The sequence below is a fragment of the Papaver somniferum genome, chromosome 2 (assembly GCF_003573695.1).
Source record: "Papaver somniferum cultivar HN1 chromosome 2, ASM357369v1, whole genome shotgun sequence".
Taxonomy (NCBI): domain Eukaryota; kingdom Viridiplantae; phylum Streptophyta; class Magnoliopsida; order Ranunculales; family Papaveraceae; genus Papaver; species Papaver somniferum.
Window position 1 is genome coordinate 6,318,946 of NC_039359.1, and position 72,089 is coordinate 6,391,034.

The 72,089-nt window shown below is 36.3% G+C and overlaps 3 protein-coding genes across 4 annotated transcripts; all 3 read right to left on the reverse strand.

Moving 5' to 3' along the window:
* Positions 1-4,141: 4,141 nt before the first annotated feature.
* On the reverse strand, positions 4,142-4,749 carry LOC113350617 (F-box protein SKIP23). Its single transcript, XM_026594754.1, has one exon. It carries the CDS (start codon positions 4,747-4,749, stop codon positions 4,165-4,167), a length of 585 nt encoding a protein of 194 aa, XP_026450539.1. The 3' UTR covers positions 4,142-4,164.
* Positions 4,750-6,405: 1,656 nt separating this feature from the next.
* Positions 6,406-7,526, reverse strand: LOC113352939 (cold-regulated 413 inner membrane protein 1, chloroplastic-like). Its single transcript, XM_026596684.1, has one exon. The coding sequence runs from the start codon at positions 7,310-7,312 to the stop codon at positions 6,593-6,595; it is 720 nt and encodes a 239-aa protein (XP_026452469.1). The 5' UTR covers positions 7,313-7,526; the 3' UTR covers positions 6,406-6,592.
* A 30,628-nt stretch (positions 7,527-38,154) lies between these two features.
* LOC113346766 (transportin-1-like) lies at positions 38,155-44,986 on the reverse strand. Of its 2 annotated transcripts, XM_026590275.1 has the most exons (10): positions 44,294-44,986; positions 42,646-42,932; positions 42,426-42,516; positions 42,220-42,297; positions 42,062-42,142; positions 41,419-41,469; positions 40,722-40,793; positions 40,482-40,592; positions 39,366-39,481; positions 38,155-38,332 (listed from the first exon to the last, which is right to left on the reverse strand). In XM_026590275.1, the coding sequence occupies exons 4-9, from the start codon at positions 42,232-42,234 to the stop codon at positions 39,374-39,376; spliced, it is 438 nt and encodes a 145-aa protein (XP_026446060.1). In that variant the 5' UTR covers positions 42,235-42,297; positions 42,426-42,516; positions 42,646-42,932; positions 44,294-44,986; the 3' UTR covers positions 38,155-38,332; positions 39,366-39,373. The 2 variants fall into 2 exon arrangements, with proteins under 2 accessions (XP_026446060.1, XP_026446059.1); XM_026590274.1 differs by lacking the exon at positions 38,155-38,332 and having other exon boundaries at positions 38,429-39,481.
* Between the last annotated feature and the right edge of the window lie 27,103 nt (positions 44,987-72,089).

Consider the following 72,089-nt stretch of genomic DNA (forward strand, 5'->3'; position numbering starts at 1 on the left):
GATGTGTGAAGCGACCGTCGGATTCTGAGGTGCAACGAAGTTAACGGCACCAGATGGAGTTAGGTACTGTAGTGTAAGGCGGAATCATCGGGAGTTGATGCACAGGCATAGGAGCGACCGTCGGATTCAACTACCATCTAATCTGAAGGCTTGGAATTTCAGCGCTGTGGTGCTCGGCAGAAACATCAGATTTAGATGCTCTATGAAGGAGCGACCGTCGGATGCTCCCGAGAACTGATCTGATGGCTGAGAACGGAGGCGCTTTTGTGTGTAGAAAATGAGGTTGTGCGCACCATTCTTCGCGGCTTCCTTGCGTAATTTCTCCCGGCTTTTCACTACTTTTCTGCTCTTTTCGCTCCACGACTCATCCGAACTTTATTTACTACCTAAAAATGCAAAATTAATTAATAAAAATATTTATTCTTGAAAACAATGAAAATACAGAATATGGGATAATATGTAGAATTAATGCACAAAAGATGAGTTAAAATGCCAACAAAAAGGGATAAATATATACAATATTTGGCACTCATCATATACTTTTTATTAAGATTGAGTCTGACTGTCTAGTTGATTCTCTTAAGAGTATATTGGAGTTGGTCCATACAGATTGCTAAGCGAAATATTGGGTGAGGTTGTTAGACCCCCACTTTTTCATCTTCAACAAGCGACTTGAATTCTTCATACTTTAAGTTCTTATATGGTTCTGCGTGTGTTTGTTCAGCACCTTTGTTGTTGAAGATCCGTAGCGGTAACAACTTATGAGAATACTCTGAAAGAGATTTAATATAATGAACTTAAATCTATCAAACCCAGGGTTTATGATCAATAATTCTTGAATGGCATTATATAAAAAGAGAAGTACCTTAGAATAGACAAGAATTATTGAATTAACCTAGTTACAAGTTGCGTAACTATCAAGAAGATTATTACCAACTCGTGCTTTGTGATCCCCAAGACAAAGTCTTATTGTCTTACTCTTTTTCACAAGAATAAAAGTAGTGGAAAACAACCTTATGAAGCTTACACCAATTTTCCAAGAGATGATTTGTACAACTTACATAAACCCTTTATTTATAGTGAACAGTTACTTGAAACCTAAGCAAGTTCGTGAGCTGTTTTCCTTTTTCAAGACTCTCCTTATTTTGAGAGTCTTTCCTAAGTTAAAACGCTTGCATAAATAAATAACTATTTTAGCATAAATTGTATTTTTTGTAAAATAAATTACAATTTAACTTAGGAAGGAGTTTAAAACATCACACACACTTGAATATGGCAATTAGTTGTGTGTGGAAGAATAGTCATCTTGCCTAGATAAGGAAACATCAAAAACTTGACCAAAATAGGCATCTAGTCATGTTTTCACGCTCAAGTCCATGAACCGTTACAAACAGTTTGTGGGGTGTTCCCTATTCACGAACTGCAACAGTAACATCAATATTTATATGTGCTACTTTAATAAATCACTCATAACTTCTTCGTTATAACTCGGAATCGAGTGATTCTTGTCTAGTTGAATTCGTATGCTCATGCTATACAACATAGGAACCTTTTAGGGACAAAGGTTATTATCACTAAAGTCATCGCTCAAATATCCTCGAGTCCACTCATAAATGCATGTTTATTGTCATAGGAATTGTTCCATAAAGTGAGCACTTGTTTCGATAAATTAGAAAGGTAGAATTCAAAAAGAGTCCAAATGAAATGAGCCACCCCATATCTTTGTTGATGAAGTCCTCATTGATGTCTTCGTTTGATCTTCAATCTTTGAGGGTTATTCAGTGATGTCTGATACTCAACTACACACATCTAATCCTAGTCCGAGACTTGACTTTCATAGAAAAGAAATCAAGATATACTTTTGATCATCTAATATTGACAACAAGCTTGAGATATCAAAACTTGTGGGTTCAACCAAGAACTGCTCTAACAATCTTTCCTTTGTCAAATTTAGTGATAAAACTGTTCAATACATATGGATTTAAAATAAAATGATCTTTCAGCTCAAAATCCACTATGCTTGATTTACTTGGTTCTTCAACAAGCGACTTGAGTTCTTCGTACTTCAAGTTCTTATATGGTTATGCATGTGTTTGTTCAGCACCTTTGTTGTTGAAGATCCGTAGCGGTAACAACTTTTGAGAATACTCTGAAAGAGCTTTAATAAAATGAGAAATCACACTCCATACAGAAACATAGTATTGTTACCTTCTCCAATTCAATTGCACCACATGAAGCAATACTATGGTGATATGTTCTCCCCCTTAGTCATACTTACATATTTTGAAAAATAGGCAAAACCCGTAGATCATAGTCCACTCTCCTTTACATAATGCTCCGAAAGCCATATGTAGTAGTAAGATACTACTTAATAATTCTCCTCTTTTTTTTCGAAAAAATTGGCAAAGGCGAAAAACGGGAATCATAATGAATTAAACAAAAGAGTATTAAGACTAGAAATATATACCATCTTTTAGTTTAGACGATTTCACCAAGAAAACTCGTTGTTTCATCAAGGAGATATATAGGTACAAGCATCTCCTATAGGTCCACATCCTCTCTCCCCACAAAGATATGACAATTAAGCACAAGTTCAAAAGAACTCTCCCCCATTTGGTGTAGTTCCCAAAGAGAACAACACGGTAGCCTTTACAAGTAAATGATTTTTATGGACATTAACAAATTTACAAGAAAATTTATATCCATCATCATCAAAAGTTTACCCTTCTTAGTCTATTAAAAACTAAGAGTTACGCGCTAGCTTATCTTTGGAGGAAAAATCCTCATGAGATGGTGTTCTAATCACAATAATATGATAACAAAGAACAAAAAACAATTTATCAAGGAAGCCAAGCAATACACAAGAATAATCATGAGGATCAAGTATAGCTTATAATCAAAGTTGAGCTTGTGAATTGTTTTTCATGTTTAAGAATTAGTTTGACACTATGCAAGATCAACTTCTCAATATAGATTGATCATGTACGCATGAGAGAAGTTTTCCTTGACTTACAAAGAAGAATGTGCACCCCGCGTATTTATTGATATAACCCCTATGCAACAAATGGTTATCTCAAGAACATTGGTTAAATTGTCCGCGAACTATCAAGCAATCATGGAGTTGAATAACTCTCAAAGAATAAACCAGCTCGTGAACAATCCAAAATTTTTATGATTAAATTTTCATCTCGAAGTTTCGGGAACTTTTCATATCTATATGTTCGTGAACATTCAAAACTAGTTTGTGTACTTGAGGATTTAAAAGTATCAGGAAGTTCTCAAAATCAACCAATTTGCGAACTGGCCAAATCAGTTCGTGTATGTGAGTTAAGAAGAAATTAAGTTAATCAAGTATATTATCAATAAGCTCAAAGTTCATGTACTGATCATATCAGTTTTCAAACATAAATATAATTTGACGCATCTTATGAACTTTTCACGCAGTTAAAATAAGTTGAACAATAGATTGTTCTCAACCTATCATGCGATAAGTTCTTGTAGAACTTTCGTTTCTTGAAATATAATTCGAGATTTCTCAAGTACTATTTCGAACTCACAATTTCTTCTTTGTAATTTTCATCATAATACTGAAGTTATACGATATTGTCTCGGTAGATAGAATGGTCGAAAGTATGAGTAAATAGGATAGTCATAAAACTTTGAAAACAAGAAGAAAAATTAGTAAGTAAGTTAGATGACCGCGTTGTGTGTGGGCCGAACGAAGATTCATAAATTCCATATGCGGGTACAATAGCAAGGGTACCGTTTCATACGAGGAAAAAAAAAGTTAAACCGATTTTGATCGTCAGATCACTAAAACGGTACCCATGTTATTCCCGATACCGGCTTTTAGCAATCAAGATCAGAGAGACGTGTTAATTTCAGCATGGTGGCTAGTTCGCTAATTGGAAAACACTATGTAATTGCTAATTGGAAAACACTATGTAATTGCTCCGTGAGTCCATAATAACGATATGATATGAACGCCAAAAATAAATAAATAAATAAATAATGTAATCAATGAGACTGAGTTTGTGTTTTGATTCAAACTAAATTGCAAATAACACAAGGTAGATTACTGGCATGACATAGCAGTGATTATGTACAAAACGAAATGCCTTATTTTTGAACTTTTGAACAGTATATTTATATATGAACCCAATCTTACCATGGGTTAGGTGTAAGCCATACAGGAGGAGGCAAAAACGACCAGTCATAGCCAGTAGTACAATATGGTAATGCTTCAATACTACGATCTCCCATATTGAACACGCCCGAATCATGGTTCCCATGTATTCCATCGTCGTTAGCTTCAGAGCAGTCATTTGTGAAATATATAGAATTCCCTTGGCATCCTGAAAACTCAGAAGCTAATAAACACAATGACGAATTTGTACCCAAGAACAACATTTGATCACCTAAACTTTTTACCTCAACCCATTTAGGAATTGAGCTAACATCTAATTGGAAAGCATTGAATCCAACTGTTTTATAGGACGCAAATTCGACCAAAGGATCGTGTACAAGGTCAAGATACCTTGTAACTAGCAATAATTCAGCAGATGAAGCAACCAAATATAGCACATCAGCATTAGAAACAGAGAAGGGCAATACCGGTGACATTAGTGTCACTAGCGGAGCAATACCATTAACATCACAAATTGCAAGAGATCCTTTCTTGTTTACGGCGTAGAATAGGCTTTTGTAATAGATAACATGTTCACAGTAAGATCGAGCATCATCTATCATTATGCTCACCATCATCATAAACTTTAACTTTAACAATTTTTCAAGAGGGAATTAATACCCGCAAGCGGGAATATCCCTGTTTCTAGCGCCAAATTGTGAGCACACGAACCACGTGCGTGTGCGAACGCTCACAATCAATCTTTAACATCTAAGGAGATTATGATGATGGTACCCTGGTATTGATTCATTGGCTCAAAACCTTCGGGTTTATCATGGCCTCCTCCAACCACTCCAGGCATGGCGTTTGTGCATGGGATATAAGTATTAAGGAAAACAAAACACATAAGCAAACACGTGTGGAGCTAAATGAATGTAAAGTGCTGAAATGTAAATAAAACCAAGGTTTACGTGGTTCAGCACTAAGGCCTACATCCACGGGATTTGTTGTTCTACTATGTTCTTCACGGTTACACGAACAGTTGAATGATTTTTGGGGTTTACATGTTTCTCTCCTCTCAGGGATTAACCTACCTTTGCTATTTCTCTCTCTCTCTCTTTCCTTCCCTTCCTGATGTTTTTCCCCCCCTTCCTCTTGGTGGAGATTGGGTATTTATAAGGTTAGAACGTGGGTCCCATCTCTGAAGACCGTTGGAACCTTATCTTCTTGTGTCCTTGCGTCCATCGCGCGGAGGTCTGCGTTTCCCCCTTGATCCCGCAGGGGCATCCTCGCTCGTTCCACAGGTTGGTCGACACGTACACTGCTCGGAGTGTTTAATGTGGGTAGTTGAGGGGTCTGCTCGTGTCAGACAAGTGTCTTCTGCCCCTGTCAGTCCGTGTCAGCTAACTTTCTCTCCACCGTTGATCTTGGCTTCTCTTTTGGGGATGAGATAAAGTAACTCCTCGGGGTTTATTTGGTGTTTCGTGACCCATCATGTTTCGATGTTTTTGGCCTGCATGCTTTCCACGTGCCTCTTTATATACACGTGTCTGATAGTGAGATATATGTGTACACAATTGTCCATGATTCAATTCCCTTCTTGCATAAGGCCAATTCCCATGTTTCATTAAGAATTGCAACCGCTATGTAATTGTCGGTGACCGAAGATAAAATGACTTTGTTGATGAATAAAATTCGCATTTCATTCAAGTTCCGTGTGTATTGACTTCCGTCCGATGAAACTTGGAGAAGATACTCTTTGCCTAGTTTGTGAATGTTGAAATCCAATACACTTGGGGAAGTCGTCAGTGGTGGAAGCTGAAACTGAGTTCTGGAAGAGAAGGATAATTGGGCTATGTTCTACTAAAACAAGCCATCCTTGTGAAGACCCACAACATCGCCTTCGTTGCGCCTCTGGTAATTTCAAACGATGAACTTTGTTTTCTGTTATATAGAAGAAACCACGACGGAGCATTAACCATGGAAGTTGACAAGGTAACTGATGAGGTTTAGGTAATAGAACTGATCGCCACTTTTTACAGACTGCTCGGATTCTGATGTAATCAGCATAGATTGCAACATACATAATCATGGCAATCCTTCAGCTTAACTCAATGTTCAAACCAAATAGCATCTGGACAATCTAGTTTCTTACTCCAAAACATTCCGAAAACAGAAACTTCCATAAGAATACCATTTATAGAAATCCAGTACTCCATGGCATCTCTAACTAGATTTTACTACATTTAAAGAAAGACAATCATAATTCACAACTTGAATAATCTTAAAATGGAATTCAGAATTGATGATCTCAGAGATTTACATATGATTACCGTTACAAAATAAACATTGTTTTTTCTTTTTCTAGTTAGTGTAACACAACTTTATTCTACTTCAGTTACAAACAAAACTACGTTACACAGTCTCGGTTTTATTCCTAAAATCTTTCACCACAGACAGATTCATTCATACTCTTGATCCAACCAAAAGCAACAATGGAGCAAGAGTAATACAGATAATACCAACAGTAGCAAGAATAGAATTTTGCTCAAATCCTTTCTTTACATCTCCTACCCCTCTGAAATGCTGAAAAGCCAAGAACCCTGCAATGCACAGAGAAATAAGAGAACCAGCTTCGGTTCCTCTTAGATCAGCTACTTGATAAGGAGAAACAATCACAAACAACATTGCATAAAGCGGTAATTCCAATTGTGATGGAATATAATAAAACAGTTTAACGGCAAGAGCCAAGAAAATTGTCCAAACACCATATTCACCCTTGATCCAATTAAAGATCTCCCTAGGTGCTTGTAAGATAAACAAAGGAACAAGAACTGATTTTGGAATTGCAGTTCCTTTTACAACCATTAAAACAGCTGAAGCAATCACACAAGCCCATTGAAGGTTTGGAGGAGCCAACAATGAAGCAGTTGACTGGTAACAAACTGCTCCAAGTGATTTTCCATTTCTCTTTCTCGTCATCTGATTGTTAAATTTAAGGGGATTCTGGTTGTGATTTAGTGAAAATGAAGAAGAAGAAGAAGAAGAAGAAAAGGGTAACCCTAGTTTTAGATTTTGTTTTGGTTGGTGTTGTGATCTAATCAACTGAGAATTAGAGAGATTATTCTTGTTGTAAGAGTGGAGATGAAACTGTGGGTTTGAGTTGCAGAGTGCAAGAGACAACATTTTTCTACTTGTTGAACAACCTTGGTGACAGTGAGTAAGCTGATCAAGGTAACGGAGTGAGTGACTAGTGAGAGATGTTTGGAGTTCTCTTTATATTTTGAGAAGTCAGAAGAGATATTTTTGTATGATTTGTTCATCGAGAAGAGATATTATGATTTTGTACAGATCATTAGTGAAGATGACTCTACCTATTCTGTCGCCAAAATTAACGGTTCTAGATGTAAAGGTATCGTAAACTTGGTCGACTTCAAAGATCGAAGTACCTTTAACATTGCTTGTCTGTTTGTTTGAGTCGACATAACCCTGCTTTTTCATTTTTTTTTATTCTTTTTTGCTCCAACCAATACACATGGTCACCGTTCCATTCACGGGTAAAGGTAAAGTCTATGTCACTCCACTCTATTGTCTCTTCCGTTTAAACCTTGCCCTGGAAAGTTAAAGGACCCTCTCTGACATTTAGACGACCTTGTGCGGAAGTTCTGGGAACGCCTTCGATGCAAAAAGAAAAATTCCCACACATATAGTTTTTGAAAGAAACGGTGGAGTCTTTATTATTTTTCAACACAAAACACAAGTACAGATAGACCCTGTATTTAATCAGACAACAGTCTGTTAAAACAGTTGTGACAGTTACAAAACATGTGTGATTCACACACTTATAATCTGAAAGATTGAAAGATTACAGGACTGACTCACTATATCTGACTGACTCACTATATCTGAATTCTCAGAATTCTTACAACCCTCCTCAAGCTGATACTGGTGCAAACATAAAAGCTTGTGTGATAGAGTGAGAAATACAAAATAGACTAAACCCTTAGTAAAGAGATCAGCCAACTGATCTGCAGAAGCAACATATCTAACCTTCAAAAAACCAGAACTTACCAATTCTCTAATGAAATGGTAATCAATTTCAATGTGTTTTGTTCTAGCATGAAACACATGATTGGTAGCTAAACTATTTGCAGAGATATTGTCACATTGAATCTTAAAAGGAGTGTTAAGAGACACGCCTAGTTCTCCCAGTAAAAAAGATATCCAAACTAGCGCAGCTGCAGCAATAGCCAAAGCTTTATATTTAGCTTCTGCTGAAGACTTGGAGATAGTAGGTTGCTTCTTGGACTGCCAAGAGACAAGAGAAGAACTCAAGAATACACACATGTCAGAAGTTGATCTTCTGGTATCTGGATAACCAGCCTAATCTGAATCACTATATGCACTGATGGAAGTAATATCTCCTGCAGAAAGAAGCACACCAGAGCCAAGAGTACCCTTCAAATATCTCAGAATTCTCTTAGCCAACAAAAGATGTTCATCAGTTGGAGACTGCATAAATTGTGCCACATAATTGACACTGAAGCTGATATCTGGTCTGGTCATTGTAAGATATTGCAGACCACCAACAAGACTTCTATACATTGTAACATTAGATAAAGGTATGCCAGTAGAAGTAGAAAGTCTTGGACCTTGTGCAACTAGTGTCTTTGAAGGTTTGCAGTCAATGAGATCATATTTCTGTAGTAACTCAAGAGTATACTTCTGCTGTGTTAATAAAAGCTGCTGAGAGTTGTTTAAGAATTTTGTTTCTATCCCCAGAAAGTAATAGAGAGTACCAAGATCCTTTACTGAATAAATCTTCATAAGATAAGCAAGAATCTGATCTGAGAGAGAAGTATATGAGCAATCCAAAATAATATCATCCACATACAGCAAAAGAACAACCATAGTATCTCCATGTTGATAGATAAACATTGAGTAATCAAAAGTGGATCTAGAGAATCCAAAATCAATTAAGGATCCACAAAATCTCTCAAACCAGGCCCTAGGATCCTGTTTTAGCCCATACAAGCTTCTCTTGAGTTTTACAAACATAATCAGGATGGTCAGCATCTTCAAAACCCTTTGGCTGCACCATATAAACATCCTCCTCAAGAAAACCATGGAGAAATGCATTACTTATATCCAATTGCTTAAGAGACCACTTTCTTGTTAATGCAATTGTCAAAACAACTCTCACTGTTGTAGCTTTAACCACAGGGCTAAAAGTCTCAAAGTAATCAATCCCATCCAATTGATTAAATCCTTTTTCTACAAGCCTTGCTTTACATCTATCAAGAGTTCCATCAGCTTTCAACTTTATCTTCTAGACCCACTTATTTCCCAATACATTATAACTTGGATCATTAGGAACCAAATCCCAAGTATCATTTTCCTTCAAGGTTGTATTTTCATTTTTCATAGCATTCTGCCAATCAGGAATTTGAATAGCAGTCTTGAATGACTTTGGCTCAGTCAGAGAAGTAATCTCAGCAGCAAAAGCAGAGTAGACTGGATATTTTGTTACACAATGAGATATAAAATCAGGAGCCAACTGTTTAGGCTTGGAGATACCAGTTTTAGGTCTTGTAATTACTGAAGGTAAAGAAGAATCAGAAGTATCAGAAGCACTTGTAGAAGAATCTTCAATGAGATGATCAGAACCAGTTGTAACAGTTGTATAAGAATGTTCATCAAAAGGGAAACAATGTTCATCAAAATTCACATGAACTGAAATATAGATCTTCTTAGTTTGTAAGTCATAACATTTATAACCCTTATGAATTGGACTATATCCTAAGAAGACACATTTAGTACTCTTAGCACTAAGTTTATCTGTTCTATATGCTTCCAAGTTTGGATAACAACAGCATCCAAAGACTTTGGAAAATGAATAATCAGACAAGGTATTAAAAAGCACTTCACAAGGAGATTGAAAATGAAGTACCTTTGTAGGAAGTATGTTGATGATATAAGATGTTGTTAAGAAAGAATCATACCAAAAAGATTTGGGTAGAGAAGCTTGAAAAGATAATGTATTACCCATCTCTATTATATGCCCATGCGTCCTTTCAGCTAGACCATTTTTTTTGATGTAGATAAGGACAGGAAATCCTGTACACTATTCATATTTATCAAGATATTCTTTGAATTGTCCCTTCACTAATTCCAGTGCACCATCACATTGAAAGAACGTAATTGAAGCAGACAATATATTTTCAGTAGTAGCCTTGAAATGTTGGAAGCAAGCTAAACTTTCAGTTCTACACTTAAGTGGATATATCCAGTGATATCTAGAGTAATCATAAATGAAAAGAATATAGTAATTAAATCCCAAAGATGAAGTAATTGGTGTTGGTCCCCAAATATCACAATGGATCAAATGGAGAGGTGTTGTTGTTGTTCTTTTTGATAAAGTAAATGGAAGTTTATGGTTTTTACCCATATGACAAGCTTCACAAATAAAGTTAGCTGAGGAATCAAGTTAAATGGACGAAGTAGAAACAATCTTATTAAGAACCATATCCGATGTATACCCCAGTCTCCTATGCCAAAGAGAATTATTGGTCTGTGAAGTAATTGTTGTTAGAGTAAACGAAGTAATGCCTTCCATAGGATATAAATTATTCCTGATTTTGCCTTCAGCTAGAACTTTCCTTGTCTTCACACACTTAATCTCATAACCCATTCAAAAAACTCAACATAAACTTTGTTATCCTTTGTGAACTTTGCTATAGATAACAAATTTTGTTTTATAGTAGGTACATATAAAACATCATCCAGATGAAACTGACTGGTATTAGTATCAAGAACTATATTACCAGTTTTCTCAATGGGTAACAAGGTACCATCTCCTACCATCACTTGATCTGAACCTGAGTAATTTTTGGTTAACAGATGAGCATCCTTTGTTAAATGATTAGTAGCACCTGAATCAGGTAACCACACTGATGGTACATTTGGATCTGAATTAGTAATTTCTGCAGAATTAATATGAATTGCAGAAAAAGCTTGTTGTAGAGAGGTTGATGTGGTGAGCCCGGGAAAGCGTATAAAATTGAATCGAAATGAAACGTGCCTACAGTAATACCGCAAGTGCACGGTCGTCAGTTGTAGCTCGTGCAAGTACGGGTCGATCCACAGAGACTGGGAGTGTTTGGAGTTTCTAGCCATTTTGGGCTCCTAAATTGTTGTTGGTCAACTATGAAGCCTTTTGGGCTTTGGGTACCTTTGGATTATAGGCTTGTTTGACAATGAAGTGAACTGAGCTTGGGCTCAGTTGGTCTTGAAGTGCACTAGGCTTGGCCTTTGAAGTGACTGTCTTTTGACAGCACAATCAATCACAAGCACAGTTGAGCACTAAATTCCTCCATTTCTCAATCAGCTCAATCTACATGAATTATAACCTAACATTCCACCACTAACAGTGACTTAAGGCATCATCTCAGCCTAGCTATACACATACACATGTGAGCTCACATAACAGCAACAAAAACAAAACATTTACTAAACAGAGAACTACAAACTAACATGTGAACTAGAATGAAATGTGAATTAAAACATAAAACAAACTGAATTGAAACAAGATAAACTAAAACTGAATTTGGAATCAAAATTGAAAATTAAAATTAAATCTACAAATACAAAACAGGGAAGAAAAATCTACCCAAGAGGAACTGGCTAGTCCAGAGATATCCAATACAACACCCCAAAGCCTCTATTTATACCCAATTCCCCCAATTTAGGGTTTTACACAATTCCCTCAAAAATTCCCAAAACAGTTGAAATTAGGGTTTGGTATTCTCACCTAATTCGCTGAAATCAATCCCAATTAACGTCGACCCATGCCTTGTAATCTCTTCCTGCTCTATTCCCATGCGCCAACTGCTACTCTAGACTCACCTATTTGACTGATTTCTCACCTAGGGTTTCAGAGAAAAGAATGGTGAGAAATCAGTGAAATAGAGGGCTAGAGAGAGGGGTATTAGGTGGTTTAGGTAATATAGGTGGTTGTGATGATGGTATGGTGGTTGCATGGTGGTTGTAGCAGGTGAAGAAGGTGGTGGAGTTGCAGAGAGGGATGAGGTCGATGGAAAGAAGGGGAGGGGCTGTTTGTTTGGGTAGTATAGGGTTTGGTGTTAGAGTGTTGATCGGGGATATCAAGTTGGATGATCTTCGAAGCTAGGCCGTGGGATGTGGAGTTGATAGAACAATCTGACGGCGAGATGGAGTGGAGCTTGTAGCTACCGTCGGATGCATAGATACAACGAAACCGACGGCGCAAGATGGAGTTAGGTACTGTGGTGTTAAGCGGAAGTATTGAGATTTGATGCATAGTCAAAGAAGAGACCGTAGGATTCAAATGCAATCTAATCTGAAGGCTTAGAATTTAGGCACTATGATGTTTGACAAGAACTTCAGATTTTGATGAACTATAGTGAAGCGACCATCGGATTCAGATGTAATCTAATCTGACGGCTGAAGATGGAGGCGGGTATGGATATAGAAAATGGGTTTGGGTAAGGGTTTTGGGTCTTGGGTATGCCAAGCCCATATCTTCTTTAAGAACAATTCTTCCTTCTTGAGCCCATTCCTAACTTTTTGGTCTTGTGCGCACCATTCTTTGCGGCTTCCTTGCGTAATTTCTTCCGGCTTTTCACCACTCTTCAGCTCTTTTCCGCTCCGCAAGTCATCCAGACTTTATTTATTACCTAAAAATATAAAATTAAGTAAGAAAAATATTTATTCTTGAAAACAATGAAAATACAGAATATGGGATAAAATGTAGAATTAATGCACAAAGGATGAGTTAAATGCCAACAAAAAGGGATAAATATATACAATATTTGGCACTCATCAAATACCCCCAAACCTGAATTTTACTTGTCCTCAAGTAAAACAAAACTAAGGAAATCCTAACTATACCACTGTCGCTGGTTTCTCGAATGCATTTAGCGTATGCACTAAGCCTTTTAAACCACTAAGTGTCCATAGTGGACGAGTGAAGTCTCGTGAAGGTTTGCTTAGAACGTACCTACAAAGTTCTAGGTCAAAATATAAGCTCAGATTCCATCAAATGTGACATGTGCAAGTCAGTTTAAGCTCACAGCAAAATGGAGATGTCAATCTAGCTACCAAAGGCACAATCCTAGCACTGATAACAAAAAAAGACATGTGATAAGAGTGTAAAGTGTATCTACACATGTGTCTAGAATGACCTGAAGTTATGACTACTAATCACCAAGAGATAGTTTTTAGGCTAAGAACCGAATTCTAAGCCAAGCTAGCTGTCCGGCTTTACGAGAATTGTGAATGTTCACCCAATGAGTTGGTGATATTTCAGTTTACCCGCGTTATACATTGATGGCTGCACCCTCCTTGCTTATTACAAGACTATTTACAACAAAAAGATGACTATTTACATGACTCTTATTTACATTGATTACTCTCTTTTATTTTTGGAACAAGAGAGAATATTGTCTTTAACATGACAAAACATGGAATAAATACTTGATTGAATTTTTTTTTTTTTTTGATATAATTTTTTTTTTTTTGTAAGAAATAACTTTGATCTTTACAACATAGTGACACTTTTGATACATGAACAAAAAGAAAAACATAATTACATGACTCTTAGCAAGAGGTGGCCCTTATCGAATGCATCCGGTCAAATTCTATGGTTGCTTTTCTTAACGTATTCTCCAACTTCTATCCCAGCCAACCAAAGAACAAGCTAGTCAAGTCTCATTCAGTATTCTAAAGTGATTGGAAATCTAACTTCCTATCAAACACCTTGAAGATCGAGGCTATACATGTATTGGTAGATCGTGCGTGTGCAAATTTCTTATCACTATGTGAATTGTGCTAGAATCAGGGTGCCTAAATATCTAGACTAAGACTCCTAATAATTACATATTTGCACAAGAGTCAACATTTCAAGGTAAATGAGCTCCATTTTTTATGATTTTTTAATTAATTAATTAATTTTTTTCAATTTTTTAATTTTTTTTCAAAAAGAAGGAGTTCTTGTTTTCAATTATGGCATATTATCGTGGTATCTACTCTATACCCCCAAACCTAAACTAAACATTGTCCTCAATGTTTCAAAAGATGTAAAGAATTATAATACAACATATGGAGAGGATTATGCTGAGTAGAGAAAAAGGAAAGAGAATACCCGATTTCGGCGAAAGCAGAATTAAAACTCCGTTATCCAAGGCAAAACTCCAACATATTCGGAGTCACAATGGATGAGCACAAAATATATACAAAAGGAAATTTAACTAACACATTATCTACAAGAAAATTTGGTTTTTAATAGGATTGGACTTTTTGGGAAAAATTTGGTTTTGTCGGGAGACATTTGGTTTTGATGGGAAAAAGAAAATTTTTGGTTTTTAGGGAAACATTTGGAAAACTTTGGTTTTTATGGGAGAAAAACATTTGGTTTTTAATGGGATAAGGAGACCAAGCCCACTGTTGGGTTTTGCGAAGCCCAGCTGCGTTTTTGAAAAACAGGCCCACTGCTGGTGAGTAAAGCTCACTGTTGGTTTTGTGTTTGCTTTGGCTCAGCTGGTTTGAAAACGTTTGGTGAAACTGAGTCCAAAATCTCGGCCTAGAATTTGGGTACTCGGCCCACTAACGAGTTAACCTAGCGTGATCGGTTACAAGCTCAGCTGGGTTTAAAAACCCAGAATACAAAATACCAGTCCAAATTAAACAAGCTCACAAAAATTAAATACAAGCCCACAAATTAAACAAACAAGCCCACAAAAATTAATTACAAACCCAACAGAAAATAAAAAGCCCAAAAATTGGCTTTAATATTACAAGCCCACAATTAAGAATTGGAAGCCCACAATTCAGGTTCTCTTAAATGGGTTACCTTTTAAGCACAGCCCAGCTGCTCTGATATTGTTGCAAAAACCCAGTTGGGCTTTGGTTCTTTTCCTTGGTGGCGTCCCAGCAGAGGAAAAACTGGTTCAGAACAACAGGTCCAACAGCAAATGAAGTGAAGCAGATGCAGATGCAAATGCTATGCAGTGAAATGCAAAAATAGCTAATAAAACTACTAGAGAAACAAACCCGAGTCCCCGGCAACGGCGCCAAAAACTTGGTGAGCCCGGGAAAGCGTATAAAATTGAAGCGAAATCAAACGGGCCTACAGTAATACCGCAAGTGCACGGTCGTCAGTTGTAGCTCGTGCAAGTACGGGTCGATCCACAGAGACTGGGAGTGTTTGGAGTTTCTAGCTATTTTGGGCTCCTAAATTGTTGTTGGTTAACTATGAAGCCTTTTGGGCTTTGGGTACCTTTGGATTATAGGCTTGTTTGACAATGAAGTGAACTGAGCTTGGGCTCAGTTGGTCTTGAAGTGCACTAGGCTTGGCCTTTGAAGTGCACTGGGCTTTGAGTGTCAATGGGCTTCTAGATTAAACCCAAGACTGAACTGGGCTTTGTAATGAATCTGGGCCTCAATATCTTTGAAATGAACTGAAAGACTGAGTTGGGCCTTAGGTTTCTAAAACAGATACAGTGGGCTTTTGTAATGACTGACTTGTAGCCCAGAATTGAACTGGACCTGGAGCAGCAGTGGTGGCTTCAGCAGCAGCGGAGTGCACAGCAGCAGCAGACAAGGCTGGGCTGGAGAAGAAGCAGCAGCAGCAGCAGCAGCAGGGAGGAAGGTGCAGGCAGGGGCTTGCATGGCAACTGAGCAGAACTGGCAGCAAGGCCAGGGAAATAAGAAGATGGTAGGGAGGTGGAGCAAACTAAATGTAGCATGGCACTAGGCCAAGGTAAAACATGGATATTTACAATGGCATAAGCAAATCAAACAACAATGATGGTGAAGGTGACAATGGCATAAGAATGACAAAGATAACCAAGGCCTAAGCCAAGGGCAATGGAAGGGGCAAAATTACAGATACAAAACAGAGAAACAACACAACTAGTTATGAATCCACCTTGTGACCTAGCCAGATAGTGTAATTCTATGTTAAATCCCTGTCCCTAATGGAGCTAGGTGAAGGTTCAAGCCTGCCTATGTTCCAGGGCATACATAAATGGAATGGAAGGAGAAGAAGCTTGCTCAACTGTTTACTCCTAGCATTGACTGTCTTTTGACAACACAATCAATCACAAGCACAGTTGAGCACTAAATTCCTCCATTTCTCAATCAGCTCAATCTACATGAATTATAACCTAACATTCCACCACTAACAGTGACTTAAGGCATCATCTCAGCCTAGCTATACTACACATGTGAGCTCACTAACAGCAACAAAAACAAAACATTTACTAAACAGAGAACTACAAACTAACATGTGAACTAGAATGAAATGTGAATTAAAACATAAAACAAACTGAATTGAAACAAGATAAACTAAAACTGAATTTGGAATCAAAATTAAAAATTAAAATTAAATCTACAAATACAAAACAGGGAAGAAAAATCTACCCAAGAGGAACTGGCTAGTCCAGCCCTCATGGGGATACACTGGCTAGTCCAGAGATATCCAATACAACACCCCAAAGCCTCTATTTATACCCAATTCCCCCAATTTAGGGTTTTACACAATTCCCTCAAAAATTCCCAAAACAGTTGAAATTAGGGTTTGGTATTCTCACCTAATTCGCTGAAATCAATCCCAATTAACGTCGACCCATGCCTTGTAATCTCTTCCTGCTCTATTCCCATGCGCCAACTGCTACTCTAGACTCACCTATTTGACTGATTTCTCACCTAGGGTTTCAGAGAAAAGAATGGTGAGAAATCAGTGAAATAGAGGGCTAGAGAGAGGGGTATTAGGTGGTTTAGGTAATATAGGTGGTTGTGATGATGGTATGGTGGTTGCATGGTGGTTGTAGCAGGTGAAGAAGGTGGTGGAGTTGCAGAGAGGGATGAGGTCGATGGAAAGAAGGGGAGGGGCTGTTTGTTGGGTAGTATAGGGTTTGGTGTTAGAGTGTTGATCGGGATATCAAGTTGGATGATCTTCGAAGCTAGGCCGTGGGATGTGGAGTTGATAGAACAATCTGACGGCGAGATGGAGTGGAGCTTGTAGCTACCGTCGGATGCATAGATACAACGAAACCGACGGCGCAAGATGGAGTTAGGTACTGTGGTGTTAAGCGGAAGTATTGAGATTTGATGCATAGTCAAAGAAGCGACCGTAGGATTCAAATGCAATCTAATCTGAAGGCTTAGAATTTAGGCACTATGATGTTTGACAAGAACTTCAGATTTTGATGAACTATAGTGAAGCGACCATCGGATTCAGATGTAATCTAATCTGACGGCTGAATATGGAGGAGGGTATGGATATAGAAAATGGGTTTGGGTAAGGGTTTTGGGTCTTGGGTATGCCAAGCCCATATCTTCTTTAAGTACAATTCTTCCTTCTTGAGCCCATTCCTAACTTTTTGGTCTTGTGCGCACCATTCTTTGCGGCTTCCTTGCGTAATTTCTTCCGGCTTTTCACCACTCTTCAGCTCTTTTCCGCTCCACAAGTCATCCAGACTTTATTTATTACCTAAAAATATAAAATTAAGTAAGAAAAATATTTATTCTTGAAAACAATGAAAATACAGAATATGGGATAAAATGTAGAATTAATGCACAAAGGATGAGTTAAATGCCAACAAAAAGGGATAAATATATACAATATTTGGCACTCATCATGATGCTGCAGAACCATTTGATGATGAGGGTGCAGAAGCAACAACTTTATTAGGAATATGCCTAAAATGACACCTATTTGCTGTATGACCTTTTTTTTTTTTACAAATTTGGCACTCAATTTGACTAAAATCATTCACAGCATGACCATTCTTAGTATCTGGTTTAGATTTTGATGTAGAGGCATTGTTATTTTAGGCATAATAAGTTGAATTGTGAGATTCAATAACAGATGCAGTTTCAGCTTCTTCTGCTTTAAGCCATTGTTCATGATGCAAGAGTCTTGACATAACATCACTAAGAGAGAAAGCTACATCTCTATTCTGAGAAGATATAACAAATTGTCTATACTCTTTCACTAAACCCATTAAAGCATACATTACAACATCAGCTTCATCAACTCTTTCCCCTCTAGCTGCTAAAGAATCTGTAATGATCTTTAATTCATCAAAATAGGCAGAAATCGATTTATTACCTCTCTTGATAGAATGAAGCTGACTACGCAACAAAGATTTTCTGGCAGAGAACTTCTGAATAAACTGCCTTTCAAGATAAACCCAAATTTGTCTTGCAGTCGAAAAAACAATAATTTCTAGAAATCGTTTCATCCAAAGTTGCATTCAAGCATGGCATAACAAACCGATTCATCTTGCGCCAATGAAGAAACAAAGGATTTTGTGAAGTTTCACCATCAACATCCACAGTTTCAACCGGTTGAACACTAGAACCATCAACCATATCGACTCAAATTGATTTTTCCATATCAAATAGTTTGCACCATCTTCTATGAGTGTGATAGAAACAAAATTGGTGATATTTTGAAAAGGTAACACAAAATGATTACCAGCCATTAGAAAGAAAAACAAGAACTCAGAAATTTGTGAAAGAGATGATAAAGAATCTGAGAACTCGCAAGATATGAACAATGAAACCTAATTCTTGAACTAAGAATGTAGATCTAGAAATATTAAAAAGAATTGTTGCAGAGATTGTAAAGATGATAAGATGTTGTAGAGATTTTAAGAAGTTGTAGTTGCAGCGGAAATTGTTTCTCTGTGGTTTTCAGTAGGATCGAAAAGATGAAAGAATCAGAAATCTTCTTTAGAAGACTGATACCATGAAAGAATCAGTGAAGGAGTTTTTATTATTTTTCAACACAAAACACGAGTACAGACAGACCCTGTATTTAATCAGACAACAGTCTGTTAAAAAAGTTGTGACAGTTAGAAAACATGTGTGTTTCACACACTTATAATCTGAAAGACTAAAAGATTACAGGACTGACTCAAGACTGACTCACTATATCTGACTGACTCATTATATCTGAATTCTCAGAATTCTTACAATTTTCTTAATGAAATTTACTTTATAACACTGAATGAACGGGTTTATAAACCACAATGTAGCATAAAACATTTGAAACTAAATTCTTTTTGAAACAATTGGTGATATCAAATTAGTTATGAATTTAGAGAGTTTGTAAACGAATGTAGATGGATACTCTTACAAACTATTTGAGGGGTATTTTCTATCTCAACGGTGATCTCCTGGGAAATCCTCTTATAAGCTAATTAAATAGTTGATGTCATGCCATACCGATGTAGTGTGCTTTGTTAGTGGTGAACTAATAATTGCACGAGGCCTAGTTTTCAAAATGGTACCTTTGCCATAAGATTAACTTGCTTTTTGGTAATGATCAACTAGAGGTGATGAAATTCCTTTTGGAGAAACCAGTACAGATATACACCTCTACGTCCAATCGAACTATAAGCTAGGATTTTTTTCCACTTCCGTCTCCGCAAAAATATTGGGGGAAAGAATATACGCTCATGGTAATTTAAGAAAATTTTTCACCTTGTGGGGGAGCACAACTTGACGGACTTCAGAATTGGTCCTAAATACTCATACTTTGTGTCATTTTATTCACGGTTGAATTTGTTGAAATTTGGTTATTACAGTTAGTTTAGGCCTTGCCCGCTATAATTGTTTTGACCTTGCCATATAAATCTTTACATTTAGTCCAATCAAGGTCCATTCTACTTTTTTAGCTTTAGGTCGTTCAACTTTCAATCCTACAATTAGAGTTGGCGTTGATCGTTCTGTATAATTTTGAAAGATATCTTTTTTTTAAGCATGAGTTTATTAAAAGGGATTAAGTTACAATTTATTGTGGATATATGGTACCCACAGAATCATAAAATAATTAGACTAGTTTAAGCTGGGATTGTCTGGTCCCAAATTTTGGTTGAGAGATTCCCCATTTGATTTTCATCAGCTACATGATTGGCCATGCCATCTGCTGCCCGGTTTCCTTCTTTGTAATTGTGTTGGATAGCAGCTTGTGGGATCTATCGCATTGTATTCTTTATTTCTTCAATCATCTCAGGGATGTACCAAGGCGGAGTAGTTGGCGAGGTGATGAATCAGATGAGGTTTTCTGAATCTGTCTCGAAAAGAACTTTTGGCCATTTCCTTTCCGTGGCGGCTCTGGATGCCAAACATAATGCCCATGTTTCAGCTGTTAAGATGTCGTAATTCCTATTGGTTGCGCCAAATCCACCACAGTTCGATTCTCTGAGTCTCTGCATATGAATCCAGCACCTGCGAAACCTGGGTGGCCTCTGGAAGCTTCAGCAGTGTTGATTTTTATCCAGTTTAGGTTTGGGTGGACCATCCCACCAAGATTGTCGATATTCTTCTCGTAGTTTTAAAGTGGTTAGATACCGGAGCGTCGCCTGGTACTACAGGAGGTAGTTATTTTAAAGCTTAAGAGTACCCTTGTTGTTGTTTTTGAGCCCATGCTACAATTTTCTCTGATGTTGTTTGTTTTTGACGGTATACTAGCTCATTTCTAGATAACCATAAGGTCCAGAGTTCAAAGCAACATGATGAGATTAAAATAAACAAAGCATAAACATCCAACTACCCCAAAATTAAACTCTTTCCCACAACTGGCATCCCAAAAAAGCATAAACATCCAACTACCCCAAGAATCAGTTGATGTTTGAGATATTTCTCATTGCAGAGATTTCCATAGATGAAGTCAGGTTGATCATGCAAACTCGATATTCTTTTCATCATAAGAGCCTTGTTATGTTCATTGCTTTCCCTGATGACTAGTAATCCTTCAGAGTCCTTCGAAGATTGGTTTTATTACTTTATCCAAGCCAATAGGGTGGAACTTTTTAACTGACAATTCATGTCCCCAGAAAAAAATCCTGGTAATACGGTTTATTTGTTTGTAAACATTGGTGGGTAGTGTTTGAGTTTGCATAAGATAGTTTGAGGTGTGTGTCAGTGAGGTTTTAATGAGAACCATTCTTCCCGATTGAATTAAGAATTTTGTCATCCATCCTTTTGCATTTCGCGCGAGTCTTTGGTAGGAAGATTTGATGTAGCAGGCATGTCGAATAATTGTTGCAGATGGGATCCAATCTTGGATGATACAGATTTGGATGCGGTAATTACCTGTTCCGCCAAAGTACCGTAAGAACGAAGATGGTTCTTGAGATGAATGTTACTTTGAACGGAGGCTTTATAGGTGATATTACTAATTCTGCAATACAACATGTGCATCCATCACATGCTAGAACCCGAAAATGCTAAAAATCTACCGGATCTATACACCAAAAAAGTACCCCGCCTATCCGCCCTCCCCATTGGTCCCAAGAAAGCTCTCCCAGACCCACCATTTCTCATCTACGTCTGTGATCTATGACACATAGTGGTGTATTTTTGTGGTGTAAGGAACCGGTAGATGAGTAGCAAAGTCGGATAAAACCCTGGTACCTCATTCACAACATTGGATTCCACCGCCACCAGACAAACTCAAAATAAATGTTGATGCTTCTTATCTTAAATCCTTTTATCTTGTTGACATATCCATGATAACAAGAAAATCTACATGGAACTTTGTGGCAGGAAAATGAGTTCTTAAAAGAGTAGTTCATACTCATCAAGCTGAAACTTGGGCTTTACTGGAGGCAATGCAATTGGCTAAAGCGCAAAGCTGGAATGATGTCATGTCATATTTGAATCTGATAACAAAAGTTTATTTAGTTATGAATGTAAATAAAGGTTTGCCTATACCACCTTGGCAATCTTCTGCTTTGATAAGTAACATAAGCAAGTTCTGTAACACTGGTGAATACAACCCCCAGATCAACTCATTGTAATCTGGCAAAAGATGTTTCCTCTATTCATGTTTAATATAAGTTGCTTTTGATAAAAATAAAATAAAAAATGTATTCATGTCATACAAGCTGATCAAAACAAACAAACAAACAAACACCATACATGTTGCTCTTCCGCGCGCCTCTAAGGTTCAAGCAGATGTTGTGTGTGCATCTTTGGCTCACGTTCAAAGAACAGGGGATCAATTTTTATATACAATTTAACCCTTACACTGGTAATCAGGTATTCCAGTATCCACAACAGAATTTATAATTAAAAAGCTCTCAAATCAAATATGTACACAATACTTCCATTTATAAACCAAATATTATAATTTGCGCTTAAGAAGATTCAAACAAGTTTAAACCCAATAGTTCCATTTGAAGTCCTAACGTTTTTTGCACTACTACTACCTATTGAACAACACCATATATTAAAATAAATAGAAACTCCCACACTCATCCAATGCAACACAGCAAGATATACCAGCTATAACCTTAACTTTCTTAATTATCTTGATGGTGAGCGATACCATCTATAACTTGGTTAGCTTTCTTCGGATAGGTCTTCCACGACAGATTTCCATACTCCTCGTCGGTCATATCTGAAAACTGGTTCAATGCGCAAGTGGATAAATGGCCGCCTTTGTTCTACTGGTTAATGCGCCGAGCGGCTTTTTTAAAAATTTCAAACCTCTCTTTGAAGGATTTTTCATCTTCCACATCAAAATGGTGATCGAAATACGAGAGCCACTTCAAATACAGAGTATGGAGCTAAGACTCGGAACTGGCAATATAATCAGTTACCTTCAGATAGGGCTGGTAATGGATAGCCGAGATCCGAGATCCGTTTCCGAAAATCCGACATGTCAGATATATCGGAATCGAATATTCTATCAAATTTTACCTCTTAACGATATCGGAATCGGAATAGGCTGCTTCCATTAGGTTAATATACGACATCCGATATCCCAGGGGTGTACTTGTAATTTCCTACCCCTAGGTATTATCTGTCACCAAAGTATGTTTAGTACTCATTTTTTCTCATTCTCTAGCAAAAACTCAACATAGAAACTCAGAAAGAGAACGTTTATTCGTGATTTGATCGAGAGAGAGGGACTGATTGATCGATTTGATCATGATTTGAACGAGAATATTGATGATTAGAGACTCTCACTCAAGAAGTAAGTCCTTAATCATGAATCTAATCGATTGTTTGGAAGTTAGGTTTTTTTTTCCCCAAATCGATTGCATTTTTGCATGTTTGAGTGTTTGAATATTTATGTATTTAAGTGTTAGAAGCAATCATGTTCTTCTTTTAGCTTTTTCATTACAAACTCAATTCAGATAAAATTAGGGTTTTCGATTTTGATTTTGATTATTGGGTTTTAGTTTTGGAATTGTTAGGGGGTTTATATGAAATCTCATGCTTTACTAATTGGAGTGGTGGTGAGTGTTGGGTAGATTTTATCATGTTTATGATATTCAACTACTGTGACTGTCACAGTATGTAATTGCTTTGGGTGAAAACCTCATTGTTATGCAATCTTTGAATTCCTAAGTGGTGGAGGTGAAGCTCTGTTAGTTGTTTCCCCAAATAGAAGAAGAAGAATTTTTTCCTTAGATTCATTTTAGGGTGATTTCCAATCTGATAAGATTTTGGTTATCTTTTAGATGATTGATTGTTGAAAACTAATTAGGTTAGTTTGATTATTAAGAATTAATGTTGAAAACTAATTAGGTAAAAATAAATAAATTATGCAATTTAATTTTGGCAAATTTGGCTGGTAAGAATATACAGATGCCATCTGACATACAAAGCTCTATCTTTTTGCCGTATGGCTCCCACCTGACAATATAGAAGATGGTGGACGGTGGACCTATACTTTTAAGGACTTACATAGTAGTTTCAAACTTGACCATTATCCATGTATAGATGCTATAGTGTGCCATTAACCTAAGCAATATAGATTAATTGATTTCCTGACTAATTTTTTTGGCGCACAATTTGTGGTGTACTCCTCCAATACTATATTGACTTCCTCCTGTGAAGTCATCTATACAATTCAACCTTAAATGCAAGTTGCAGGTATAAAATATGTATTATCTTCACTTAATCTATGTTAGATTTCTAATTAGTTATTCCTTGTTTATTTATTTTTCCTTAAGTCCTTACACTCTACTAGTCCATTTGTGTTGTGTGAGAAGTAAGAACAGGGTGTGGGTGTTAGGAAATGTATCCTCGATACAAATATGAAATATTTTTGTTAAGTAGGGAGGGTGTAGGTTTTTGTGATGGATCCTTGTGCTCTGCAGCTCTGGAAATCAACTGTATATAATACACATAAGTAGAGAACAAGATCCTCAAAATGTGACAGTACCTATAGTTTCTTTGCTTTAGCTTTGGCCTCTGTGTGATTTAAAGAATAAGCACTGTGGTCTGCATCACTATTTCTATTAGTTTTTCTTTCTAAGTGATTGTTTGTGAATGCAGATATGGAAGTCCTCGACTGAAGTTGATGCAATGATGCAACGTGCAACCAGGCAGCCAAGGAAGATCATCACTAGCAGCCTAGCCGGTTGACATTGTTGTTAAGTTCTGTGTCGCAAGAAGATGGTTTTTTCTTTTTTGTTGTTGTGTACTTTAGTTTGCAGACTATTGGGTGTTTGTGGTTTGTTTTTTCATGTGTGGTGTGACTGAGACACTGAAAGTGTTTGTGTGGGTTTGTCTTTCAATTACACTGAACATTTTGAACAAAAACTCTGTTACATTTCAACATTTACCATATGTTCCCAGAAACCGGATTTTATAGGATAAAAATCCGATATCCGATAGTTTAACCTTAACCTTATCGGATTGCAATTTTTGGGTTCCGCCGGATGTTATCGGATATCCGCTAACCCTTAACCTTAACCTTATCAGTATGGCCAATATCCGACAGATATTTATCCGTTTCCAGCCCTACCTTTAGATCTGTTTTATGATCATCATTAAAGATTATCGTAGGAGTCGGACGAGGAAAAGGAGAAAAACAAAGCTTCATGCAAATTCATATGCAGCTTTTACCTTCACGTAGCTTTACAATTTCTAGTTTACTAAAAGTAGCCTCAGCCTCAGAGTTGGCAACACCAGTTACTTTCACAGCTGTTTAATGATCATGAGAGATTATTATAGGAGTACAACATGAGAAAAAAGTTGCAAAGGAGAAAAACAAAGCTTAACATATCTTCATATGCAGCCTTTAGTTACCTGGACGAAGTTCCTCTGCTAGTTTAGGTTTTTCGCTGCACAGAAACATAACATTTAGTAATCAGCAGGAGTAGTTGACAACAAGAAACCAATTCATCAAACAAAGAAACCAGAAGGAACGGCACAAACTGGATTAGTTTTAAGACACTCCCCGATGGCTCACTAGTCACTGGTAGGCCTGCACGGAACCGAACCGATAACCGTACTAACCGAATCGTAACCGCACCGAACCGATAATCCAACGGTCGGTGTCGGTTTTAATTTGGGTAACCGTTGGATATTCGGTTCGGCTATAGGTTCCACTACTAACCGCACCCTAACCGAACCGATAACCGATTATTATAGGTCGTTGATTTATTTCTATTAGGATTAATCCTAGTCGTCTAAAATCGGGTAACCCTAGAGTATAAAAACTGGAAACCCTAAATTATTTCTGCAGCCATTTCATTTCTTCTTCTCTTCCTCTCTGACTCCGTCTCTCTCCAGTCGCCTCCATTACCAGAATCTTCTCTTCCTGCATATAGTCGCCTGATTTGCCTCCTCCATCTCCATCAAGATTCAAGACTTAAGAGCACCACCACCTCTATCACTATGATCTAGTAAGTTGTTTTCTCTTCGATTGATTTTTTTTAATCAATTTCTAGGTTTTTTTTCTTCTTATTTTAGGTTTTCTTTTGATACTCGAGATGGTTTGAAATATGTTTAATCAATCGATTTGTTAAGTCAATTGATTACTGTTTATCAATCAATTTAGGGTTATAATTTTTTATTTATTTTTTTGGTTTTATGTTCTCATAACTTGAAGAGTATTGAATTACCAGCAGTTGGAGTTCTTCACTAAAAGAGTATTGTCAGATCAAACAGGTAAAAGCCTTCACTTGACTTGTTCTGTTTGATTTGAGTTCAATCTTCAGTGTTGATTATGAAAAAGTTTTTTTTGATGTAAAACCTTGGAGTGATTTATGATATGTGAGTCTGTGACTATGAATCTATGAGCAAAAGGGTTTTAATGGGTGTTTAAATCTATTAGGTATTGTTGTTATATGAATTACTCTTTGAGAAATTGTTGTTGGAACTCTTTGTGTAATAATGTGAAGTGAGATTTTGGTAAATGAGGTGTTAGAGTTACAAATTATAATGTTGATTAGTTTAGTGGCTAGGGTTTGATGATGAGATCCATGATTTTAATGCTGATTGTATTGTTGCTTCTTGAAGTAAATGTTGGAAATGATGTTTATTGCAGGTGGTAATGCTTGGATCAAGTTCAATTTCATTATCGAGCTGCAAGATGGCAGGTGCATCTCCAGCCTCTCAATCCCCTGCAGCTAAGTCTAGTCAAGTGACAACTTCTGCAACACCAACAACTCAAGTTGATGCTACACAAGAAACTCAGCAGATTACACATGACCCTGCAGCTGAAACTGAAGGAAAAAGTGAGGTCGAAAGTATGGAATGATTTTACAAGGCTCAATGAAAAACAAGCCCAATGTAAGCACTGCAAGAAGAAGTTGCAAGGAGATAGTCGAGGAAATGACACCTCCAGCATGAAGACACATTTAGGCACATGTCCTGAGAATCCAAACAAGAAGCTGAAGGGTCAACAAAGTTTATTGTTTCCACCACCAAGACCAGGACAGTCATCCCAACTGGCTGCAGTTAGCTATGACAAGGATATGTGTAGAAGGAGAAGGATTTAGAAGATACAGTGAACAGTTGGAGCCTAGATTCAAGGTGCCAAGCAGGATGACCATATACAAATATCTCTTAACAATCTACAAAGATGAGAAAGATAAGTTCAAGAAATATTTCAAGGAAAGTAAACAAAGAATCTCTCTCACAAATGATACATGGACCTCTCCAAACAACTTAAACTACATGTGTGAGACTGTGCACTTCATTGATATTCAATGGAAGCTCCAAAAGAGAATCATCATATTCTGCCAGATCAAGGGTCATACTGGAGTGGATATTGGGAAAACACTTGAGAAATGTTTGCTGGATTGGGGGCTAGAAGATCTTTTTGGTGTGACTTTAGACAATGTCAGTGCAAATAATGTGGCGATCGAGTATCTTCAAACCAGTGTCATTAATTAGACTGGAGCAACAGTTAGAGCTGAATACATGCAGGTTAGATTGCTTATCTTCTTGCTGTTAGTTTAATTGTTTCATTTAGCCATTTGAGTACTGCTCATTTCAACCATGAAATGTATTAATTATGTAAATTTGTAGAGTATTTTTGAATCTTTTGATGCTATTTTGCTTAGTCATGTTGTATGGAATGGAGAATATGTTTGCATTTGTACTTAAGTTGTAGTGTTATTTTATCCTAAATGTAGCTTTAGAAAGCATGAGTACTTAGATAATCAATATGCAACATGTTTATATTACTGTTACAAATTATTAGTAGCATTGCTTGTACACTTTGTATTTCCTTGTTTCATGCTTTCTGTATATGCAACATGTTTATATTTTCTTGTTTCATTCTTTTATCAGGTAAGGTATGTTGTGCATGTTCTTGCGCTTGTTGTTAGATATGATATGTTGTTGTATCACAAGTCAATTAGCAGGATCAGATCAGTTGTCAAGTATGTCACTGGATCTCCCTCTAGGTTGACCAAATTCAAAGAATGTGCTGCTCTTGAGAAGATTGATTGTAAGAAGATGGTTTTCTTGGATGTGAAGACCCGATGGAATGCTACATATCTAATTCTTGAAGCTGCTATTCCATATGGGAAGGTCTTTAAGAGGTTAGAAAGAGAAGACAAGAGCTTTCGAGATAAGTATATTTTTAAAGAATCTGAATGTGAAGCTTTACCTAATCCTAATGATGACACTGTTGTAATTGATGATGAAGCTTATTTTCTTAGTTCTAGTGAATCTGAAAGTCAATGTGATGTAACTAAAAAGAGGAATACGAAGAAAAGGAACAAGCCCCGTCATCATGCTCCATATGTTGCATACTGGTCATATGTTAGGAGTCTTGTAAAATGTTTAAAAATTTTCTTTGATGCTACTGTTAAATTCTCTGCTTCAACACGGGTTACTACACATGAGTTTTTATGGCAGTTAGCTTTGATTCATGAACAGTTGGTTCGTCTTAGAGATATAGGAAACCGAGATGCTCATATTTCTAAGATGGCAGAAGTAATGTTTAAAAAGTACAACTCATATTGGGGGGATTATGAAGACATGAACTCTGTTCTTTTTTTTTTGCTAAGTTGCTTGATCCTCGAGAGAAAGAGTCTGGTTTGAAGTTTGATCTTGAATGTTTGTATGAGCAAGAAGATTTTAGGGTTGGGACTGCTTTGAAAGCTGTGAAACAATACATGGGTAGACTTTATGAAGAGTACAACGCCATGTATTCAAATGCTAAAGAAGATGAAGGTGACATCATCTTTTGAACTTTAGTTATCTTCTTTTGTTCTACTGTTACATACTTAGATATTATAAATGTTGTTATCATCATCATTACTAATATTGATTGTGCATTTGTGCTGATGTCTTATGTACTGGGTCAACAACTGCTGCAGGTGTGGATGACATGGTAGTTTGTGTGCAAGAAGAGAACATTGAGGATATGCTTGAGTCGAGGAAGAAAAGGCGAAGAATGAATGTTCATTCTACTCATCCAAAGTCTAAACTGGAAAGGTATTTGCTTGATGGCTGTGAAACATCAACAAGGGATTTTGATATTCTGGCATGGTGGCAGGCTAATAGTACCAAGTATAAGTGATGTGTTTTCAAAGTTGTTGTAATAATATGATTCGTTCAAGACTTGTGAAAGCATATTTTTAGAATTTTTTTAATAAATAAAAATAGCGAACTAATTTAAAAAGATGTTGTGAAAATTATGGAGAGAATGGGGCTAGGATTCCACCATTGGTTGATATTAGTGATTTAATAAAATAATAATTATGCAACTCAACATTCAAATTGATTCTAATAGTATTGCCTAGACATGTAGATTTCCAAAAGAATAGATGTTAATCCAAGCATAGAATATCAAAACCCTAAAGCAAGCATATTATATCAAGAGAAAATACACCTAACTAATCAAAATCATATAAACAATTTTTAGTTCAATGCAAAAATCATAATAGAGTTGTTGTAATTAATTAATATAAATATATCACTTTTACCGAAACAATGGCTTCCTCCATAGCCCCAAGGATTGGGTTTAGCTCATCATGATGTTGGAAACACGCTCAAAAGTTGATTTCATTGCTCAAAGTAGGTGTACAAATGATGAAATGGAGAAAATGATGAAAATTGGGTGTTTGCAACGTTTATAATTGTTGCAAAACACTGTTACAAAGAACGATAGAAAAGAACTGTTGTTGTTGTAACTCTGCGACCCTCGGGTGGCTGTCGTTGTCACTGTTCATAAACGACTGCCTCTGGTGGTCTTTTGTTCTTCGTGTTCTTGGTGCTGCAGAAATAAAGTTCTGTAAACTCTTGATTCTGGCCTCCTGAGCTCTCCTCTCGACCCCAAACTCTCAGTCCCCCTTCTCTATAATCCCAACAATCTATTTATACTCCTCAACCTCATTTAATCACGACATAATTCTCAATATTCTTCTCATGCACGCATCTGGATACGTGCATAGAATCTTTGTTTAACTCCTTCATGTTTCTGAAGCAACCAACCGCGTGCGGTACACGTCCAAACTCGCTGTAATCCCGTGACTGTCTCCCTTGTGAACACGGCTTGCCCTGTTTAGCTTCAATCTGACGATGCAGCCAATTCTAATTGAAACAATCAACCATACCACGCCTGTTACGCTCCGTAAAGTCATCCCGTGCAAATTCATCCATTGAGTCTCACTGCAGCTCCTCCAAATCCGAAGAAGAATATGTTGCAGGTGAAAAAAATATTTCCCGCCAAAAAAATTAATTCAAACGAGGGAGAAGGGTGTTGTGGACAAAAATGGGCTACATATAGCCGTGGGTGACACTTAGCAAAAATGGGGGTCCGTATAGCAATTGTCCTCCGGGGTGCTCCGAGCAACTTTTCGAGCCGAATTTTTCAACAATATTTATTTCCCAAAAAATACCTACAAACACACAAAACACCATAATAAGTACGAAATCGAGTAATAATAATACGGAACATTGAGGACAAATTAGACACATAAATGCGTCTATCAAATATAAAAATGACTACACTTAGCACGTGCAGCAAGTCGTTAAACCGCTAGGTGTCCCTAGCGGCGTAGTGTTGTCTCCGGAGGGTTTACCAGAGGTGTACCCACAAAACCATTACTCCAGACTCTAGCTATCTACGCAGGACCTTGGAAGGCACTAAAGAATCTCCTTGGTTGACATACAAACAGTGACTATAGGAGGAAGTACCTGATGCGAATTTCCAATTGTTGTACACGAGTTTGCACTCAGCATACTATAATTCATATATAAGTGACAGAGCTCTACTCAGATAGTTTCTAGACATCATAATCTGAGTCAACCAATCACATGGAAAGATTAAGAAGATGGATAAAGAGATGGTTAAAAGTGAACGGTGTTTCCCATATCTGTCTGAAGGCCTCTGCCAAGGTGAACCTATCCTAATGGACTGAGATACCAGTCTGACTAATATCAACACAACTGGCATATACAAGGGGACCAGTGGTCGATAAACCTAACTCTAGGTCAACACAACTGGCATATACAAGGGCACCAGTGGTCGACTTTATTGAATTTATTTCGGTTGGCCTAATGGTCTGGTCTCTCTTAAAAAGGTAACAACTGGAATCGTGTGCCCCACCAAATCACTTAAAAAATAAAAACAGAAGGATTAGGATTCAACGAGATATGGCGATACTACCATGTTTTTTTTAATTCTAACACCTGAGCTCTGTGCTTTTATGAATAGACTCTTTAGATGTTTCCATCTAATCAGATTGGTTCCTCAACTCTTACAACCAAGATGTTCCCATCCACTTAGATTGGTTAGTGCCAACCTTAATAAGCATAAATTTCTAGGCTCTGGAGTTTATTTGTTGCAGCTAAGAGCTAACAAAAAGTTTCTTCCCCACCCCCAAACTTAAATCTAACATTGTCCTCAATGTTCTAAATATGAAATGAACAATAAGAAACTGTTACCACTTGATGAATGGAAAAAGAAATAAGGAAGGATATTACTGTAAGCATGAGTACCTCCCAGGAAATGCTAAATTTAAAGTCTTTAGCTAGACATCAAATACCTCAAAAAGGATTGTCACCTTACAAAGTCATATATCAATAGTCGAAACAATTGTGGGTCCATAAGACCAAATAGAGCTGACACCAGTATGAGACAACTGCACTGATTCAGAAAAATGAAAAGAAGGAGCACGTCCTCATCTAAGGTTTCTGTCAAGACAACTGGGTTTATCTGCGGCGCGTAATTGAACTTCATATGTGTGTCTCGATAAATAGATTCATCAAAAACGGGTCTCTAATACCTGGGTTACCTCCTGGACAGTATCAGGAGGATCGGGTTGCGGAGTCTGAAAAGACTCAAGTAATATCTCAGATGTACAAGGCTCGAGTCCCAAGTTAGGGACTCTAATTAGGGATACGATACAATCACAAGAACCATCACTACCCCCGAACTTAGGGTTCACAGACAAACCTCTAACTATTTCTTGAATTTCCGGATCTTCAGAGTCCTTAAAATACTCAAGAGATTCTTCTAGTTCTCTACCCCCAAACTTAGGGTCATCATTATTCTCAAAAAACCTAAAACTATTGCCTGAATTTCTGGGTCCATAGAATCTTTAAAATACTCAAGAGCTTCTTCTAAAGATTGATCACATATCTGATCTAAGAGAATGGTTTCCTCAAAATCATCTAAAGAATCTACCAGTAAAGTGTCAAGCCAATTATCCTGAACCAAATCCTGAACTAAAGTGCTAATCATATTCACTTCTTCTAAATCATCGTTCTCAGAAGGTTGTCTAGTAACATTAAAGACATTTAGTTCAGTGGTCATATTACCAAAGGATATGTTCATAAGCCCAGTCCTACAGTTGATGACAGCGTTAGCTGTGGCTAAAAATGGGCGACCTAAAATCACTGGGATTTGACGACTTGGGTCCTGAACAGGCTGGGTGTCTAGAACAACGAAATCCACAGGATAAATAAACTTATCAACCTCAATCAGAACATCCTCTATGACACCACGAGGGACTTTGACAGACCTATCAGCTAATTGTAGTGTCATTTTAGTCGGTTTCAACTTACCAAGACCTAGCTGGGTGTATACATGATACGGGAGTAAGTTAACCTAGCTTCTAAGTCAAGTAAAGCTTTATCGACCATGTGCTTACGAATTGCACAAGATATGGTGGGGCATCCAGGATCCTTATACTTAGGGGGTATTTGGTTCAGAATAATGGAACTTACCTGACCAGCTAAAAAAGCTTTCTTATGGACATTAATCTTACGCTTTCGTGTACAAAGATCTTTAAGGAACTTGGCATAAGCAGGCATCTGCCTAATTGCTTCTAATAGCGGAATGTTGATGTTCACCTGCTTAAATGTTTCCATTATCTCGTTGAAAGTGACTCCTTCCTTGTTGGGGCTAACAAATGTGGATATGGGGCTCTAGGCACAAAGGTAAACCTATCAGGAATTTCTTGGGAATCCTTAGAGACTGTTTCAGTTTCCTCGTCTACGGGCTCCTCTTGGGAAGTAGAAGGTGGAACTACAGTATGTACACTAGGCATGGCTACCTTATTGTCGACCGTTTTACCACTCCTAAGGGTTGTTATCGAGTTCACATGGTTTGATGATTTCTCACCAGCTAAAGATATTTGATGGACTCCCCTAGGGTTGGGTAGTGGTTGACTAGGAAACTTTCCTTTTTCTCACAATGTCTCATTTATCTGACTAACCTGGGTTTTCAACTCGGAAATAGCCTGAAAGTTAGCTTGTATCATCTTTTTATTTTCATCTAATCCTTGTGCAACCGATTGCTGAAATTCTAAAGTGTTCCGAGTTAACAAGGCAATAGACTCTTCTAAACTCATGATTTTCTTATCTGAAGGGATCTGAAATTGTGCCGGAGCTGAAGGATTCTTAGTATATCCAAAACCTGGGGGAACCTGAGCATTACTAGACTGACCTTGATTCTGGCCCTTGGACCAAGAAAGGTTTGGATGGTTTCTCCAGCCAGGGTTATAGATTTCTGAATATGGCTCAAACTTCTGTCGGTTATAAAACTTAGGGTTGTTATAAAGAGCATTGGCTTGCTCTTCAACAACATGGCCTTCCCAAAAAGGCTCATTTCTTCCACTACTACCACTAGAATGACCTAATTCTAAGGATTCTAACCTTTTGGCTATAACTGCTATTTTGGCATCTGATTCATAAGATCCTTCTACCCTATTAACATTTCCTCTACTTAGAAGAATTGTTTTCTGGGGTTCCCTACTATTTTTCCATTGTTGGGTCTTATCGGCGATTTCATTTAAAAATGTCATCGCTTCATCAACAGTTTTATTTTCAAACCCACTTGTGCATAAGGAATCAACCATGGTTGTTGTTGAATAATCTAAACCCTCGTAGAGGATCTGAACTAACCTAACCTTCTCCAAACCATGATGGGGACATTGAGATATCAAGTCATTGAACCTTTCTAAGTACCTATATAAAGATTCTCCCTCTTGTTGGTCAAAAGTACATATTTGTGTCCTAATAGACGATGTTTTATGCCTTGGGAAAAACTTATGTATAAAGGCAGAAGTAAGTTGGTCATAGGTTTCAATTGACTCAGAGTCCAAACTATACAACCAAGATTTGGCTTTATCTTTTAAGGAAAAGGGGAATAACCTAAGTTTCAACGCATCATCACTTAGGTTTTTAATTTTCAGACTCAAATTCCCTAACATGAAAATAGGGGTTCTCATTCTCCTTCCCTAAAAACATTGGGAGCATCTGTAAAGTCCCAGGTTTCAGTTCATAATTTGCCTCGGTATCAGCTAACTTGATACGAGACGGACCAGAGGTCCTAGTTGGGTTTAGCAAATCTTTCAAAGTTGCCATTTCTGGCACTACCAAAGGACTAGGAGTACTAGGGATACTTTCCTCACAAAGAGACATATTCTCAAAACTGAAGTTTCCAAAAACGGGGCTCTCAAAAGAAGAGTCTTCGAGCTCCCCGCCTTCACAAGAAGAACTACTAGGTTTGTCACTAATCAAACGACCTAGAGTGTTTCTTTTCCAAGCCCGTTTAAAAACTTCGGGCATACACTAGAAAAACAAAATCAAAAAGAAAAGTCCTAAAAAGGAAGGGATGTTCTATGTAAACACAAATAAGGCTGACTCCACCACAACAAACCTACTGATTTCTAGCAAAAAAAAAGCAAGAAGGCTCCACTTAGATTGTTTCTAGACCAGCTTCTAATCCTTCGAACGGGAATTCGTTACAATTTTAAGCAAACTCCTCTGGAATCAATCCGAGTTAAAGTAAGTTGAATAGAGGCGAGGGAAGCTCGGTGGAGCTTTGATACCCAAGGCCTCACCGGTATTACAAGGCGGCGCAGTCACGCATTCAACTTACAGAAACCGTCAAGAACTTCGAAGTATGCTTAAAAGAGTAACCAATATTTTTCGAATGACTTTCCTGTTAAGCTCGTTACCCTATCGGTCTCGTTCTAGTCAAAATTTCAGGCTTAGGTTCGCGTTTGGTGTCGTTTTCCTAAGGCGGGCAAGAAGAAAACGGTGATGAAATCTGAACCCTTATCTTGTATGGCCAGTCCTTGCCCTTTACTAGGAAATTAAAGCAGCCGTTTTCAAGTCCTCAACATATATGCATATGAAGGAAGACAGTAACTCGCTGACAGGGGATTCGCGAGTGTTTCGACAAACTTACCTCCTGTACCAGACGGGGGATGAACCTTTGTAGTCGACTCGGGCCACGACTCCTATGTCATGTACGAACCCGAGGGGCCGAGGTGATATTGTAATCACCGTCCTTCTCTGCAAACAGTTTATATTTAAACTACCCTTCCGTAGGGTTGAAAAAAATAATGTCCCAAAATTTAAAGTCCAAAGTCCAAAAAAAATATAAAGTGCAAAAGAAAAAGAAAGTCTAAAAAAAAATAAAAATCTACAAAAATAAAAATGTCTCTCTTTTTTATAAAATAAAAAAAATCTTCTTCTTTCGCTCCTTTCGCTTTGCCTTTCACTTGAAGTCTTTAAGTATTCACCAAAATTTTCTTTCGCTCCAAATTCCGAATTCTGTAAGAAAAAGACAAAAACCCAAAAACGTAAAGAAGAACAAATAAAATAAAAACCTAAAAAAAAAAAAAAATCTAAAAGCTCTAGCCTAAAGACAAGTCCGCGTCGGCGGCGCCAAAAATTTGATGTGTTTTCAAATTTGTTGTAATAATATGATTAGTTCAAGACTTGTGAAAGTGGATTTTTAGATTTTTTTTCATAAATAAAAATAGCGAACTAATTTAAAAAGATGTTGTGAAAATTATGGAGAGAATGGGGCTAGGATTCCACCATTGGTTGATATTAGTGATTTAATAAAACAATAATTATGCAACTCAACATTCAAATTGATTCTAATAGTATTGCCTAGACATGTAGATTTCCAAAAGAATAGATGTTAATCCAAGCATAGAATATCAAAACCCTAAAGCAAGCATATTCTATCAAGAGAAAATACACCTAACTAATCAAAATCATATAAACAATTTTTGGTTCAATGCAAAAATCATAATAGAGTTTTTGTAATTAATTAATAGAAATATATCACTTTTACCGAAATAATGGCTTCCTCCATAGCCCCAAGGATTGGGTTTAGCTCATCAGGATGTTGGAAACACGCTCAAAAGTTGATTTCATTGCTCAAAGTAGGTGTATAAATGATGAAATGGAGAAAATGATGAAAATTGGGTGTTTGCAGCGTTTATAATTGTTGCAAAACACTGTTACAAAGAACGATAGAAAAGAATTGTTGTTGTTGTAACTCTGCGACCCTCGGGTGGCTGTCGTTGTCACTGTTCATAAACGATTGCCTCTGGTGGTCTTTTGTTCTTCGTGTTCTTGGTGCAGCAGCAGAAACGGAGTTCTGTAAACTCTTGATTCTGGCCTCCTGAGCTCTCTTCTCGACCCCAAACTCTACGTCCGCCTTCTCTATGATCCCAGCAATCTATTTATACTCCTCAACCTCATTTAATCACGCCATAATTCTCAATATTCTTCATTGAACTCGGGAAGTAAAGAAAATATTCTGGGAATATTTTCTTCCCTTTTTCTTCTCCTGCACGCGTCTGGATACGTGTATAGAATCTTTGTTTAACTCCTTCACGTTTCTGAAGCAACCAACGCGTGCGGTACACGTCCAAACTCTCTGTAATCCCGTGATTGTCTCCCTTGTGAACACGGCTTGCCCTGTTTAGCTTCAATCTGACGATGCAACCAATTCTAATCGAAACAATCAACCATACCACGCCTGTTACGCTCCGTCAAGTCATCCCGTGCAAATTCAGCCATTGAGTCTCGCTGCAGCTCCTCCAAATCCGAAGAAGAATACGTTGCAGGTGAAAAAAATATTTCCCGCCAAAAAAATTAATTGAGGGAGAAGGGTGTTGTGGACAAAAATGGGTGTTGTTGACAAAAATGGGCTACATATAGTCGTGGGTGACACTTAGCAAAAATGGGGGTCCGTATAGCAATTGTCCTCCGGGGTGCTCCGAGCGACTTTTCGAGCCGCATTTTCCAACAATATTTATTTCCCAAAAAATACCTACAAACACACAAAACACCATAATAAGTACGAAATCGAGTAATAATAATACGGAACATTGAGGAAAAAATTAGACACATAAATGCGTCTATCAATAAGGTACTATCACTTATGGCGAAGGATATTTTAGCAATACCAGTGTCCTCAGTTGCTTCAGAGTCTGCATTAAGTATCGGGAAGCGCATTCTTACTCCATGGAGAAGCTCGCTATCTACCAGGACAGTTGAAGCACTTCTCTGTACGCAAAGCTGGTTGCAGAAACCTATCTCTCTTGATTTCATATGTGACTATGTACCAGATGACAATGCTAGCATTGAAGAAGGTAATGGAATCTCTTCTCTTCTTATTTGACTTAAAATTTCTATAGTTGAATGAATCCAGTTAGAACTGTTTGTCACTTGAATGAATCCAGTTAGAGTTTCACTTGAATGAATGCAGTCACCTTTTACATATCATGATTGACTTCTTATTTGACTTAAAATTTCTATAGTTGTCATTTCTTTTGCATATCATGATTTATGGTTAGTGGAGTTGCAAACTTGCAGTCAGTTGCACTCAGTTTCATTATCTATGATTATGTAATTGCTTAGGGCTTGCATATGAAGATTAAAGAGAAAGTGGTTGATACTTGATTCTTCAAGTTGTGTGGTGCTGGTCCTTTTTATGTTACTTTTGTAATCCCTGTCCTTTTTATGTTACTTTTTGTATTCCCTCATTCCCTGTCCTTTTTGAACTTGGAGTTTCAAGTTGTGTGGTGTACTAGTTGTAGACACTTGAAGTACATTACCCATGATGTGAAGAATTTTGATCTGACTTTTGAGTTTTTCTCTTTGCAGACATTTTGGGCAAGGATGAGGATTAAGGGGATTGTTGGCTTGAGAATTGGATGGATGGACTGGACTCCGGAGTCTTTTACTTGTCTTCGACTCTTCGTGCTACTTTCTTATGTTAAACTTTAAGACTATTGTGTGTGTGTGTTTGATCTTTAGAGTTTAGACTCCTTGCTTTTGGACTTCATTATGTGTGTGACTGTGTGTTTGATCTTTTGAGTTCAGACTCTTATGGAATGAATCTGTTTAATCTATTAAGTATGGTAAGTTGTTATTTCTTAAGCATAGAATGGAAGTATACTGTACAGGTGCAGGTACAAAATCTGTCAGAAATTCTGACAGATTAATTTATGGTTAAAACCGAACCGAAAAATAGCCGAACATACCGAATACTATTGAGTTCGGTTACGGTTTTAAATGTCCTAACAGCACTATAAACGGTTAGTTGAACGGTTTTACAACAAACCTCACCGCACCGAACCGTGTGCAGGCCTAGTCACTAGCAGGCCGCGATGGCACATCTCGCTGTTTCTTCTTCATGCACATAAACAAAACAAAACAACAACAAAAAAAATAATTAATGAATCTAAAAGCAAAAACACTTTGGTGCTTTCACTACAATTGCAACCAAGTACCAACAATCTGCATATTAATTTGTTTCGTAGTATAACCAAAACATCTCCAGTCTTTGTCATATATTTATGAATCTAGAAATAAAAAATTGATGATTATGTAAAATCTCCTTCATGCCATGCCTTGACTTGTATGAGATAGGCAAATCTATTCCACGAATTTCACTAACCAAAATCATATAACAGTACCCTAAAGAAGCCTAAATCAAACCAAAGAAACCCAACAGGTAAATAAAAACTCCACTTTACTTCTCGCTGAAACTTAGCGGATCTAAACAGCATCATATAATTATCAAATCACTGATTTAGAAATCCCTAAATCAAACAATCTCATGATTTTTTCTACATCTAAAAAAATCCAAACAGAAATACCTACACATACATCGCCAAAAGAGTTGATAAATCACAGAATCAAAATCATGCTAAAACCACAGATTCAAAATTAGTTTGAGCAAAACAAGAAAAATGATAAAGACAAATCAGAGACAAAAAGAATCTGGCAGATATAAGAGGAAACGAAGTCGCCATTAAGAAACAGAAAAAGATTTCACAGGAATCACTAAGAGATTTTGATGAACTTGTTGGGTTTTGTTTTGGACCCTCTTTCTCAAGAAAAATTAAATTTAAGTGCCAATGAGAAGCTATATGGGTGGGTCGGTCAGAATCTTCCACGGAAGTGATTAGAAGGCAGTATCTTAACTGTAAGCAGTGGATCGATAAATCTAAGGTGTTTGAGCTATGGCAATCTAAGTTTTGGAGATTTATAAATTTCACCTTATATATCAGTTACTTTCAAGTTAGCAAAAGCAACTAACTTACGTTTTTTAACAACTGAATAAGTGATTGTCATCTCAGGAAAAAAAGACATAACTTGAACAAGGCAAACATACGAATAAGAAAAATTCCGATCAAGAAATTCTAAATAAAGAAAATACCAAACTCTCTACAGCATTGCCAACTTGCCAAGACCTTCTGCAAGCCCTGAGAGAAGGTCCAAGGAGCAGACAACAAATTCCTTCTCGTACAGCACTACAGCTGAGGCAGGATCAACCTGCAAGAAAAAACAATCATCAGAGTGAAGTCTAAAAAGGCGGGCTGCTAGAATCATTTCTCCCGTTATGCCTTTTCCACCAAAAAACTTATGGAATGATGCAACTCTGAGCAGAAGCTACCAAAGACAGGGAATTAGGCAAGGGAAAATTTTCAAAATTGTAAGCATCGACATTGTACAAGTACCCCATGCCACGGTAAACGACTTGGGTATGATATTATTTGCAGTTTCCTGAAGACTGAAAGAAGAAACTGCATTCTCTTCACATGTATCAAAATTTTCTAACAAAATAAACGGCATCAACAGGAGCAACTAAATTCACCGGCCATAAGCTTAACGCAAAAGTAAATCTCGGCTGTTAAGGAACATAGATGGTGTTCTGCACCCAATCTGATACTTCAGATAGATCCGGACTTACATCAACTAAGTATTTTAACAAAAAGAGTAAAAAACAGAACAAACTTTCAAGATCAGTAAAGGTGATACAACTTTGTAAGACCCACTAACAACAAGGGACAGTCAAAAAAGAATTGTTACTCTATGTCATTTCTCAAAATATACCAATGTCAACATCTTGGAAATAATTATATAAAACAATACAGTTGTTACCCAATGGAAATTTCTGAATAACATGCTGACATGCGTTTCAAACAAAGTGGTCCATACTATTACTTCGTAGGAAAACAAGGATCTAAGAGATTCTGTTTTCTATTAGCTATCAGTCTGAATGATAAGCAAAAGATATCTGGTATACATAAATCCTCTATCTTAACTTTTCAACCTCCTGGAATAGCATGCGTTTATAAGTTGCCACAATAAGTTTCATCTGTCACATCATTTTTGAGAACTTCAACTCACAGTACATGCGTATGTTTATTGGATTCACCAGTTTTCCTTCGAATATAATAGTGCTTGTCTAACATGATAAAAAAAATTATAATACAAGCCACCCACAATGACTGGAACAATGAACCACAACAATTAGAAGAGAAATTCAGACCTGTGCTATTGACGTAAAGCACTCAAGCAACGGAAAAAGATCTTTATCTGAATTTGCGAGTTGCTGCCACTTTGAGATTAATGGAGGCATCAGAATCTCAAGACACCTGGGTTGCATACATAAGGACAGAGAGATACAAAAACTTGATAGATAAGTAATTAATAATTATCCAGCTATGCCAAATATGAGGAGAAAAAACAATTATAAACAACTTTCTACTGCAATGCACAAAGAGAGTACCTGATTTAGCTCTTCCCCAACAGCATCTGCTAGAGTACCAACGGCATCATACACAATCCGGAGATTTCGCTTCTGTAAGAATATCACACAAATATAATAACATCAAAGTCATATGAATGACAGAAGCACTCTTGCAAGAACATGTGCATTAAACAAAAATATTTGGAAATTCGCCATTTTAGCAAAAGTATTTTGATAAACACAATAGTAGTCAAGAAACCTGATACCTCCCAAAGGCACACAAGAAGAAGAAGAAGTAGTACCAGAACAACAAAGGGGTATTGACTATTAAAATTTCCCAACTATCATATCAACTAAGATGTCTAGAAAGACTCAGACCAGCATCCACAAGAGTATTACAGAACCAGCAACGCAATGTAGCATTCCACCAAAATTTCTTAGAACAATATTAAACTTCCAACCATCCAATACCAGAATTATACAGAGGTATTAAACGGTACAACTTAACATACCAACTTAGTGAAAGCAAGTTTGAAAACTACCAAAATTCACAAGCTTCAAGACACACTTCATCGTCAGTGTCCTTGTTGGCCAGCAACATATATTCAAAAGATGCCATAAAACATAAACAAAAGATTCCGCAATCATATATCCTTAATTTTAAGTTGGTGTTAAAATAACATGGGATGACCAAGTTGAAGATATTAGACTACAATTTAAGAACAGAGATACCCACCTCCAAGAAAGACGGACGAACTTCAATAATCTGAACAAAGGCAGAACAAACCTGTCCATCACAAGCACAAAAGGTAAATAATGAATGACAAAGGTAAGAATACAACCAGACATGAAATGCAGTACAGGAGAAAAAAAAACTTTAGCAGACAATTACAATCTGCACCACAAGCAGAGATATGGATCTGGCTGTCTTCACTCCTCAATCACTAAAGAAATAACGTGATAACTTAAACGAACTTTAATAAAATTTATGAAACCTGTTATGTCATTCTACAGTTGTTTCTGTGTTTGCCATTGTCGGTTGAAATTAACTAACGACTATCCATCACCCAAGGCATTAGCTTTTTAACATCTCATCAACGGTTAACATTCAGTCTAATAACCTTCTATCAGATCATCTGATGCATGAAGATTAGACGGTGTTGCATGTGCCGTATGTGACGAGTTTACACATCCTGTTATCCAAAATGTAAGCACAAGAAATGCATAACCCACTCATATTTGAAAATACAAATATGAAAAACAGGGACATAATCATAGTCTACCAGATTCTATGCAATGAGGCTACAATTGCCATGCCAGTGCCATGGGCAATGGATTATTGTTAGTGGGAGAAGGGGGGAACCTCTCGATTGACTTACCAATTTTCGCACCTCTGCAGTAGGATCAGTAGCAAGAACAAACAAGCCCTGGAAATATTGATCCGTAGATCGAACCAAAGCCTACAAAAAAAAAACTTAAATCTTGGTGCTCCAAAAGATCTTAATCCAAATGTAGAGGATAATTGCCAAATACTTACCATAGGCATCAACATGATGAACTGATTATCAGCACCCAATGAAAGCTTTCTGAGTGAAGCATGTGATTATTGGAAGAACTGGTACCGAAGGAAAAGATAATAAGATAAAATCTCAAGCACACTAATAGAACAACCTCCAGTTTAACAGGAGTACTGCCACATTGGAAGAAGCCAGTGAATTTATAATATTTATATGCTTTATTTACCTGGAATAATCTGGGAAGGAATACATTGATAGGACGTTTGGCTAATCCAGGTACATCTACATCAAGCTCTTGGGGAATATCTTCACAAAATCTGTGGTACACCACGCATCATCAAATTGGTAAATTAATAAATAAATCTGATGCATGAAAACATTTAAAACTGAACAACTTCAATGGAAAATCAACCCGATGGGCAGTTATACTCACAAGTTGCACATACCTTGGATAAAGCATCCATTGCACCTTCCATGTGACTTAGCTCCTTACTGTCCAAACAATGTAGAAGAGCTTGCAACAGTTCGGGCCAGCCAGGTACCCTTCCTTGTTGAATGATAACACTAATAATTGTCCCAACAGTAGATCTGATGTGCCTATCTGATGCCCCTAAGCAGGGTAACAATTCTGACTTTATATACTGCTGATACGATAGAGTCATGGATTTGAATGCAGTTCTGAAATTATTTTACAGAAGCAAACCAGCTGCCTGCCGTATTTCTACAGGTGTCCCTGTTTGAGAAGCAAAAGGCAACGTTGAGGCCAAAACCAAATAACCATTTAAGTTAATAAGAAACACGATGTCTCCTGAAACATGAAAATGAGAATTTTCTCACTTAACATACTGTTAACTCAAAATGAGAATTTTCAACTAGAAGAAAGAAACATCACACTTAGAAGATTTCAGTACTTATTTTTTTCTACACAGGTAAATTACTATTGAAACATGTCAATCTCCAAAAACCAGGGCATGTTAGAGAATAAGGAGCTGGGCAACAAATTATCTCATCATTGCCATCAAAGCAGAACCTAGAAAGTTCAGTTTACTACGAATGAGAGTTCGTTCTAGCATACATGCTCAATAATCAATACCAAAATACATTAGGTTCCATCAAACTGCATAGAGATTAGAGATACTACATACGTCTTTGTGTATCGAATATAAAAACCCAAATCAATAACTACGATCTACTGAATATACATAGTAAAATAGGTAAGACAAATGAATAATTCTCGGATAATACCCAGCTTTTGCTTTCTTGATTCCAATGATCTAATTGAAAAACATGTAGTCAAAGCTGATCCATCAGGATTGAACTACCATACAAATTAACCTATGCAACCTTCACAATGATCTCAACCAAATTAAGCTGGCACAATACAATTGGTGATGGGTCAGCGGCACAATTAGTTGATGGATCAGCTTTTTTCACTATTGCAGTGACACTGTTAGATTTTGAAATAACAAGGAAAGGGTTCCTATGTAAAGCATAAAATTGGTCTTGCAAGTCCGCAACATACATAAGCATGGGAATCCTTTAGCTTCCTATATGAAATTCTGTGATTCGTCTCAAATTTAAATTTTGAAGAAACTCAATGTTCAAACCAAAGAGCAGCCAACCCTATGGAAGATTTACTTTGTTACTTGAAAACATTCCAAAAATAGAAACTTCCACAGGAGTACCAGTTATAGAAATTCACAACTCCAGTGAACAATAAAATGATATCACAAATAGAAATTTACACCTCAACTAGATCTTACATTTAAAGAAAGACAGACATAATTCACAACTTGAATAATCTTAAATGGATTCAGAATTGATGAGCTTATCAAGCTTTACATATGATTATCATTACAATATAAGAAAACTGAACATTGTTTCTTTTTTCCTTCTTTTTCTAGTTAGCACAACTTTCTTTCATTCTTTTTGTAGTATAACACAACTTCATTCTACTTCAGTTACAAACAAAACTACATAAAAAGGATTACACAGTCTCAGTTTTATTCCTAAAATCTTTCACCATAGACAGATTCATTCATATTCTTGATCCAACGAAAAGCAATAATGGGGCAAGAGTGATACAGATAATACCAACAGTAGCAAGAATAGAACTTTGCTCAAATCCTTTTTTTACATCTCCTACCCCTCTGAAATGCTGAAAAGCCAAGAACCCTGCAATGCACAAAGAAATAAGAGAACCAGCTTCCGTTCCTCTTAAATTAGCAACTTGATAAGGAGAAGCAATCACAAACAACTTGATTCTTATTGTTGGTCTTAAATGATAAGGGATTTTGGTTGTGATTGAGTGAAAATGAAGAAAAAGGTAACCCTAGCTTCAGATTTTGTTTTGGTTGGAATTGTGATCTAATCAACTGAGAATTAGAGAGGCTGTTCTTGTTGTAAGAGTGGAGATGAAGTTGTGGGTTTGAGTTGCACAGTGCAAGAGACAACATTTCTTTTCTTTTTTTTTTGTAATTTGAGGATTTTTCCTTGAACATCTTTAGTGACAAGAATTAGGGGAAGTCGGGAAGACAAAGTGAGTCAGCTGATCAAGGTAACGGAATGAGTGACTAGTGAGAGATGTTTGGAGTTCTCTTTATATTTTGAGAGAATGAGATATTTTGATTTGTACAGAACTACAAATAGTGAACATGAGAATACCAGTTCTGTCGCTGAAATTAACGGTTCTTGATGTAAAAAACTGAAACCTGGTCGACTTCAAAGTTCGAAGTTTAACATTGGTTGTCTGTTTGTTGGAGTCGCCTGAAAGTAGGATGGCACTGCTTTCTCATTTTCCCTAATATTTAGTCATACTCATTGTTATTCACGATTGAAATTTATTACGGTCAGCAGCCCAGCAACCTTAAAGCAAGTCTTATGGTGGAATCCAAACTTTTCCAAGTGTGGAAAAATCATGGAATGTCAAGTCCAGTGGTTTTTAAGTTGGGTCTTTCACAGAAAATCCAATCAAGGTTTCACGGTTTCGTGGAAGGATTCGTGGAATCCATTTGAACGCCAATAAGAATAGCGTTAAACGCAATTAAGAATGGAGCTAAAAAAACGCAATTAAAAATTGCGTTTTTTTTTTATCCGTAGATTTAAAATGAGTTGTTGAAATCTAACGGCTGAAAAAAAAAGCTTCATTCTTAATTGCATTCTTTTAGCTTCATTCTTAATTGCGTTTTTATTTTATCCGTAGATTTAAAATGAGTTGTTGAAATCTAACGGCTGAAAAAAAAGCTATATTCTTAATTGCGTTTTTTTAGCTCCATTCTTAATTGCGTTTCTACTATTCCACCATTACACTTGCGCTTCCATCAACAGTTCCAAATGCTGAGGTGGCGTGGAAGATGAATGGATTTCACCATAAGACTTGCTCTTAGTAGTAAGTCGTCCGTCCTCCTTTCAATCCTACTTCCGTGTCACCGACTCAGCGGCTGCAATTAGATCTTTTTGAGATTTTTTTTAATACCCTGGATTGGCGGTCCCTAGATTACATCTAAACTCCTTTTTGAGATATCGAGAGATTTTCTTGGGATATCTCGTAGTTGTGTAACCCAAAGGTGTGTAGATTGGTGGTGTTGTAAAACTGTCAAAATTAGATCTTTTTGGGATATTTAGTAGTTCTGTAGTCACAAGTGTGCATGTTGATGGTGTTGTAAAACTTTCCAAAATAAGGTGCTTACTTTTCATGTGGTAACACAGCATTGAAATTTGAAAAGTTTTTTTTTCTTCTTTTGTTCGAAAGAAAAAACCAATTTATTAACAAATCCAAAATTACAGCTGGATAAAAGGAGTACCTGAAATAACTTCAGTGGGAAAATGGCTCAAAATCCTTAATTATAGCATCTTTTCGAACTAGTTTAGCTAACTCATCAGCTTGCCTATTACATTTTCGATTAACAAACAAACACACAGTTTTTACAAAAAAAGGTGTAAATTCCACGTTACATTCACGTACAAGAGAGAACTTTGTCCAATGCAGCGATGTATGAGCCTCATTGATAGCATTGACTAGAGAGAGATTGTTAGAAATAAAGATAACTTTTTTCAGCTTCAGTTGAGTATCCCAGTTAACAGATGAAAGCAATGCTTTAGCTTCTAACTCAATGACTGAATCTGCATCTGCTCTTCAGCAACGTTCTCCTCCAAAATCTCTATTGGTTGTATATCAAATGATTCCACAACCTGTAGTATTGGAATGCTTAGTTATCATCTACAAACATGATATTACTATCAGAATTATTATCAAGTAAATCTTGAGTCGTTCTAAATTCTAGCTTATAAGATTGAGCACTAATTAGATATCTTGTGAGTGTTTTATAAAGATTATGAGTTTGATGTAAAGAAACCAGTTGAACTTATCTATTTTTAATAACAAAAAGCGGGTTTTGTGTCAAGTATTTTATGCTAGCTTTACATCTAGCACCTTCCAACGCACAACCACATACTTCTGTTGTTCAACTAATAACTCAGGAGAAGACTTAACATCTAACCATCTAATCATCCAATCACAAATGCTATTAATTTAGGTAAAATAGAGAAGACCCGTGGGAAGCTACCAAACCAGACTGCTCTTGTGAAAGCACAATGCATAAACAAATGTTTCGTAGACTCATCAGAAAATCCACAAAATGCATATAGAGAATCATCAGTAATACCAAGCTTACACAAATAGGGTTCTAAAAGTAAAATATTATGCAAGCATTTCTACACGAAAGAAAAAATCAACTTTGGTAATGAATTTAAATGCCAAAGTCTAAGCTATTGTTTCTACTGCTGATAAGTATATGTACACTGACTGCTTATCAATTGAGCAGATACAAATTTAGTTTACCTGAAGGCGTCAAATACCATCGAATTTGGTCTTAACAGTAGGAGAAAATATAATTTTCAGTATTTTCTGGATCTGAGAAATAATAAAAAGTTCATTTAAGGCAGATTCTTCCCATTCATGAGTAAATTGGTTTATAAGTTGAGACACTTGAATATAATCCTGCAAATAAAAGTCAGTAGGCCTTTCTAAAAGTTGGTCATTCTTATAATTCCAATTATCCTGCCAAATACTAATGTCTTCCCCATTTCCCACTACCCCCATATAATATTGTTTTACAACTTCAAAACTTTTTTATGTTTAGGTCTCCATTGTCTCTCATTTCAGGCTTCTTGTTTGGAATGCTTGGGATCCATGGGTCATCCCAAATATTAATGTCTTCACCATTCACAACTGAACAACAAAACCCACCTCTCATTTCCTCTTTAACTTTCAACATTGCACTCCAAGTTGCAGAGCAACTAGACAGCTTTTTCACCTCCCAAAAGCTGTCATTTTTCACATGTTTTGCCTTCATAATCTGGCCTCACAAATAGTCATCATCATCCAAAAATTTCCACACCAGTTTTACAATCATCACCATATTCATACTTTGTAAAAACCCGATCCCCAATCCACTCTGCTCCTTCTCAAGTTCAAAGTAATACCAATTTATGAAATGCATTTTCGTTATATCCATATCAGGACCCTACCAGAAGTTCCTCATAATTCTCATATGATTTTCCAAAGTTTTCTTGGGATAAAAGAGGTTGCCACGTAAAAAGATGGAATGAGCTCTAGTTCAGTCTTGATTAACACTGTTATGCTTGCATGAGATAAGAAAGTCCTCTTCCAACCAGAAGTTTTGGACTCAAATTTCCCTCAAGGAATTCATTGGAGGATATCTGATGGGCAGGATAAGAAGCTGGTGACACGTATTTTTGTCTGTACACTCTATCTGTTGTACACCGAACAGATTAACTACCTCCAATCTTCTATGTCTTTGAACTCCTCTACAGAAGTAGACTACTGATATCTGCATATTAGCAATCTAACCAGACCAATCTGCATATGTGAAGAGAAGTTGAAGGAGAGTTTGAACAATATTGTTGTCCAAAGTGCTGAATAATAAAAGGTCATCCGCAAACATTAGATGGGTCACAATGGAAGCATTCCTACAAACTCTATACCCATTACACAGCGCATTGCTTTTCATAGTTCTCATCAGCTAGGATAGACCTTGGGAGCATAATATAAACAAATATGATGATAAAGGACATCCTTGTCGCAAGTCTCTTTATAAAGTACCTCTCAACTTGACCATTTATTATTATAGAGAAACTAACGGTGATAATACATTTCATAATTAAATGGACAACGAAAACAAACTTTACTGTGCACATATATGTTATATTTTCGCAAAAACTTATTCTAGGCCATAAACAATGAAGGACTCTTCAAATTTTGTGATTTTTAAGGTGCATTTCTTGCAAAATCACTAACTTACTCTTCAAAAAAAGACATGGTATTACAACTCAACACATTAATAGGATTTCATCCCGAGTGTTAAGGATTACTAAGAGAAAGAATTATTCTTTTCATCAGGACAAGTCAATAATCCTATTAAAAGTGGCATATCTTTTAGTAGGAATATATCTAAGCATCTAAAGCTTTAAGTTTCAACTTCTTATCGACCAAATGCAAAGAAAACTTGATGGTTGGAAAGAAAAACTAATATGTTAACCAGGTTGAGAAAAAAAAAATTCAAGATGTTTTAAATTTTGTTGTATGTACCAAATGACTTGCTTTCTTTTGCATGTTTTTATCATTCATACGTTAGATTCTATTCAGAGACGATATTGGTGAGGTCATCATCCCAACAAGAAGGAACTTAATCTGAAAGCTTGGAGAAGCTTATGTATTCTTAAAAGGTATGGAGGACTAGGGTTTTAGAACTTAAGGGAATTTAACTTATCTCTCCTTACTAAAATGGCATGGAAAATAGTGAATAACCCTTATGGTCTTTGTACTAGAGTTTTAAAATCTAAATACTTTCCTAAGAATTCCCCCTCTTCATTGTACGTCGAAGAAGCAGAGCAGTTGGATTTGTAAGGGTATTCAACTAATTTGAAGTTACAAAAATCTCAGAGATTCATATACTTGCTGAGTTAGAAAGTAATACAGCTGAAAAACTGCTATGAAATCAAGCCGAAGCAGCTCTTCAACCAATTTGAATTTACAAAAATCTCAGAGATTCATATACCTGGTGAGTTAGAAAGTAATACAACTGAGCAACTGTTATAGACTAATCACCCAAAAGGTAAATTTCTCTTCTAAATCCTTTCTTAAGACTTTGAATGACGGAACTTCTTTAACGTACATCAGTTTTGACTTTCCTTAGAAGAAGTTTTGAAGTGTTAAAAATATTTCTCCAAATATTCAGCTATTTGTGTGGAGATTGCTCAAGAATGGTCTTTCAATTGCAAGTAGCATAAAGAAACACATAAATATGGGATAAATGATGATTGTAGAAACAATTGAGAACATGTTCTTATATTGACAAGGTTCACAAGCGGTTTTATTAGTGTCTCCTTTAAGTCACAAAACAGGTGAGAATCTTGACCAGTAAATCCAACAATATATTTCATCGTGGGTGGATGAAGGATAGGATCACGCGAAATTGAATATGGGTGCATGCAGTGTTTTAGGAAATCTGGAAAGCTATGGATTCAGTTGACTTTAATAACAAAGGAAGGTTTTAGCATCAAGTCAGCTATTCAAGAGGCGTTGTATTGGTGTAATATATATGGAGATTGTTGCTGGGGAGAATGAAGATGTGTCAACAAAGATTGATATTATGGAGGCTCAAAGTTACTATTGGGAACCCTCTGAAGGAGATTAATTTTGACGGATCAGCAGGGCCTAAGGGGTTTGCGTGTGGTGCTATTGCTAGGGATAAAGAAGCTAAGTTCAGAGATGTCAGAGTAAGAATATTACTTATTGGACTGCAGTTGAGGCGTACGTGCATGGTGCTTTGATGGTTGTAGAGCTGCCTACCAGTAAATATTTTAGAGACATTGTACTAGAAGGGGACTCGTTGATTATTATAAACTCTCTAAAATACAAGCAGTATAAACCTAACTGGAGGATAAAAAATACTATTAATAGGATCAAAGATGACCTGATGAAGTAAGGTATGTGGAATTCGAGTATATCAAAAAAAATGCCGATAATTTGGATGTAAATACCCATAGTTCGAATGTGTGGCTTACTTCTCCTCGTTTTTGTATTGCTACTCTCATTGTGAGAGAGTATTTCTCTAGTTGCTTAGTTTGTTTTTGTGTTTTCTTTTTTGCTCGTTGCTTTTAGGAAAAAAAAAGTTATCGTTGTCCGTGCTTCTTGTGTTTTCTTACAAAAAATTTAAACTCCCATTTTTATAAGACTATATAGATATATTAATCAAATATTCAAAGATGAAAATAATAATCCAACAAAGTTTTTATACAACCTAAGTTTGTTATGAGCCATTTCATGAAAATATAACCATATAACCCTGCGAGTAAACAACACACGACATCTTAAAAAAATAAAACAAATTTCTCTCAAGATGTGGTGTGCTGTTTTTTTATCTCTCTCAAGACATACTGACTTCATTGTATAATTGCATAGTTTTTCTCCTATAAATGTATCATTTTCTCCTCTAAGAAAAATCCCTTTCTTCTCAAAAAAATAAATAAAATCATTTTATTCTCGAAAAATAAATAAAATCCTTTTCTTCTCAAAATAAAAAATCGCATACGTTGATGATCATAAATACAGGGGCCATAGCTTGTAAAAGCCACACAGTGAGCTTCAGCAGAAGATCGATAGCAATATTGAGCTAATTTTTAGTCTTCCAAGATATATGAGAGCCACCCATGAGTATAAAATAGTCTGCAAGATAACGTATTGTTAACAAGTATTGAAACATTAGCAAACTAAATAAAAACACATTCATATTCACCTGTATTATAGTTAAGATATTACTTAAGTTGAAATAAAAATCGGTAGCTAAGCACAACACTTCTAAGAAATACTAAAAGTGGATGGAATGATAGAACTATATATATGTATATATATTATTCGAAGAATCTAAGGAAGAAAAGGAAACAACTTAGTCAAAAAACTGATAAATCAAGATCCAAACTCAGTTAACACGACCATTGTAGTGTAAACCAAGACGGAGTTATAAAACAGATGGACAAGACCAAGATACTCGGTTTTTAGATTTAGGATACGATAATGGTCTAATGCTACATTCTTTTAAATCAAAGATACCCATGTCATACTTCTCAACAACTGAACCATAATTCTGAAGTCTGGCCTCACTTGCTTGAATGTAGTCATCAATAAAATAGATGCAATTCCTTGCTTGAAGAAGTTGTCACAGGTGGAAGCTGGATCCAGACTCTTGTTAGAGGGTTTAATAGAAATGTAGTTGAGTTCTCCTCAATCAAAACAAGACACTCGTGTTATTGAATCATAGAAGGCGATGTTTTGCCAAAAGACAGAAGTTTGTGTGGTTTCCTTTATTTCTTTGAGTGATGTTCCATTTCGTCAACTGGTTTTGCTTGACACTAAGCATTATGCTTCTGTGCAGCTCGAAGCCTCTCTGGAATGATGTACAACTAGTTTCAACTGGTGTATCAGCACAACCTCTTACACCATTTACCGAGAGGCCGAGGACCATGAGCAATCGAGGACCAAGACTTGATTGCTCATGTTTGTATGGTTGCCATATTTCATGACTGATGAAACAATAACGTGTAAAAACCTAATGGTATCCGTTTTGAAAATTCTCGGGTAACATTAGCCATGGTAAATGCCAAGGTAGTTGGTTATATTTAGGTGATATAGTGGAGTGTCATCTCACACATCCACCAAATGTAATATAATCGACATAGTTATTTAGTTTTCTAATAATTATCTCTCTCAACTCTGGTTGGAGTTGTGACCAGTCCACACTCATTGGTTCCATCACTATGATACTTTCAAGTTCAAAGACATGTATTTATAGTACATAAGTGTGTAAGTTATAAATTTACATAATACTGAGGCCTATTTCTCTTGATGACATGTCAACTTGATCAGAAAAAACAAGCGGATGAACAAATATGAAACCTCAAAAATAAGAAACAAAAATGAGAAAGGACAACACAAAATGTTAGGGCTTGTTTGGTACGACTATTAGAAGAAAATCCAAAATTATTTTCTATTGTATATTTATAAAACACCCTTTTTTTATTGTTTTCAATTTTTTTAAAAGGTGTTTGGTAGGAAATTTAGAAAACCGATTATAAAGCACATTTTCAAAGATTAGTTATAATACTATTTATCTCATGTGAGTGAAAGTTTCAGCTGCAAACCACTTATTTTAGTGCATCATTTAGTTATAATCTAAGATAAAAAAAGGGATAAATACAGTTAAACAATAAATCATACAGACCATAGCTGGTGAGTGAATGGGAACTTATGTCCAAATATAGTTATACATTATTGAAACAATACGGACACTAGTCACAATATGTATGATTACATCTTCAAAATTAATTATGGGTATGCATGATTAGTGCTATTAAATTTTAATATAACTTTCAGTCATTTTACCAAAAAATTTATTTAGAGTGGTAGCAATGCCTGTGGTACCCTTCCTTTATGTGTTGTGCATTTATCATTCAGTAGGTTTTGCTTTGCTAAATTCCAACCATTAAATGAAGACTGCAAACTCCTAGCGGATTTTATCAACAAAAAAGATACAGATGCTTCTTGGGTTGCAGAGAATACTATTAAATAAGTTATTTCTTTGTTGCAAAATTTTTCTCAAGCTCGGGTAAAATTTAGAAACAGAGATTACAATGCTGCATCAGACTCAATTGCAAAAAGAGCAAGAATTAGAAGACTTCATCACATGTCAATACACTTGTGTCAACGAGTGCGAAAATAAAATATTACTTCTAATATTTTTGATGAAAATGAAATTGTAGATCTTCTGTATTACATTTCTTAATCTAATATATTAACCTTTTTCATCAAAAAAAAATCAACCATTACAGGAAATAAGATTTTGATTGGATTTGAGAAATTGAAAGTGATTGATGAAACCCCGAAAGAGTAAAAAAATACAAAACTTAGTTATATCATTAATATATATATATACATAACCGATATATCTAATTGGAATTTGTTTTATTGTCAAAGTGCTTGACTTTTAATGTTTTAGTATCTACCATATACATATGTGTCAAGTATAGGTATGTGCTTGGCTAATTTACTTCAAATCATTGAGCGATATTCACTTTATTGAGCTCTCACTGTTACATTCAACACAAATATCCTGGGATGGTAAAATGAAGCAAAAACACTAGTAATAAAATTCACCTGGTATTAAACTTTTGCTAGCTTCATATGAGCAATACGCTAATAATCATTTACCTTGGCGTTGGAGGTTCCAAGACTAATCTAAGAAATAAATAACTCGATGGCCAACCTACGAATTAACGAGAATGTCTGGAAATAAGCTCTGCCCAATTTAAAAAGTGTGCAATGTGAAAAGAATACTTATATGTTATCTAGAATGAGATTAAAAAAATTTGGGCAATTTTGCTTGCTCTAGTTTTATAAATCAGTTTAACTCACTCTTATTCTCAAGAGTTTCCCGAGGATCTTTGCAGGTTAAAAACACAATGTTTCCATCACAATGGTCGAGACCTCATGATGGGTCATCTAGAGTGGACTCGTTTGTTATTCATGCATGCAAATTCAGTATAATAGTTCATAATTGTATTTGGGATTTTACTATAGGTCATGCAGGAGTTTTTGATGGAGCACATTCTGTTAGAGCATCGCTCGTTCAAACTCACAAGTTTTGGTATGTCAAGCTTATTGTCAAATCTAACTAATCAAAAGTATGTATTAATTTAAAGTCTACTAAAGTCAGTCTCGGGCTAGGATTAGAGCATGGTAGTTGAATATCAGTATTCACCAATCAAACTTGAAGATTCAAGACCGAAGACCGCGTCAACGGAAACTTCATCAACAAATTTGTGTGAATATTAACTATCTTATTTACTCATATTATATACCGTTATATATACTGAGACATCTCCTGTAACTTTAATATAATGATGAACATTTGCAAAGAAGAATTCAAGTTAAGGAGTAAGAAAAGTTAGTTCTTAAAATTCACAATTTTTTTTACCAGTTCACGAACTTGAACTTATAATTATAAAGACTTGATATTTTTATGTCGATTAACTTGCGTACAAGAACTGAATTTCTTAGTTCATGAATTAGTCAATTTTGAGATACTACTGTACATTATTTAATTCCAAGGTACACAAACTAGTTTGTACATTTCACGAACGAACTAGTTTTGCATGTTTTTATGTACACTTTTTGTTTCCAAGTACACAAACCATTTTGACAGTTCGCTAACTTTCCAAAATTCAAAGGTTCTTGAATTACGCAACGACTTTGAGTTCACAAATTGTTTTCATAGTTCACGAACTGATTCAATATTACGATATATTACTCTACTTATGCTTGACGGTTTCAGAACCACTTAACCATGGATATCTGGAAAACCACTTGGTGGATTACTGTTGCACACATATTATTTGTTATTCAAAACAAACTGTTCACATGCTTTCATGCATGTTATATATGGAGAAGTTTATCTTGCTTGAATACAAAGAAATTCGTAAATATGGAAACTAGTTCATGAACCTGCTTTATTTAGCATTGTTCAGAATATCAATCCTGGAAATTCTATATCCTAGTTTCGTCTGGAGTCGTCCTCTAAAAATATAGGTTTCCTCTAGTGAAACTGTATTAGGTTACGACTTTGAAAGACTTTACTAAGGGATTCGTGAAGCCCTGTCATCTTGTATTTTACCTGATAGTTTTTGTCATATGAATCTTTTTCTTATTGATATTTTAAGTTTTTGAAACTATAGATCATGAACTTGACATATAAAAATCACAAAGTACTCTTCGTCTTAGATTTTGTGATTCCACAAAAAAGATGTCTAAATCACATCTAATTTGATTTCTTTAGATTGTTCTTGTGAGGTAGAATTTATTAGGAATCTCTATAACTTTTGAAGAGAATAAGATCGATCTAATCTTGAGTTTGCTTGATATGTTTTTTTCTTGAAGATCCCTCACATCATATATATTTCCGTAGATTGATTGAATATCTTTTTGAAGAAAATCAAATAGGCTTTACGTTAGAGGCAAAATAGTCATAAAAATCTCCACTTAGGTTGAAGAAACTCGTAGGCTTATAAAGGACGTCAGCTAGGGGAATCGTGTTGCGGAGGGTCTTGCAAGATCCAAAAGACGTACAAAAGCATAACTGAAACTGAATTTCTCGTAAGAAAGATCCGTTATCACCTATATTCCAGTATGAAGCCTGATAGTAGGCTAATGTCTATAACGGATTAATACAATATGATGTTCAAGTTCTGTACTAGGTTCCGGGGTTTTTATGCTTTGCAGTTTTCCTTGTTAACAAAATTTATAGTGTCTTGCGTTATTTATTTCTGTATTATATTGTTTATATTTATAATAAAAATATCAAAAGTAATACATCGATAAATAACCTAAACATCTTTTAACCCTGGAAAACTGTATAAAACCTACAAATTTTATTCTTGAGAATCCGTATCTTGAAAGAAATATTACAAGGATTTTTTTTGTTGGAATTCGGTTCGTATTACAGTTGGGGTGTAGTACCCGCTATTTTTATTTACAATTTTGGGTCGGATTTTGCTCGACTAATTAGATAACCTTGTTATTTGGGTTATTGTGGAGTCGTTTTGTTTGCCTTAGGATATTAGGTTATACACTTGAACTTAGATACCTAGAAGACATTCTCTTATCACTTAGTAAAATGTTAACGTGTAAATATAATCACCTAATTATTGTTAGATGAGTTAATGCATTTGAGGAAAATGAAAAAGATAATAAAAAGAATAAAATAAATAATAAATATTTATATAATTGTGGTAATTAGTATTAATTTATCTAGTATTTGGAATAAAGTAGAAAGAAAGGGAAGGAGAGAAGTTAAGGAAAAACCAAAAAGCTAGAGAGAAAGAGAAGGAGATGGAGCTAGGATTTTTAGAGAAGAAGACTATGAAAAATCAACGAAGGGGTCATTGAATTAAAGGTAGAATGTGAAACCCTTTCTCTTTTGGTGTTTTATTTGGGTGTTTATATTGTATGATTTTGTATTGTTGGGTTTTAGTAATTTAATCACACAAATATATATCTCCTTATGATGATCAGGCTCTTGAAATTTTTAGATAACATGATTAATTGATTATGCACCTATGGTTAAATTTCGATTGAAATACACGACAAATTCACCGTTGAATGTTCGTTTAGATTTGAGTGATAGTTTCTGAAATTCTGGAGTTTTGCTGTGGATTCGATGTTCTTATGAAGTCTTAATAATGTTAAAATGATTTGAGGTTTTAACAAAAGTTGTAAACAAATTTATTATCTTTCACTGTGATTTGGGTTTGCTTAATTTGAGACTAATATAAATTTATGGTGAATATTTTGGTAAAATGATGTTATTTGCCCAGATTTTGTAATGCATTTGTAAAATCAATATCCTTTGATTGAGCATTAGTTTTATGTGAAATTTGGATATGTTATACATGATGGTGTCAAGAATGTTAAATAAAAGTTTTAGGTAGATTGGACAAATTTATTACCTGAAACATATAATGTAAAATGTCTACAGTTAGTGTGTTTGATTAAATACTTGAATGAAATTCATGTTGTTAAACCATGGTTGCTTGTGTTGTTTGTGAAAATGATTTATAAAAGGAAATGAGTTCATGTTTTACCGTTATATGGAACATGTTTCATGCTAACGATGGGTAATGATCCCCGAGAGTTAAATGGGTAATGATCCCCATGGGAACTTGTGTTTCCCAACCATCGATGGTGGCTGTTCGTGCCAGTAAACGATAGGTGGATGTACGAACCAAGGTTTTCGTACCGTGAATGAAACATGTAATGATTCCCGGGAGCATATGGGTATGATCCCCATAGGAACTTTTGTTATTGACCATCGATGGAGGTTGTCCGTGGCGATAAACGATAGGTGGGTGTACGAACCAAAGTTTTTGTACTGTGAACTCATGGTTTATTTGTGACGATATTAATATGCGAGTAGACGAGTTGAATCATTGATGAATGACTTGTTGAAAATTATTTTGGTATTGTAAACTCATGGTTTGTTGGTGAAAATATTGATATGTAACTCACGTCTGAGACCTAAAAGGATGGGTTGTTGAAAACATTATTGATGATGTTAATTGGTGTGTTGAATCCTAAATGGATGATTTGTTGGCAATAATAATATTGGTATTATGAACTCATGATTGAACAAATAAATTGGATAATTTGGTGAAAATAATATTTGTGAGGTAATGTTGTTGGTTGAATATATTCGTCGAAGTTGCACTGTATTTCTTATTGTATGTTATTCCTTGATAAAATGATTTTTTCCACATCTTTAGAGAATAGGGGTAGATTCTATTGAGATGTCATCTCACCCCAATTGACATCCTTGCAGATTTATCAGAGTGGCGCAGCGAAAGCTAAGACTGAGTAGCTTAGTGATTGAATTGTTTTATTGTATTGCTTGAAATATAGTTCGAAATAATATGTTTGGTTGAAAATGTTCTTAAAGATAATTAGTGGATTTATATGCTTTAAATCATGTTATATAAAGTTTCAACTATTTTTTGTGTAAAAGTAAATTAGCAAAAAAAAAATGCATAAGTCTCTTTCCGACCCGTAAAGCTTCGAGTTCGGATCTCCATACGGGTTTGATCATGGTCCGGAACTCGGAGTGTTACATGATGTATTAGGTTATTACTTGGATATTGATTTCTGAGACCGTCCAAGTTAAACTAGTATTCATATCAGATATCAGATCTTTACTGTTGATATGTGCTACTGATTGTGACAAGTTTGTCCATCAGATTTCCGAATTAAAATTTGGTGGTGCACTTGGTACGCTATCTTTTCATATTCAACTAAGTACGACCAGATACGGGTAGCAATAATAATAGTAGATGACTTTTAGACGAGTACTGTATCGCTAATCCACTTCTCCAGTGCTCGAGTATTGATCTACAAAGAAGTTCCAGTCGTAGGTATATTTTTGAATGAGCCAAATTCCGACCTTGGTGCTGCCTATCCAGAAAAGTATGGCCTTTCGCTATATAAGTCTGCTGAAGCGAATAACCGAGCAGCAAGGTTTTTTGCAAACAGTGGGAAAAATATGACTTATGTGGATGTGAATCAATTACCATGGAATATTATACCTTAGTTAATTAGATAATATTTCTGGATTTTTTTGGCCTTCCATCCAAGCATATGACCTTAGTTAATTGTCCCATAAAGCAGTTCAAATATACTGAAAGTCGTAATTGTTAAATTTTTTTATTGAACTTCAATTAATAAGTGTCGAATGAATATTTCATGGATAATGGATAAGACATAATAGTGTTATATTTTTTGAATATACTAGAAAAAAAATGAAAAAATAAAAGTTTGTTCATATAATAACTTTGGTAAAATTTCTTACTCAGCCTTTTCCTGTCTATAAATATGGTGATCAATCTCAAGTGCTGCTTCCCTGAACTATACGAGAATCTGTCCACTCTTTATATCATCATCAACAGTTATCTACAAAAAAAAACTATAAATTCAACATTTTTTACATCCCAAAATATGCTTAAATAGTCCCTTCGGGGACATCCGATAAAAAAAAATGCTTACATAGATTACATGTCTACCTAAATAAAAGAATAAAAATATATTTGATATGCAGACACATTTCCCACTCTAATAAGCCCGACACCGATGGTGCTATATATTTATAGTACAATTTAATTAAAAAAAATGTAACTCTTAGAAATTTATGCATGTATACTCAAGTAATACGAAAATTATGTATGTATACTTAAGTAATACGAAAAGAATGTTAAAGTATGTTAAACCTTTTCTTGCTGCACAAAAGAAACTATAGTTTGATGCCAATTGTAAATGACGGTGTTTAATATCAATCATAGTTCATCTGTAATACAATTATGAGTGTTATATTATTATCAATAACACAACTAAAATAGAACTGGTGTAAATAAAACAATTTTACCTTCGCATAAAATATTTGCAGTAAATTTGAGGAGGTCATTATCAAAGGGATTATTAATTCACACGCACTGACGAAGCAACAAGTGTCCAAAATAGAGTTTTTTGTAGAACTTCTTTTCCATCAGGTGAATTTACCGCCTATAAGCGGAAGATATACTAAATGTAATCTTGAATAAATTCATTTAAACTCATCATGTTCGGATTGTAAACATTAAAAGCAAATAAAGTTGAATTGTAATCAATAGAGAGACATATGATCGAGGAATCCTTCTTCATTAATAAACCGTCAATGAGTTATTATAATTGCCTAGTCGTCGTTAGTCATAGATTATCACCAATCGTGGAATAACAGCTAGATCAGTGCTATCCCCTAAATTCCTTATACCACTGAATAAGAAAGTTCTCGCCTGCCAAATTCTATTTGTCTAAACCACCTAGAAGTAGATCACTCAAAGTTTAATTTGGTAGAATTCCTTAACTTTTGTGAATTTAAGGTTGATACCACTAGTTAGACTCTTAGATCAAGGTCCACTTTTTAGTGTTGTTTATACACACAATCGCTCCACATAATCCCTCTGTAAGGTTTTGTGTTCTCTACTTCTGTACAAGTTATTCGATGATTACTTATATCCTAACTTAATACTAGGAATCGATTGAATCAAAAAATCAATTTAGTTGGCCACCTAAACAACCTATCGATCAATCATAAATATTCATTATAGTATAAACAAACGATAATCATATGAAGAACTTCAAAGTAGATTAATATAATAACTCAAATCTTGTTTACAACTTCGCATTCATCCTCAATAAATAGGTGTTTAGCTACTCATGTATATAGAAACATCCATGATATACATATAAGAAAAGTTAAGAGATATCGTTACGATTGATGAATCATTATGAAACCCTAACTTTCACTCTGTGTGTTATTTATCCTCTCTGAGACTTACAATTTCGTGACTTCTTGATGTGATCTGATTTTTCATGACCTAACACCTTTTTATAGGTTTACATTGCTTGGCCTTCAAGTATCTAATTCGGTTCAAGAACCCGACCCGAAAATATAAAATAAAGACCCTAACCGTGAGTTTTGGCCTTCACCGGTATGCATACCCGTTTTCATACTTAAATTTCAGTTAAAATACAGGGAAAATAAGTGTGCATACCCCTTTGCATACTGATAATACGTTTTCATACCCGTTTGCATACTTTTCCTATCTCCGGTATTCGATAAAAAGCTTGTTTTTATCACAACTTCTTCGTACGAACTCGGAATGACCTCATTATTTTTTTATTATTTTCATATTTCAATTATCTTCAAGATGGTGATAATAAATACTGAATTTGGATGAGTTAAGCTTGGTAACTGGCCCGTCTCTTGATTTTTGAGCGTTTTTCTCCTTTTCGTCGCACTTCTTCCATTTTTCTTGGACTTGGGCACTTGGATACTTGGAATACTTCTCTTAGTAGATCTTTTTAGCACTTTGTGTCTACTCTTTGGATGATTCACCTAATAGAGGCAAATAAGAGAAAACAAGAGTAATAATACGAAAATATGAAAGAATAATAGCTAAAACTAGTATGGAATGGATACCAAAATCATATGAATTTTTCACTTATCATATTCCCCCACATTTAGATTTTGCTAGTTGCCGAGAAAACTAAATAAAACTAATCTTAAATACAACAACTCCCTTTCATTGAGAATACGGTTACACTTAGCCAATGTAACATGCCTTTAAACCCCTAGGTGTCTCTATTGGACGAGTTATAGCCTCGTGGGGGTTTATAAGAGGTATACCCACAAAACCTACTCCAATCTATAGTCTTGAAAAAACTACTAAGGATAGACACAAAGTAGTATCTAATAAGATAATCCGCATACATATGTTCTTTAGCTGCAAACATTCCACATACATTCCAATCATCACACACAAGCAATTACTTACGTGTGACATTCAACCTGATTGCAAAACTCTATTAAGATATCATTGTACTTGTTGCAGCGTTTGCCACAACACTCGCATATTGAAATCACATTAATAGATAGGATAATGGAAATAAAAAAGTGAAGTGTGCAAATGTTGACTAAAGTAAAAGATATTACCCACAATATTTGTATGAATGTCGTCAAAGGATTTTTATTTATAGCGCAATAGTTGAGAGAAGCACCCATTTAATGCGACCACATGATTATATACTCTAAGAGCATGTTCCTTTTCAGCAAGTATGTGATAGTTGCCTTGGATCATGCATTCCACGCTTGTTTAGGCGACGGAGACAGGGAAAAAGTTTCACACATACTGCTATCCAAGTATCGAGAACCTCATCAATAGTCTTTTTGACTTACTATATAATGATAATAGGTTTCACTCATTGCATCGACTACATGATTAATTCCCATGGATCAGGCATTCCACGCTTGTTTAGGCGACTGAGACAGAGAGAATCTTATCTTTGTATTTATTTATTTATTTTAACTGTAGATGTATTAAGAGGAGCCTCATATAGATTTTTGACTTTTGATTTTTGGAACACTCTTTATGAGTGTAAGACAATTGTCTATGGGGATTTTATATAAACTCAACCAATGATTACCTTGCTACAACATCCATGGCAGTGCTAGGATCCCATCACTTAGAGAAACATATAACTGCAAGAATAAAAAAAAAGTGATTCAATAATGATTAATTGCGAGGATGAATCTTTCAAACGAATACCATGCCATTTATAGCATATGAGTTTTGCATTCAATTATGAACGTATATATTTAAGGATTTTAGAACGATAAAGTGGAACTCAATCTATAGCCGTAAGAACTGTTTCAACCTGAAAAGGTTTAGAGTGTCATTCTAAATAGCTCATAATTAACTCCAAAAGATGAAGTCTCAAGAATGCAAGAAATCAAAGAGTATTATTATTTTTATTTTTTTGTGTATATGCATAAAGTATGATACTAAATGCTCCCCCACACTTAAACTCAACATTGTCCTCAATGTTCAAAACCGAAAATTCTGATTTCTGACATAAAAGCCCTGAAAAACTCAAAAAATGTACCAATGGGTAGGGAACTAGGAAAAACATCTTAAATGAAAGTTGTTCGCCAACGTCTTTTCTATAGGTTATCAAAAGGGCACAGTGTTTCGATAAACGGTTTGACTTTTATGGTCTCCGGACTGGCATACATACAATCTGGAAAAGTTCTGTAAAAATACCGAAACTCAAATTTCCAGGACTATCGCTCCAACTTAACAGACTCCAAATTCAAATTTTACTTTTTTAAAATAAAGGTGAGTCTTTCCTTTTTAAAATTTGGGGTCAACCACTCAAATCGGACTCCGTATGAAGTCTCAAGAGCATTTTGGTGACAAGTGCACAATCAAAATTTTATGAGGAGAATTCGTCAAAACTTTCATTATAGATGTTGGACTTCATAAAATCTAATATGGAATGAAATATATGATATGAAAAACTAAGAAAATTAAAAACAAAAGGGATAGAGATACAAAACCGACGGGTTGCCTCCCATGTAGTGCTTAGTTTAATGTCCTCGGTTTGACTTGCATTCCAATTATGCTACTCCTCTAGAGGGAGTAAATCACGAAGCTCAATTTCATCCATATTCACATAAGAAACGTTTTCATAATATAGCTTCAATCTATGGTCACTTACTTTTAAAGTTGTCTCATCTCTAAGACTAAAAATTTCAACTACACCATAAGAGAAAACATTAGTAACAACAAACGGCCCAATCCATATGGACCTTAGCTTCCTAGGAAATAGTTTAATATGAAAATTAAATAAAAGAACTTTTTGACCCACAACAATACTCTTTCGAGAAATCATCTTTTCATGGAAAAGTCTCGTCTTTTCCTTGTAAATACGATAACTCTCGTAAGCATCATTACGTATATCCTCTAGATCGTTAAGATGTAATTTCCTTTGTTTCCCCGCATTGTCATAATCCATGTTGCACATCTCTATCGCCTCATATGCCTTGTGTTCAAGTTCAACCGGAAGATGACAAGCTTTTCCATATACCAACCGATATGGAGACATACCAATCGGTGCTTTTTACACCGTTCTATATGCCCATAGCACATTGTTAAGCCTATAACTCCAATCTTTCCGTGTAGTGTTAACGGTTTTCTCAAGAATGGATTTAATCTCTCGGTTCGATATTTTGGCCTGCACACTAGTTTGTGGGTGATACATCGTGCCAACCTTGTGTGTTATGTTGTACTTCTTGAGTAGAGCACGTAAGGATTTCTGAAAATGTGAGCCTTCGTCACTGATAACCACTCTTGGTGTACCATGTTTATAAGAAATACATTCCTTCACAAACTCACAAACAACTTGAGAATCATTAGTATGGAAGGCTTTAGCTTCCACCCATTTCGAAACATAATCCACATCAACAAGTATATAAAAATTTCCGTTAAAATTGACAAAAGGACCCATAAAATCAATTTCCCACATATCAAATACTTTAACAGCAAGAATTGGTGTGAGTGGCATTTGATTTTGAGCTCCTAGATTCCCCTTTCTTTGACATCTATCACAAGATTTGCAAAAAACATATGCATCCTCAAATAGGGTAGGCCAATAAAAGCCAGTTTCAAGTACTTTGAAAGCGGTACATTTAGAGCCAAAGTGACCACCACATGCATAATTATGACAAAAAGTAAGAATAGATTGAAATTCAGAATTAGGTACGCACTTGCGGATGATTTGATCAGAACCGTATTTCCACAAGTAGGGCTCATCCCACACGTACTTCTTGGCTATTTTCTTAAGCTTAAACTTTTGAAAATTAGACATTGTGCTAGGTGTCTGTCTTGTAACCAAGTAGTTCACTATATCCGCATACCAAGGTGTTGAATCTTCAATTGAGAGAAGTTGTTCGTATGAAAAATTATCTTGTAAAGGAAGTTCTTCTTTGGAAACAATAAGTCAACTAAGGTGATCCGCAACAGTATTTTCAACACCTCTTTTATCCTTTATTTCATAATCAAATTCTTGCAATAGTAGTATCCACCTGTAGATGGTGGATTTTCGACAAAGCTCATGCCACAAGAGTCTTGATCCAACAATCAGATGAGTATTGAGGCTCATGTCTTGATCCAGCAATCAGATGAGTATTGAGGCTCATGTCTATTATCAAAGCATGAAAGCTCATGCCACAAGAGTCTCTGACTGAGTATACTTCTCTCATAGCATACATGAATATGTAGTTGATGTAGTTTTGAAAGTAATAGTAAAGTTCGTTCAACTCGGATTGTGTAAAGGTTTGATTTAAGAACTAAGAATAAAAATACTAAAAATATATTCACAAGGTTGTCACGAATATCGAGAGGTACCGAGACTTAGGATTTCACCACTAATCACATTCAATTGGTTCATATGATGACTCATAACAATTCTAGCTCTTTTGTTGACTCTTTTCTTTGCCAAAAGTAGATTTTATAAAGCATTAGATGTAAATCACAAGCATGACGCATCAAAAGTTCCTAAAACCCAGCATGCGACATCAAACAAAATCACAACTAATCAAGAAAAATCATAAAGAATCAATTATAGTTATAAAGAATCAATTATAGTTATGATTAAAACAAGTGCAAAAGTCATAAAGAATCAATTATAATTACCAAGTGATTGTGAAATAGGGCTTACTCCATCATCCCAGTGTTGGGGTTTATCTCCTCATGTCAAAAACACGCTCAAAATATTTAATCATGGCTCAAATAGGTGTTTTTATTGAAGAAGTGAATCTGTAACATATATAATTGTTACAGAATCCACTGTTACGGAAGTTGCCCTTACAAATAAATTCTAACAGGAATAGTTGTTGCAAAGCTATTACAAAGGTATTGGATTTGAAAGATTAGGTAACAATTTCTTGCTAAGTTGCGAAGTGTTCTACGACGTTGTTCTTCGGCAGCAGAAACGTCCTCTCTGCAACTCTTGATTTTCACCTATGCAGCTTCACCAAGCCCTCAGCTCGGTCCCCCAAAGTCTCGACTCCCTTCTATGAGCTCCCAGCAACTTATATATAGCCAACAGATCGATTTAATCTCCCCAAAACTTCTCAAAATCTCTTCATTTCTTTTCTTGGAAGTTACGACAATAATCTTTTCTCTAAATTGTTCCACGCGTTTCTGAGCTTTCCCGATTGTCTCAAACTATTCCTTAGATAGATATGTATCTTTGGGAAGAGTTTTAGGTCTTTAGTCTCTCTATAACTTCTAAAAATAATCTCAATAGGGTCCGTGTAAAAACACTTTCCCTGTTTAGCTCCAACTCGGTTTCTAGCCCAATTCGGTCCACACAAACGACTATACCAGGCTTGTTTAGTTGAATCACGTCCAGCCCAATCAATTCTGGCGATTGAATCTCACTAAAACACCTTCGAAATCAATCCCCAACTCTTCCAGTTGCATGCACAAAATTTCCCGCCAATTTCAGTTTTTAAAACGATGAAGATGACCTCCCCCTATCCTGTGCTGGTCTCCCTTTAGCAGATGTCTGGAAATGGATCACCCCTTAGTGATTAGGTTACCCCTTATCCAAAGTGAGAGTCCATATAGTAATTTTCTCCCACGAGCGCAAAAACCACTTTTTTAGCCAATTTCGCCGCAAAACCTTATTTCTCCAAAAATACCTACAGGGACATAAAAAGCCATAATAAATATAAAATCGAGCACTAATAATATATACAATTGAGATTATATAAGACACAAAAATGTGCCTATCAGTAGTCTCCCAACTGAGGCAACAACATATTTCATGAATACTGAGCAATTTTAATAATCACTTTTTTATATAGAATCGAACGATTGGACGACTCCTAGACACCTTTCCTGCTAGTATAGAGCGATAACGTTTTCAGGATGTAACAATGTTTTCCCTGACAATATAAAAGACATGTGTATAGAATCTTAATGATTGGACGGCTCCTAAACAGCTTGCCTGCTAGTATAGAGCAACAACGTCTTCAGGATGCAACAAGGTTTTCCATGACTATATAAAAGAGATATGACGTTTCAACAAGCTCATATCTCTCAATTCTCAGATAATTAATGCTCCTAGACAGCATGCCTGCTAGTATAGAGCCATCAATTAATTATCTCTTATCGTTAACTGAATATTCAACAATATTCTACGATTCTTCGTAATATTTCGTCACTTCAATTTGTGGTTCTTCCCAGCAGAATTCCACGGGTTAGTGATAAATATTCAACGTGCGGGCATCTGAGCCGCTATCGAGTAAGCTGCGACCAAAATGGTGCAAGTGTACTCAGCAATAATGCACAAACGAGCACCTGAATGCACGAACGAGCATTCCAAAACACGAGGGAACGATGAACCTATGCAAAATAGGAGCAAAATAATAAATAATAAAATATTAATTGAGGCGCCATGGGACTGGCCCCACCGGCCGGTCGGTCGTGCCTTGGCCAGTCCCACGATCAATTTTATATTTTATCATATTTTTATTATTTTCCTTGATCTCATGAAAATCTCTTCATTTGAGCAAATATCCTTCGTTTCATGAAAACTCCTTAAATTCATGAAATTTCCTTCAAGTCATGAAAAATAATATAAATTAGGGAAACTCGTGGGACCCAGACCTAGCCGGCCGGTCATGCCCTAGCCGGTCCCACACACCCCTTAATTTATTATTATTATTTTTTATGTTTCCCTCATCTCATGGAAACTCCCTGATTTCAACAAATTTAGTGGTTTCAACAAACCTCTTGATTTTATGATATTTTCCTAAAATCATGAAAAATATTATAAAATTGGGAAAAGTGCCTTGGGACGTGCTTCTTGGCCGGCCGACCATGCCTTGGCCATAGCCGGTCCCACACTTCATGACTCCCTATTTTATTATTATTATTTCCATAATCTCATGGAAATTCCTTAACTTCATGAAATTCCTCAGTTTCATGATATTTCCCTCACATCAGGGAAAATACATAAAATTGGGAAAGGTGCTGCGGGACCTAGCTTGCTAGCTGGCCGGCCATGACCTAGCCGTGGCCGGTCCCACACCTTGCAATCTCCTATTTTATTAATTATTTTTCATCATCTCATGAAGATTCCCTAGTTTCAGCGAAACCCTGAATCCTTCATATTTTCTCAAAATGTTGCTCAAACGCGCATCAGAAAATATCGAAACTCTCTGAGACACGGACATTATGATGACACGGGCATGTCTCCTTGACCGACCAAGGTCGGCCCTAGGGCTTGCAAATATCCGGTCCCACATGTTTTAATAATTTTTACATGATTTGCTCAATTGGGTCCAAACTCTTCTCAAACAACTGGGAGTTTGCTCAAATGACCATCAGCTGGTTCCACGACCACCAAGAGCCGGTCCCATGACCCCTTGGTCGGTCCCTCATCTCTCCATAATCAGGTTTTACTACCTAACGCTCACACGAGCATTATTTTAATAAATGATTAAACCAACATTTAATCATCCTTTCACCAACTATTCTTAAGGATACTTTGGTATTTTGCCCATCTAAGCATCTGGGCGTTACATGGTCGATTCGTCATCCCATGTAGTCGGTCCCTCCTTCAATTGATTTTCAATAAATCATGAATTGATCAAAAATTAGGGTTTCGAATCCAGAGCTCTGCAAAACATAATTCTGAGCAGATTCAAATACTAATAATTTTATGATGATCCCATGATCAACACTTTTATTATTATGCTCGGCCTAGCTTCCAGTATATTAAATTAATATTTTATTTTATTTGGTCCTGACACAAACAATTCATCAGACGAGCAACACTTGCTCAAACGAGCAATATTTGTTCAGACTAAGGAATATTGGTTCAACTATCAATATTCAACAATTCAGCAATATTTTCTCACCTTAAGTTATCAACATTTATTCGACAATATACTTTTGTCTCAGCAGACATGTTGAACATTTTCAAATCACGTTCGATTCAACAACACAAGGACTCATCGTCTCATAAAGTCAGCAACTGACTCCACAATCACGAGATGTCAATCGTGTCACATGGGGGATATTAACTAGGGTTTTGGTCTGGCGGTCTAAGGCACGTGTGTTCATACACACGATGAGAATGTGAGCAAGTCGTGCAATCAGTTGGGGGATTTAGCAAAGTAGTGGGTGAAAAATTAACCAAGTCTCCGCACGATGAGTAACTGGTTTTGACACGATTTCCCACTTCCCCACTCTTTGACTCCAGCAACTGCCACACTTCATGGGATCAAGGTGTTTACAATTCTGGCAGTATAAATAAGTCTCTGAATCATGATTGAAAGGACAAGACAATCTCTCGTCAAGCAGACAACACGAGATTAACAAATCAATGTCTGAGAAATTACTCTCAACAGAGAAAATTCAATCAATAAGAACTTATTTTATTTCTTCACGCAAAATACACAACACACCTACAATATTTGATCACCATTGATCTCACACATTTCTCAGCTTCCCTTCTACAGATCGACCCATCCTCTCTTGTGACCGAATTGACTCTAGAATGGCCATTGTCTTGGTTTAGGCCGGAGTCTTACAGATTGATCTCTCGAACTTAAAGCACTCCCTTATTGAAGTGTATCTGTGTGAGGTTGAGCATTTGCTCGGTTCATGGAGTTTCCTTCGCACGGTCGTCTCCTCAATTCCGTAAAAATCAGCAAATCGTTTTCCCCATCTACAGATTGGCGAGCACAGCGGGAGATCATTCTATCGGTTGCAACTCATAATTTCATCAATGATGGTCAATTATGGGGAGGTCTCAGAAACATCAAATCTCAATTTATTATCTCCCAGTACTGGCGAATTTCTTCCAATTACTACTGAACTTGGTTGGCCTGGTCAAGCTCCCACAGAGTCTATGAACACTAAAAGCTCAACCATCATTGCTGATCTGATGAAATCCTAAATGATGTAGTAACAAATCAAGCGGAAATTGTCAAGACAGAGAACGAGGTGTTCGCCCCTTTGAAAGTTCTTACAGATCAGTTATCAAGGGAACCAACATATGATCTCTCTAAAAAGAATGTTGTTGGGAATCCTTCCCATGTTACCACTGGTGTTGATTTCTCTTCTAAGATCCATACCTCCACCAGCGACGACGAAGACAAAGTACACACTCATGCTAAGCGCAAAAGGACCCACCAATCTAGCTTGGACGTTTGTGAAACCTCGGAACAATTCTCACGAATTCCTAAAGAAGATCTGTCTGTTTTGGCACGCTTCAATCAAGACTCTTACGATGAAGGGATAATGTCATTTTGTAAATCCCTTTTGGAGGATTTAAATTCTCAGATCGTAGCCGAAGCAACTGACCGATCGGCTGCTGCTCTACTCAGCCAATCTAAGCCATTCCAGAATAAAGAAGTTTGCAAGGGTATAGGAAAAACGTGTATTCTTCCAATGCGAAACTCAAACTCCATCCTTCCATGAACGTTATTGCTAAAGAAAGTAAAAGGAAAACCAAGGCACAACAACACACGCATGCTTCTCCAGTTCAAAGGAAGAATAATCAAACCCGAAATGCACAAATGTCGACTCAGCGTCAAAAAAATGACCAGACACACCCGTACTTCCCTCTTCCCATTGAAAAAGTGGTCAAGTTTCTAGAAGTCTGGATCGAAGATGGTGAAATCAAATTTCCATACGTTAAGAAAAAGCCGACTGAAGAAGAAATGGAGAATCCTCGTTATTGTCGCTTTCATAGGTTCGTCAATCATCCAACAAGCGACTGCAAGGTTTTGAAGCGCATCTTCAAGGAAAAGGTCGAATCAGGAGAACTTAACCTGGGGACTGAAGGGGTGCACATGGATCCTCTCTCAGTCGGGAATTTATCTCTCTGAACAACCTGTCAAAGAAGTGGTTCATGGTCAAACATATATGTGAAACGTTCTATCCATCGAAGGCACAAAGGAAATACATGTTCACAATACTGAATCACATCGTTACAGGGAGGCGACTGTCCATCTTCGGAAATACTCCCTGGCCTTCATCCATAGACAATGAGATGCACGACTATAGACTGCATACCATAGTCGATCTCAAAGGAAACAAATTTGGAAGAACGTTGGTCTGCCATCAACATAATTTCACTGAAGACTTTTAGAGCCACATGCATCACTCGAAAAGAAGCTACTCATGTTCCCATCTCAATCAAGAATCATGAAGGAACGCTCAGAGATGCTTATGGCTACATTACTTTCAAGATGAAAATAGGCTCAACCTAAACAAAAGCCAAGTTTTTCATAGTCAAGGAAGATCCTGGATATGACATGATCCTTGGAAGAACATGGATCCATGCTGAAAAGATGGCTACTGACAAAACGCCTTTGGTTTCACATCTCTCCGGTGAAGAAGGTTCGATCCAGGGGATTTGGTGAGCCCTCCGTCCTCAAACCACTGGGAGAAAATTATGATGAGGTTGAAACAAGAACCTGAAGAAGGTGCATCGAAATTTCTTAAAATATTCTGCACTCAGGAAAGTCTCATTCCTCCTATGTCCATATCATATATTCTCCTACATGCTCTCCTAGCATGGGGACTCAATTCTGCTAACAACTCATCTGTTGCAAGACGTCATGAATGGATATCTTCACCATAATAATATTTTACCAAGTGGTCGCACCTCTTCGAATCGAGCATCTCACTGGAATGTTCATTTTAGAGACGATATGCAGTCATGACAAGGAATGTATTGGATGTACTCCTGTTCCGCATTCAAGAATGTCCACTGCTGAATTATGTAAAAGTGTTGACGCATGTACGAGCATGGAATCTCACGCGTTGGAGTACTAGTGAAGGAAGAGCCGAACAGAAGATATTCAGGGCCAAGACGATCATGCCTAAGACGTTCTCCTAAGGGATCTGATGCTTTGAACCTCAAGCATCTAAAGTTTGAAGCAGAATTTTCTTAATTTATTCGTGGTTTGATCAATCCCTCGAAAACATATGCAATACTTGCATTCAGTAGTTGAATCTCTTTCAACAATCAACATCATTTTATTTAAGTGAAAATCTTTATCAAACCAAAAGAAATCCCTACAACTGTCAATCGCCTACTTTTCCAAGGCCAACTGAAAATCAAAAACCGCTTATCTCTCGGTGCCTTATTCTTAGAAACCGTTAAATTGTACTCCCAATCAAAGAGTACATCTGATATCTCTAACTTCGCATGAGTATTATTAACGACACACTGATTCAACACCAAGACGATCAACATAGCTGAACTACAATTGATAAGTCTTCACTATCCCATGAAAAGACTTCTGAAGCAGACGCAACGTCATTCATCCATGGATGGCACAAACTCTTTCAACATACATTTTTCTCTTAAGCAGATGAACACCTCTGGGATGCACTTGGGGCTTGATCTTGTTGAAAAGATCAATTCAGATCAATTTCAATAAATGTTGTCCGCATAACAAGTCACTGCAACCTGATGTGATCCCATGAAACTTCATCAACGGGACCTCTTTACATCAACAATCTGGCACGCCCAAAGAACTTTTTCTCCTCACATCCGGAATGAAGACTGCCGCTGTTATCTTCCACAACAACATCGATTTCCCTGACGAAGCCACTTTATAGTAAAGTCATATTCATGAGAATTTGGGTTGAAATCCAAGTACGCTTTCATCTTAGGAATGCTCAACTCACCAATTAGTTCGTGCATGTAAAGGCTCACTGGATGGAGGAGCAAAGACTATGTCGATAATCTACCCTTTTTCGGTCTCTCGATCAACTCCAACCATAGTATCGGCATCAACAAGGATGTGTGGAGGAATTATATTCATGGTCTCAGCATCAACAATAATTTGTGGAGAAAATT

What these genes read in the sequence shown, in the direction of transcription:
- LOC113350617 (XM_026594754.1), bottom strand. Translation starts at nt 4,749, where the DNA reads ATGATAGATGATGCTCGATCTTACTGTGAACATGTTATCTATTACAAA.
- LOC113352939 (XM_026596684.1), bottom strand. Translation starts at nt 7,312, where the DNA reads ATGTTGTCTCTTGCACTCTGCAACTCAAACCCACAGTTTCATCTCCAC.
- LOC113346766 (XM_026590275.1), bottom strand. An exon ending in CTGCAGAGGTGCGAAAATTG is followed by an intron (nt 41,470 to 42,061) that starts GTAAGTCAATCG and finishes TGTGATGGACAG; the next exon opens with GTTTGTTCTGCCTTTGTTCA. An exon ending in TTGGGGAAGAGCTAAATCAG is followed by an intron (nt 40,593 to 40,721) that starts GTACTCTCTTTG and finishes TTATGTATGCAA; the next exon opens with CCCAGGTGTCTTGAGATTCT.